The sequence below is a fragment of the Nicotiana tomentosiformis genome, chromosome 3, assembly GCF_000390325.3.
Source record: "Nicotiana tomentosiformis chromosome 3, ASM39032v3, whole genome shotgun sequence".
NCBI classification, from domain to species: domain Eukaryota; kingdom Viridiplantae; phylum Streptophyta; class Magnoliopsida; order Solanales; family Solanaceae; genus Nicotiana; species Nicotiana tomentosiformis.
Window position 1 is genome coordinate 32,977,772 of NC_090814.1, and position 72,089 is coordinate 33,049,860.

Sequence of the window (72,089 nt, forward strand, 5' to 3'; positions counted from 1 at the left end):
ATACACATATTCTTATAGTCTGAGTGGAACAAGTGACCAAACACAACATAACTTGCCGAACATTTCCAACACCCATATGCAACCTACATAGTGTCTACAGAGCCTCTAAAGATACAAAAGAGTGTAAAGAAGGTGCCGGCAATAAGGCCCCAGCTATACCTCAAAAAGTACAATAATATAAACAAAAGATGTATTACATGACCCCAGAATGAAATGGGGCTCACCGAGTCTGCTGAAATGAGAATGCAACACCTATCTGTGATCAACACTGTCTGCTATGTAACCACTTGCATCCATTTAAAGATGCAACGCCCCCAGCAAGAAGGATGTTAGTACTATCGAATAGTACTAGTATGTATAATTAAACACCATCGCAATAGAATGAATAATAATACAGGGGGAGATAGTCAAGAATGCAATATGAACTTCAAATAACACTAAAACATCAAGTTAAAGATCACTTAGATTTCCAAGTCAATTGCCACGTTATTTGGTTGGATGGTTTTATTTTTATGACAATATACCACAGTCCACAATACCACCGTGTTCTTACACGGAGTCCGATCTTGGCCCGATCGGCTAAGCCATCTCATTTGAGACATCAACCATATTCACTATTTCATTCACAATACCACTGTGTTATTACACTGAGTCCAATCTCGGCCCGATCGGCTAAGCCATCTCATTCGAGACATCAACCATTTCAATCGATCATCTTACTTTGTATTCCTTTCCCATCTTTTCAACACATTGGCACAAGTGGCTTTAATTATAAAGTCGTTCTTGGCACTTGGCCTTATTTCATAATTCAAGTTCTTTTCCACAATCCAACATTATTATTATCATCAATAATAACACATTTTTCATCCAAGACTCTTGAGTTCACATATGAGCAATTTAGATTTCAAGGCACATAGAGGCTTTTCACATAATTCGGCATAACAGTCTTTAATCGAAATTGACCTGAAGTCTAGGCATATTAGCATATATTCTAAGTCTTGAACATTTTCTCAAATGACGAGATAATATGATGAAGGCATGGGAATACATATTACACATATATTTTCAAAGAAAGCACATTTGGGATAACAATTTCTAGGACGTTCAATTTGGGACTTACGTCAATTGCATTAATATCGTGAGATTCAATTCTAAGAAGAGGGGGTTTAGCCAACATACCTCAATTGAGCCTCTTAAAACTCTAAGATGTTTTGGAATATTAGCAACTTCAATCTATTTTAGCAATATAGCAAAATTGAACCCAAAATTAGGAAAACGATCATAATTATAGCTCACTTTAACATTCTATCAAACACTATGTGTGCATTAAGGTTCCATGTCCCTTTCATGAAAGACTTCACCAACCCACACCCCATTCTTTTCTATCTTTAACTCACAACCTCCCCACATACCGTAGGAACACATGCATGCAAAGTAAGCACCCCCATCCCCATGAATTACCTTACTAATGACCCATTCTAGTTACATTTTGAAATTAAGAGTTTAGGTGATAGAATTTACCTCTTAGGAAGAAGACCTAGGTTCCTCTCTTGATAATCTTCAAGGTTTTAAGTGAGAATTGAAGAGAAATTTGTTGAAGATCACTTTCTCCCTCTAGGACCCTCTCTCTCACTCTAAAAATATCAGAAAATAAGCTCAAAATGGTCCAAGGTAGATGTTTTAATGGAATAAGGTCGGGTTTAAAAGCCCCAAAAATGAAGCTCCGGAACAGGTTCTGCGATCGCATATGCGACCACATAATAGTTATGCGGTCCGCAAAATTAGATTGCCAAAACTAGAGAGGAACTGACCAGGTCTGCGGTCACTATGCGGCCCGCAGACCTGTTCTGCGGTCGCATAATGCACCGCAAAATGGTTCTGCAGTTGCATAGTGCACCGCAGAACCTTCCTCCGAAATATTCCAAGGCGGGATATGCGACAAGAGTGCGGCCCGCAAAACGGTTATACGGTCGCATAATTGGCCGCGAAATTGACATATAAAATGCCCCAGAAAATTGCCTCACTCTGCGACCATTCTGCGGTCGCAGAACGGGCCGCAGAAATACCTACTTCTGCCTAAAAAGTCGGAACGTCTACGCCTATTTCGGCACCACGGAATCCGAGTTTTTAGGAAAAATCTTTCGGGACCTTACACCAGAGTTGGTACAACAGGCAGTTGAGAAGATTAAGCTTATACGGGAAAGGCTATTAGCAGCTCAGAGTCATCAAAAGTCCTATGCAGATAATCGACGACGAGACTTGGAATTTCAGGTACATGATTGGGTATTCCTAAAGGTATCACCGAAGAAAGGCCTTATGGGATTCGGTAAGAAAGGAAAGCTTAGCCCTCGGTACATTGGACCTTATAAGATCATATGAAGGGTAGGCCATATAGCATATGAGTTAGACTTGCCTTCCAACTTGGAGTCAGTACATCCAGTTTTTCATGTGTCTATGCTCCGCAAGTGTATTGGAGATCCTTCTAGAGTCGTTCCAGTTAACGATGTTCAGGTCATAAAGCAACTATCATTTGAGGAAGCTCCCATTGCTATACTAGATAGATAAGTTCGGAGATTGAGAACTAAGGACGTAGCTTCAGTTAAAGTACTTTGGAGGAACAAGAATGTGGAGGTGATGACTTGGGAAGCTGAAGAAGATATAAAGTCTAGGTATCCTCACTTGTTTCCGCTTTCGAAGGAGGATCGAACTGAGACATCACAGCCTTTAGGTACGTATATGGTACTTGATTCTTATGTTAGTTATTGTTATTGGTTGTGTGAGGCCATTGGTGTTATTGATAATTGTGAACCTGTGTGGCTTTGGGTTTTTGGGTTTTCTGTCTGACAGGTTGGTAGTAGTACCATTATAGAGGAGACTTTGCAAAAATTTCTATAGATCTCTGGGAGTTTAACATTCGAGGACGAATGTTTCTAGGGGGGAGATTGTTACACCCTGTGTGTCCCAAGGTGATGTATAATGAATATGAGACTTGTTAATCATGATTTGAATGATTTTAAAGTCATAATATGACTATATATGATGTTTGGATAAAAAATATAAAGTTTGGGAAAAATCGGATTTAAGTTGTGGAAAAACCGATTAAGGATTTGCCTTGTAACAGAGCTTTTTGAGAAATAAATTTCGTGTTCTATATGAGATCTTTTTTGGACATATTATATACCAAATTGAATGTCTTGGAATTTTGTTTCCAATGAACTTAACCGTTCATTCATACGACATCCGGACAAAAAGATATAAGCGTCGGAAGATGGACCAATGCGAGGGTGCCAAGCTAGCACCTCTTTGACTTTTCAAAAGTTGATATATTGGTCTTAACTCGTCTATCTCTTCATTTTTACATAGAACCCGACTAGAGAACACCATAAAACCAATCCTTGAGCTCTCTAATAGGGTTTCAAAGAATACTAACATCTCGGGTACGAAATCGAGAAGCGATAACATCAGAACGATCCCTATGACGTAAGTATCATTATACTGCCTCGCCTTTTTCTTTATAGTTCGAGTTTTGTAAGGTACTTCATAGTTAAGAAACGTCTAATTTCTGTATTTAAGTGTTTAAATATCAAGGAAGGTTGATAAATTGGTTTCCTAATAGTTAGAACTCATGGGACGGTGATCGAAAGCCGTGAGTTCAATTTTTTCCCCACTTTTAGTGGACTATTTTGTAGTCCACTCATGATGGCCTATTGTGCTGCTGATTTATGGAGTTTGGAAGGATAAAAGGGCGTGGAGAAACTCCACATGTGGTAGGGTAGTAGGTTGGTCGCTCGTCGTTGCAGTTTTAGGCTAATTGATAACTTGTTGATTGGGTGTGTTATGGTATATTGGGGGTTTTTGTTGTATTGAAGATTCCGAATTGTAATTAGGTTGGTTTTGAGTTGCTGATTGTATTGTGTTTGTATCTCACCTATAGTAGGCTTGAGGGAGCAGTAAAATCAGGGGAAATGCTACCCGTTTTATTTTAGAATCGAGTTATCATTTGAGATACGTAATATACTAGCCCCATCTAATTCCTACATGTATTCCTTTGTTATAGGGTTGGTGCGCTAGTTATCATAAGCTTGTTGTTGCGTTACATTGAAGACTTGAGGTATGTTAAGGCTATCCCTTCTTTCCTCTTGGCATGATCCATATGATACAAACGAAACGAGCAAGCACACAACTTTCATAAATGATTCTATTCTTAGAAGTACTAGGGTTGCCTATGTTATCGATTCCCCATATGTTCTACTTTCATATTGTCTGTTCATGGGTATCATGACATTTCGAGAGATATTATTAACTTACTTCATTATGCACTGCATCCATTTATACATGTATACTGACCCATGATCAGATTGCATTATTTACGCGTATAGTATATGTATATGGGGTATGGGGAAAGGTTATGGCATTATATACGCACCACCACCCGATCAGCTGGTAGACGTTGATGATTTCGCCCACAGTGGATGAGATGATATGATGGGATGCCCTCAGAGGCTTGATGATGTTATATACGCATATACCTATGCATGGTATGATATTTATACGCACATGCATGATATTATAAATTTTTCATGATTCACAGAGCTATTCAGAACTACAGGTTGAGTTCCTTACTCCATGTTTCTTTCATGTCTTTTATATACTACTTTCATGCCTTACATACTCGGTACTTTATTTGTACTGATGTCCCTTTTGCCTAAGGACGCTGCGTTTCATACCCGCAGATCCCGATAAATAGGTTGAGAGTCCTCCTAGTAGGCTATAAGCTCAGCGGAAGGTGTTGGTGCACTCCACTTGCTTCGGAGTTGCCTATTTGGTCAGTATGATTTGGGCATGTATTGATTGGTATGGCGGGGCCCTGTCCCGACCTTTATGACATTTATGTACTCTTAGAGGCTTGTAGACAAATGTCATGTAAATGGATACTTGTTTGACCTTATCGGCCTATGTTTTGAGTATACAAATGATCATGTCGGCCTTATAGGCCTATATGTCACATGTATACGTTTCTATATCATGTTGGGTCATCCTATGTCTAGTATTCCCTTATGTTTTATTCCCGTTATCTCATGATGGCCCTTCTGGCCCACTTACCCATGACGGTATGATAAGAAAGATATGTTACGTTGGTACTCGATTGGAAGTTTGGATATTGTTGATTCTGACTTGCTGTTTCTATGTGTTGCCTTTTCTTATATGGGCATTCTATTTTGAAAGAGGATTTTTAGCTATGCATACTAGTGCTATTCGACAGTACTAACGTCCCTGTTACCGGGGGCGCTGCATCTTTAATAGATGCAGGTGGTTCTTCAGCAGGCGGCATTGATCAGTGATAGCAGTACACTCTTTTCAGCTAATTTGGTGAGCCCCACTTCATTTCGGGGTCATGTATCTTTTGTTTCTCATGTACAGTGTTTTGAGGTATAGCCGGGGCCTTGTTGCCGGTATTTCCATATTACTCTTTTATTGTACTTAGAGGCTCCGTAGACAGGTTGTGGGTTATGGTTGATGTTGGGAATTGAACTAGAAATGTTGGTACTTGGAAATTATGTTTTTCATTAATTCTATAAACTCGTAATGAAATTATGAATGAAGCTACTAATGGGAATGAAAAGGAAGTTTTTAATAAAATTTTTTCAGTGATTGATTAATGGAGTACATCTCCTCTTTATTCATGGATGAGTTTAGGTAGAAGGAAGTCTAATAGGCTTGCTCGGCCAGGTTCTCTCGGTTGAGCGCCGGTCTCGCTACCTGAGTTTGGGGTGTGATAAACTTGGTATTAGAGCCTAAGGTTTTAAAGTGTCCTAGGATATCTCGACGTGTCTAGTAGAGTCCTCCTTATCGGTGTGTTGTCAACCACATCTATAATGAGGAGGCTACTTGGACATTTAGGAATTTCGCACTTCTTTGATACTCCAGAATCCTGCGATAGAGCTCAAGATAGGAAGCTAGTTTCCTTATTATGTCTCATGATATTTTTCAGATGAGTAATCAACGAGTTCAAAACAATGAGGAAGGAATGACCGCTCCATTGACTCCGGGGGAGATTACACAAGAGTTCGTTGGGAGAATTCGTCGAGCCGTGGAGGGGTTGGAAGAACTTGTTGCTAAGGGAAGTGTCGTTATTCCTACCACTGTCACCGCACCACCGGATCGATTGGTGAGAGAATCTAGGAAACGAAAGAGGGTTGTTGGTGCTAATGAACCAGATTGTGTGATTTGCAAGAAGCGACACTTGGGAACATATTGGATGACCCTTGAAATATGTTATGGCTGTGGAAAGAGGGGGCACTAGAAGAACAAAGCCCTAGGTTGGGTACACCCATCCAGTTATGTCCATCATGCGGGGAGGAACATTTGGCGTCATGTTGTGAGTATGCTCAGCAGCACGTTAGAGGTGGTATATTTGGGCAATTCCAAAGGCCCACACAGCAAACCGGTGCTAGAATTGTTAATCCCGCATTGGAAGCTTGGAGGAAGGATAAGGGGTATGCGTATGATGTATGCAAAAAGGGTAAATATCAGGTCAGTGAGATGAGTCAGTTCAGCAGACCTCATCCTCGTTGTGTGAAGTGTGGGAGATGCCATCCAGGAGTATGTCACTATGGTACAAAGGTATGCTACAAGTGTGGTATGACAGGCCACTTTCAAAGAGATTGTTATTTGTCTCGCCAGAGCATGGGCAAGGGTATGGCACAACCAGCCATTTCTGTAGCTACTACATCCACAATGCCTCCCCCAGCTAGAGGCACTATAACGCCTGTAAGGCGTGGAATAGCTAGGGGTGGTATTCATAGCTCGGGAGGGCCCAACAAGTTTTATGCTATGAGGAGACCTCAAAAGTTTGAGGCTTCTCCAGATACGGTTACAGGTATATTGACTTTCCGATCTATGATGTGTATGTTCTTATTGATCCCGGTTCCACTTTGTCATATGTCACCTCTTATATTACTATGGAAGTTGGGATAGAACCGAAATAACTTTATGAGTCGTTCTCTGTATCTACTCTTAGAACGAGGCACAGTATTCGTGAAGCCTCTTTATCACAATTCCTTATATTTACAACCTCTTGAGAAATTGAGTTCTATAATGGGTTCCTTGAATCGCGTTATAACCCTAGGTTAATACTTCCCACTGCTTCCCTAAATTCTCAACAAGGGACAATACCTAATGAATTTCGTATAGAACCTTTTGATTCAAATGGATAACATCTGCTCATTTGTGCCTATACATGCATCACCATAATATTTACCTATGCGGTATCATATCCAATGGAAAGCAGCCTAGTGCTGAGATCCTTCTTGAGTCACTGTTTTCCTCTCCGGTATATGTGACTTCTATGATTGGAACAATTATTCTACTCCTTTATGAATAGTATCATGAATCCTTTTCATTGTCTAGTAACATGAGAGTATATCTTAGCACCTATCATGTGCGTACATGCCAATTGAAAGGGGCCATTTATCCACATAAAGTTTCTGAGCAACTTGAGATTTATCACAAATTCGTCACAGGGAGGTCTTGTTGTTTACCCATCTCAGTATGTCATTCATGTCCACCTAGATCATGCCTCAGTGAGTAACTCACCTTGTTCCCAGTATTGTGGTTGCCCGTGAATTGGCATGATATGGCAACTTGAGAGTTGTTATGGCAAAAAGATGTCTAGCTCACGACAAAATGTTCATTATCTCTAACTAATACATGATTTCATCCAACATTAAGATGTCCTAGTTACATGATTCCACTTGTGTGAGATTGAAAGTTGAGCAACCTTATGATGATCATATTGAATTGAAAGACAAACTCATCGTATCTCTAGTCCTCTCACATAGGATCAAATATTGGAAAAGGTTAAGCTATGGGAATGATAATAATCTCACAAGTGTTAAACTTCTTTTCATCCTCGTAAGCTTGTGGCATAGATTCCTTGTGCTAGTTACTGTTAAGAGTGTAATGCAACTTTGTGTATCTTGAAACCCATATCATATTCAGGGTGCTAGAATATTCTCATTTCGAGTTAAACTGATTTTCCCTACATTCTTAGAGCCGACTGGTGTCACATAAGTGCTATCTCTCTTTGAGGCCTACTATTGCCGAACAAGGCACACACGGAATGAAACAATTATTGTTGTCCTTTTCCTGGCTCATAGTATTCTAAGAATAACTGACGCTAATGTCTTTATCCTGCAGACCATGCCTCCCATATGTCACATGTCTAAAATGACTCATTTATTTAAATCTCCTAATCATGAACCTGATCCCTACATTATCTATGCCTACTAGGCAACTCTACGACTCGTTTGTTGAACTGATGGTGTCACCACAACAAATCACCATGTTAGCGTTATTGGTAGTGACCTTCATGTCTCTTAGGATATAACCTTTTGAAAGGCCGTGCTCAGCACGTTGATGGATTCTTGAATATTTCCAGCAAAATCTCGAACCTCGTTGTTCCTGTTTGTAGAAAATCTATCGAGTATTATAGGTTCAGGCATGCAAACAAGAAGCATCATCCCGTGATAAAATATATGGGATAGGAAATTTTATGGTCATAGTCAAGCTAGGACATCTTAGAGAAATTGTTGGAGGTTGCCAAAGGTTTAGTTTGGGTGTTCGGCGTGAAGATTTAGAGTTGAAGAAAGTGAATGGGTTATTCTAAATATTTTCTGCATGAGGATGCTATGTGAATTGTCAATAAAGGTAAAGTATGTGAAGTCACATTAGGCCTTATGAAATTTTGAAAGGAAATAGGCTAAACTATGAGTATGATGTTTCCCTATTATTGTTCTTTGTGTACCCGGTGTTTCATGTGTCTATGTCTAATAAGGTGAAGATAAGGGATAATGGGATTGTGAGGAGCAACTATTTGCTATCCTTGTTAGAAAAGTCCAGGAGTTGAGATTGTCTCCGTTAATGTGTTATGGCGAAGTCTGTAAGTTGAAGAGACCACATGGAGGGAAAAAAATGTTAAGGAAATAAAATGTTCCCACTTGAGTGTATAGTTAAATGATTGTGATTTGAAAGGTACTTCTGTGTGTTATGATTTAAATATGTGCAACTCATGTCTAAATACCACTCTTGATAGTATAATGCCTGTAATGATGAGCTTAGTGACGTTGTTATACATGGTGATGTTTTGTCAAGTTGCGAATGTGTTGTTAGGAATTGTTTTGGTGTTACTCTGGCAGGTGGATAGGCCCAGTTACAGGGGAGACTCTGGCGAATATTTTTTTAGAAATTTAGGGAGTTAGCCAAATTTTGAAACTACTGGTGTGTGTGAACCAACAGTTGAACCACATTGATTACTAATGATAGATTTTGACCCTCATTCGAGGACGAATGATCCTAAGCGGGGGAGAATGTAACACCCCGGAAATATTTTGAAGTATTTTAGTGTAAAGCCCGGTAATTTTCGCAAGTGAATTCAAGGTTTTGTGGTGCCGGAGTAGGCTTACGTGTTTGAGTTGAACAATGCACCGGAAAGTAAAGAAAAATTTTTGGCGGAAAAGCGCGTTTATGCGGCCCATTATGCGGCAGCATAATCACTATGCGGACCGTATAATGGCCGCAAAGTGAAGCAGTAAGTTTGGCCAATTTGAGGTCCATTTTATCGGTCGATTATGCGACCGCATAATCGATATGCATATCGCATATCGGTCACATAATCCCTCTTGGGTTTTGACGGAGGTAGTTCTGCGGTGCATTATGCGACCGCCGAACGAGTATACGGACCGCGTACTAGTCGCATACCTGGGCCGAAAGTTCAGGCCCCTGAGGGCCATTTCTGCGGTCACTTTGCGGACCGCATAACCATTATGTGGTCGCATATGCGACCGCAGACCTGTGTCCGGGCACCCATTTTCTTAATTTAAAACCCGACCCCCATTCCGTTAAAACACCCCTTTAGTCTATTTTGAAGCTCATTTATGATATTTCTAGTGTGAGAGAGAGAGGGTTCTAGAGGGAGGGCCTAATTTTCATCAATTGATCTTCAACCATCACTCAAAGCCTTGGAAATATTCTAGTAGAGCACCAAAATTCTTCACCCTAAAAGGTAAGACTTCATCACCCCAACTCTTAATTTCAAACATAGCTATAATGGGGTATTAGTGTGATACTCCATGGGTATGAGGGTGGTTCATCTTGCATGCATGTGATAAAGAGTGTGGAAAAAATAAAAAAGTGAACTAGAACCATGAATGTTTTCCTAATTTTGGGTTAAATTTGTATATTGCTAAAATAGATTGAGGTTGCTAAGGGTTCCAGATAACTGTAGAGTCTAAAGAAGCGCGATTGAGTTATGTTGGCTAAACTTTTTCTCTTGAAATTGAATTCCATAATGTTTCTGTAAGTTTCAAAGTGTGGGTTACGTATTAAAAGGTTATGGCTTTGAGTCGTGTTTCAATGAAAGATAGAATTGTCTAAAAGCTTTTGTACTAAATTCATGCCCATTAGTGGCTGCTTTAACTAATGCTTTGATTTATAAGTATATCCAGTGTGAATCGAGTTCTATATATTCATGTGTTGAAATTGTACATTGTCATTTCTGGGGGAGAGTATTGCAAGAGTAAATGGTGTATTGACTGTTTATGATTTTTCATGTGTGTTTCTATTGTTGGTTGGTATGCTTCATTATTTGGGAAGAAACCATTTGTGTTTGAAGTTTCCATTTCAAATGGATTTGAAGTATATGATTTCTAAAATATCCTATATGTTGATACTTGATGGTGATCTTTGAAATTGAAAGAGGTGAAAGTGTGGAATATGAAATACGGTCATCGTGCTAGGAATAAAGAATCTTGTGAATGGCCTAATGAGCCAAGGAAATATTGTCATTATGAATGACAGAAAATACTAATGATAATTCATACAATGTGAAAGATGTTGAGGTGAGTACAATTGTATTTATGATATTTCTGTTTGTAAATCAAAACTATTTTTGGGAGCATCATTAGCAATACCTAGGAAGGGTGGGTCATAAGGCCCACATCTGAAACTACACGTGCCGGTGTAGGGGTGGATTGTGATATTATTCCCCGTAATTGGGATAAAACTGGAACCTTTGTGGATTGAAAAAGTCAACCCGCATGGCATATGTGGGAAGGCGGCCTAGCTGATTGGGTGGAGATCAGACGCCATATTGCACATATGGTGGTACTACTCTTGGTAACAACTTTCTTTCGCATCACATGTCAAACCACATTGTTCGTGGGGAGATGGCCTAGCTGATCGGGCATGATCGGACTCCATGTTAACAAAGACGGTGGTATATCGGTGCTAATGATCTCCCAACTAAAATTATATATGAAGTTCGTATTTTGAAAATTATTATATTTTAACTGGACGTTTGGATATTGTTGATTGTGACTTGCTGTTTCTATGTGTTGCCTTTTCTTATATGGGCATTCTATTTTGAAAGAGGATTTTTAGCTATGCATACTAGTGCTATTCGATAGTGCTAACATCCCTGTTGCCGGGGGCGCTGCATCTTTAATGGATGCAGGTGGTTCTTCAGCAGGCGGCATTGATCAGTGATAGCAGTACACTCTTTTCAGCTGATTTGGTGAGCCCCACTTCATTTTGGGTTCATGTATCTTTTGTTTCTCATGTACAGTGTTTTGAGGTATAGTCGGGGCCTTGTTGCCAGTATTTCCATATTACTCTTCTATTGTACTTAGAGGCTCCGTAGACAGGTTGTGGGTTATGGTTGATGTTGGGAATTGAACTAGAAATGTTGGTACTTGGAAATTATGTTTTTCATTAATTCTATAAACTCATAATGTTTTGGAAATTATGAATGAAGCTACTAATGGGAATGAAAAGGAAGTTGTTAATAAAATATTTTCAGTGATTGATTAATGGAGTATATCTTCTCTTTATTCATGGATGAGTTTGGGTAGAAGGAAGTCTAATAGGCTTGCTCGGCCAGATTCTCTCGGTTGAGCACCGGTCGTGCTCCCTGAGTTTGGGGCGTGACAGAGGTAAGTAACATATCTAAACTTGTAATTTAAGGTATTTATCCTTGTGAAACATGTTGTTTTTGTTATGTTGGGGGCACGCACATGCTAGGTGACGGGCCTGTGGACGTGCATCATGGTAAACATGAACCGGGTTGATTTTTGTACTGAGTTGCTATCCAGTCTTGTTTTATTTGTGAAATTCTCACTTGTTAGAGTAATTGAGCTGTGATTCATGTTAAAAATCATGTTTAGGATATGTGGTTATTCGGTTGCGACCTAATGAGGTCGGTTATGTTATTTTGAGTTATCTACTTTTACTGTAATTATATACTCAGTCATGGTTCATCATTGCATATCGTATCTCAGTCTTTATTTATCATTCACTAATACATCACATGTTATCATTGTTTGGGCTGAATGGTACGAGATTGTGAGCCCTTAAGACTTGAGAGATTGATGACTGAGGTGGGCCTGAGAGCCGTATTGTGAGTGTTATTGTGGATCGGGCTGCACGCCACAGCAGGCCATATTAGCTTTGTGACTATTCTTGTTATTGTGGAATGGACTACGCGCCGCAACAGGCCTTAATGGCTTATTTATTATTGTGGATCCAGCTGCACTCCGCAATAGGCCTTATAGGCTTTTTATTAGCGCTTGGGAAGGATCCACCCCTCCGGAGTCTAACATACCAACAGTGAGCGCAAGCATGGTGATATATATACATGTGCTTTGGTGAGGGGCTTATGAGCTAGGCACCCGTACAGTGCTGAGTGATTGTGTGTGTGTGATGAATTGGGCAATTGAGACAGACAACTTGAGTATGTTGAGGGTGAGAGTACTTGAGAATATCACCGTGAAATCATTCACTTGACATACATACTTAGCATATAGGCATAAAGATTCATTTTCCTCATGCTAGACGGTGTATGATAATTGATGACTTGACATACATATTGACATATAGGCATAGATATATATTTTCCTCATGCTCTCTAATAATGAAATGTTTTATCTGTTGTTTAACGTTTTGGAAAAATCACAATTTTTATGATATACTCATATTTTGGTGACTTCGGTGAAAGGTTTAGATTTTACTGTTATACCTGAAAAACATGTCTACTTATCCATAACTGTGCACGAGCTGAGCATAATATCTATTTGAGTTATTTCTTGTACGGTCTTCATTATATTATTACTAGTTGTTATTTGGCTATTGGTGTTGGACTCTGACCGTTTCCCAAGATCGTAACTGCTTTAAACCTAAGGTTAGGTTTGTTACTTATTGAGTACATGGGGCCGGTTGTACTCATACTATACTTTTGCAACTTGCATGCAGATTTTGGAGCTGATGTTGCTGTGTATGACGGGACTGGCATTGGAGATGTACCTCTGTTCTAGTTATGGCTATCACTTGTCCTTGGTAGCTTTGGATTATAATTCTGGTCATGTATACTCCAAATAGATGTTGTAATTATTTCATTTCAGTTTGTAAATTCTAAGTCTTGGAAGCTCATGACTTGTACTACCAATCCTTGGTATTTCATATAGAAAGCTTACTTATTTTATTTATTGATTCATGTTATCTTATTTGAGTTATGTTGTCTATCATTTGGCTTATCTAACGGGTCGGGTTAGGTGCCATCACGACTGACTGGATTTTGGATCGTCACAAGTTGGTATTAGAGCTCTAGGTTCCTAGGTTCTACGAGTCATGAGCAAGTGTCTAGTAGAGTCTTGCGGATCGGTATGATGATGTCCACACCTATCTTCGAGAGGCTACAAGGAATTTAGGATAAACTTCCCATCTTTCTTTCCTTATCGTGCGGCATTGTTTAGCTTCAAGTGTATCTCTTTGAATTCCTTCCACTCACTCATGTGTTGTGCTGAGCCCTCGGTATCAACTGTGCATCGACGACTTGCAATTTCATGGATGAGCTGCGAGATGTGTTTTCTACATTTTGGTGATAGGCCAGTCTGGAGGACTTGAGGCCAGGTTTTGACCGAAGCTTAGGCTCAATGGTTTTAGTTGTGTGAGTATGTGCTTATTGGACTCATATGTCAGGTGGTGTCCCTAAAAGTGGGATTTACGGCTTGGTAAGTAATTGAATGGTTATATGATGAGCGTGATGTGAATGCTAAATGTGTTCAGATGGCTTGGATGTGATGAGAACAATTTGCTTGGGATGTGAAGAGGACCACTGGATGCTTGATTTCTGTCTTGATGTGTTGTACAATCTCGAGTTATGATCATGTTGAGGGATCTTTCGTGTTGTCTAGAAATTGGATGAAGTAGATTCTTATGTCTTGTTGGCGAGTTTAGACTCGGGAAGATTAAGTGATTGCATAATGGTTGTGGCCATGTTAGGGCATAGTGAAATGCCAATTTGATGCTAAGCAGATGGGTTATCTCCTGTGGGGTGGTCTACGGATGTGTGATCCTTATGATGTTGTGTGGAGAGTTTCTTTGTACCAGTGGGTTATATGTGTTGTGGTTGAGTTGGATCGATTGAAAAAAATTGACTTGACTATAACGAGGGTGAATGCGAACTTGGAAGATGATTTATGGTATTTTATGGTTTGTGTTACATGAGTTTATGAAGTATTTAGTTGAATTTCAGTGCGGGATTATGGAGTAATAGAGTATGGGTATTGTGAGCTATCAGATGTTTTGTTCTATGGCTTTGAGACAAGTGGGTGAGTCTACCATCGACGATTTGATTGCATGGTTATGTGTTGTATTGGTTTAGGTCTGAGGCATACTTGTGGATCGGTTATGACTTACTGAGGTTGGTTTTGAGGATGAGTTTAGCAAGGAAATTTCTGGATGCATGATGTAATACACTTTATGGATATATGGAAATCCTGAAGCGACTTGGGTTTGTTATTTGTGATGGATGTAATGTGCTAAGAAAAGGGAGTCACTCGATTGCGCAAAGGTGAGGATTATTTCTTTAGGCGTTAGTGTAATGGAGCATAGATTGTTCGTCTTGTTTTGGTGGTGAATTTGAGATTAGAATAGGGTGGATGACTCTCTAGAAAGTTCTAATGGATTCAAGATTCATATGTGGCATTTGAGGAATTTCGAAAATTTTAAAAGGGCTAAGATCTGAGATTGCGTTGGGTGGTGTAGGGACTGGCGGTATATGTATCATTAAAGGTTCTACGTTTCAGTATTAGAGAGGTTAAAGAAACGGCTTCAGATTCACATAAGGTCTCTTCAGAGTGAGTAACTCAGATGCGACACTTTGGGTGCTTATGAAGGAATACAGTAGTTTATGCACTTCAGTGCGATGTGGTTTCATGTTAGGATCTCTTTTGGTGAGCTTTGGTTAAAGATCGTAGTGTACTGGCAAGGAGAATTGTTAACTTGAAGGCAATTCGAAAGGAACTCGGGGAAATAGGACAACTTGGCGGTAGATCGGATCAGCATGGCAATGGAATGATCGTGTCACGACCCAAACTGGAGGGCCATGACTAGCACCCGGGCCATATCTAGCGAGCACACACGTACATTTTATCTAACCTTTCTTATTATCTATAAGGGACGACGAGATCAACATAAATGGTAGACATGAATCATGAACAACCAACAATGATAGATAATGGCATGAACATACATAACATGGGACGACAATGCTGTCATGAAGCTATATATAAGGTACGAGTTAATAAGCTGCTGTGAGAGACTATACAAAATAAATCAGCCAACAAGGCAATCCAAACTATACATGAGTCGACACATGTATATGAGCCTCCAAAGGAACATAAGTGCTGCAACATTTCCGGAACAGGGACCCGACATACCCATAATGTCTATAACAAAAGTGCATACCAAGACCACGGCAAGTCTGGAGAAGGGATCAACTGGGCAGCCTACTGTGGTGGGGGAGCTTCGTCCACCTGTCTATCAGGACCTGCAGCACGACATGCAGCGTCCAAAAATAAAAGGGATATCAGTAAAGCATAAATAAGAACAGTAATGTAAACAGGGATATAGAATATATAACTTGTAACATCTGAGTACCTCTGAGGGCTATTGACATAAAATGCATGATACATATATATATATACATATACTTTTAAAAACATATGCCTCTGTGTGCATCATCATCATCATATCGCACCCGGCTATAATAGGCTCAGTAAAAATGTACCCGATCATCATAAGGCTTGGTAGAATCGTACCCGGCCACGTAGAGCTCGGTAAAACCCAACTGATCAGTGGTTTCACAATAGGTGCCGTACCCGGCCGACTATAGCGCGGCTCGGTATAGTAAAATAGGTACATATATATAATGTATGCTGGACTCATTGGAATTATATTCTGAACCTTTCGGAGTGACGTAAGGTCGGTAACCTCCATACACATTATTACGACTAACTCTTCGTCATGGATCTTTTAAAAATAAGGAAGTACCAACAACATTGATAACATAAGAATAAAAGAAGTAACATCAACATCAATCGTTCCATAAGAAGGGAAACAATATAAGTACTGCTAGCTTCTAAGAGTGGAGTATCTTTGGAAGCTCGTTCATTACATTATATACAATCGGAGTCGTGAAACAGAAAGAAAGGGATAACCTCACATACCTTGTATATAATGCCCAACCTCAAGCTATGTAAATGTCACGTCTCCTTAGTCTAGAATAAGAGGAATGATACTATCATTATCGTTTAAGCGTCGTAACTATTATATATCGACCACAACCTATTTTACGATGAAACGGACAACACCTTCCCTATTTAGATGACTTCCCACAAGTTAAAACAATCACCAAACAGCCCAAACAACATCAGTAATAATCATATTAATCCTCCCAAAATAGTCCACCAACTAACAACAATACTAACAAGTCTTTCGATAGATATCTCACTAGCTTCAACGACTTAGCCGTAACTTGGATAATCTTAAATACATGTAGAGTAAGAGGTTACATACCTTTTAACAGATAGAACAACTCCAATTTGATCTTACTTCACCATGGAATTTCCTTCCAATGCTGCCACAAGAACAAGGAAGCGAAACTAGCAATCAATTCGGGTTTTTCGGCACTAGAATCACTTTGGAGGACTTGAAATCACCTAGGGTTGATATTAAAAACTTAAGAGAGTATTTTACCGAACTTCAACCACTTAAAACAACCTCCCACACGAGCTGGAACCACACAAAAATCAGCAACAACAAGAAGAACAAGAAACTTACTAGCGCCACGGGATTCCCGACACTTGATTTGTATTGTTTTCCCTTTGTTTGGGTCTTGGATCATGAGAGAACCTTGAGAGAGTTTTTAGGTGTCTAGGGTCTGAATAGGGTGAAAATTAATGAGTTAAAACGGGCTTAAGGCGTCTCATATATATCAATATATCTCAACCGCCTATGTGGGTCCCATAGAGAGCTGCTTTGGAGTCTCGCAAAAATTCAAATATATCTCTACTCCAAGGCTGTATCGACAAACGGTTTAATGCGTTGCAAACTAGACTCACAGATCTTCCATTTGGTAGGTAGTCCACCTCGTAATTCAAAGTAAATTAGGAGAAAAGCATATTAACATTTGACCTAAAGTTTAAGTAAAATTATGAATGTAAGTTGTGACAACTTTTGTCAACATTTGTTTCATAACTCGTTTGACTTCAAGACTTATGATACGTATATTATATGATTCAAATACCTTAAAACATGACCTCTTGAGCATATTAAGCACCACTAGTTTTACCCGAAAATACGGGTTACAAAATTCTTGATTCGTTTAACTTCTAATATTTGTTAACAACTCTTATACACCCTTGTATCATTTAAGACCAATAGGATTAACTTCTTATCATCTCAAAGATAATCTCTTCTCGGATTTATGTTGACTAACTTACGGCATGATCTAACGTACATTAATATGGGTTGTAACACCCTCCCCTCCTTAGGAACATTCGTCCTCGAATGTAAGGGTTTATGGGGAGTCTAACTCATCGTGGATTCCGACGGAAATTTTCGGCCGAGTTTCCCCTATAAAATGGACACTAGCCAAACTTGCAAGTAGTTAAACCCAACTTATGGCCTCACAAGGCTATACAAAGCATTATGGATATGTACATTATGTGCATATCACCATTTTGTATTAAGGAAGAGTATTCTCAAGCTATTGCTTTTATCATAGAGCCATTTTAGCTTCCATTACGTCCTGCATTCCCTCGACATCCTCGTTATCTTCAATCTGGAATAGGTAAGGGTATTTAGACTTCATATTCTCTTGTGCTTCCCATGTCATTTCTTCCGTATTCTTGTTCCTCCACAATACTTTGACGGAAGTTACATCCTTTGTTCTCAGCTTGCGGACTTGTCAATCTAATATAGCCACTAGCACTTCTTCATATGATAGATCCTCCGTAACTTGTACATCTTTGATAGGACGACCCGAGAAGGGTCTCCAATACATTTCCTCAACATAGACACATGGAATACCGGGTGGACAAATTCCAATTCGAATGGCAATACTAACTCATAAGCAACCTGTCTAATTCGTCGAAGAATCTTGTACGACCTGATATACCGCAGACTCAGCTTACCCTTCTTCCAAAAACTCATAACACCCTTCATCAGTGAGATCTTCAGGAAAGCCCAATCACCAACCTCAAACTCCAGATCACGACGTCGGACATCGGAAAAAAAACTTTTGTCTGCTTTGCGCCGTCCTCAGTCATTCTTGTATCACCTTCACTTTCTCAATAGCTTGGCGAATCAAATATGGCCCATATAATTCCGTTTCACCGACTTCGAACCATCCAACTAGTGATCTACATCTCCTCCCATACAGTGCCTCATACATGGCCATTTTTATACTAGAATGGTAGCTATTATTGTAGGCAAATTCTATGAGTGGCAGATGGTCATCCCAATTCCCCTTGAAATCTAGAACACATGCTCGTAGCATATCTTCGAGTGTCTAAATCGTACTTTCAGCCTGTCCGTCAGTATGCGGATGGAATGCAGCACTGAGATTCATTTTTGTGCCTAGACCCTTCTAAAAAGACCTCCAAAAGTTAGCAGTGAATTGAGCTCCTCGATCTGATATAATAGATACCAGCACACCATAAAGCCTAACAATCTCCTTGATATACAACCTCGCATAATCTTCAGTCGTGTAAGTTGTCTTAAGTGGCAGAAAATGGGCAGATTTTGTAAGTTGATCAACTATCAGCCAGCTGGAGTCAAATTTATGATAAGAGCGAGGTAATCCAATAATGAAGTCCATATTGATCACCTCCCATTTCCAGGTTGGAATCTCTATATTCTAATTCAATCTACCGGGTTTCTGATGCTCGATCTTTACTTGTTGACAATTAGGACACTGGCTACAAATTCTGCATTAGCCTTCTTCATGTTGTCCCATCAATACAGCTCCTTAACATCATGATACATCTTTGTCGAGCCGGAATGGATAAAATATCGAGACTGATGAATCTTAATCATAATCTTCTCTTGCAGCCCTGCCACATTAGGCACACATAATCAGCCCTGGTATCTCAGTGCCCCATCTCCTCCGATCTTGAAAGTCGTAATCTTACGTTGCTGAATGCCCTCTCTCAATGGTACTAAGGTAGGATCTTCATATTGCCGTTCTTTTACCTCGGCTACCAGCTGATGAAGCTCTTTAGTCAACCCTTGTCTACGTGCCTCAATGTGTACTAAGCTTTCCATTGACTTACGGCTGAGAGCGTCTGCCACAATATTGGCTTTACTGGGATGGTACAATATCTCGACATCGTAGTCTTTCAATAATTCAAGCCACCTACACTGCCTCAAATTCAACTCCTTCTACTTGAAGATGTATTGTAAACTCTTGTGATCTGTGTAGATGTGAACATGGATGCCATATAAGTAGTGCCACCATATCTTCAAAGCATATATTACTGCAACCAATTCCAAATCATGAGTCGGGTAATTCTTTTCATGTTTCTTCAATTTTCTCGATGCATAAGCAATCACCTTCCCACGTTGCATCAATAAGCACCCCAAACCTATGCCTGGGGCATCACAATATACCACATAACTTTCTTTTCCTTCTGGGAGAGTGAGCGCTGGCACGGATGTCAATCGATTCTTTAGCTCCTAAAAACTACGTTCACAAGCGTCAGACCACTAGAGCTTGGTAGCTTTCTGTTTTAACTTAGTCAATGGTGCTGATATAGAGGAAAACCCTTCTACAAACTGCCTATAATATCTTGCTAGCCCTAGAAAGCTACGGACTTATGACGGCATTCTAGGTCTCGACCAATTCTTCACTGCATCGATCTTCTAAGTGTCGACACTAATACCCTCGTCAGATATCACATGGCCAAGGAATGCTAATGAGTTCAGCCAGAATTCACATTTGGAGAGCTTAGCATACAACTTACGATCCTGAAGGGTCTGTAATACTATCCGCAAGTGGCTCGCATGTTTCACCTCCGAACGAGAATACACCAGAATGTTATCAATGAATACGATCACGAATACGTCAAGATAGGGTCTAAATACACTATTCATGAGATCCATAAAAGCTGCTGGGGTATTTGTTAGCCCGAATGACATCACCAAGAACTCAAAGTGCCTATATCTTGTTCGGAAGGCCGTCTTCGGAATATCCTTCTCCTTAACCCTCACCTGATGATACCCTAAACGTAAGTCAATCTTGGAGAAATACTTGGCACCCTGGAGTTGGTCAAATAGGTCCTCAATACTTGGAAGTGGATACTTGCCCTTTACAGTAACCTTATTCAACTATCGATAATCGATACACATCCTTAACGACCCGTATTTCTTCCGCATGAACAAGATTGCACCCCTAGGTGAAGTGCTAGGCCTAATGAAGCCCTTATCCAGCAAGTCCTTCAACTGCACCTTCAACTCTCGCAAATCTACCAGGGCCATCTTGTATGGAGGGATAGAGATCGGTTGAGTGTCAGGCAACACATTAATGCTAAACTCAATCTCCCTTTTAGGAGAAAGGCCTGGGAGTTTATCTGGGAAAATGTTTGGAAATTCATCGACCACAGAGATTGATTGTAGAGTAGGTAGCTTCGCCTCCGCATCTCTAACGCGAACGAGATGAATAATGTAACCTTTTGAGATCATCTTCCTTGCCTTAAGATAGGAAATAAACCTACTTTTCGGCATAGCAATGTTCCCCTTCCATTCAATGACGGGTTCACCAGAAATCTAAAACCTAACCATCTTCGTACGACAATCAACGTTTGTATAACATGATGCCAACAAGTCCATTCCTATTATCATATCGAAATCAACCATTTCTAACTCAAATAGATTCGCCGAGGTTTGATGACTACAAATCATCACTGTGCAACCTCTATATACCCTTCTAGCAATTAGAGAATCTCCTATCGAAGTGGATACCGCAAGTGGTTTACTTATAAATTCAGGTTCCACGCCAAACTTACTAGCCACAAAGTGTGTAACATATGATAATGTAGATCCCAGATCAATCAACACATATACATCATAAGAAAATAGAGACAATATACCTGTAACAACATCCGGAGATGACTCGAGATCCTGTCGACCTACTAGAGCATAGGTTCTATTTTGAGTACCGCTCGAACTCGACACTGCACCTCTACCTCTACCATGACATGTCGACTGCTGAAAATCCTGTGTTGGAGGTCGAGCTAATGAGGAAGAACCAGATACCGATCCATTCGGTTGAGCCATACCACCACCTCCTCTATTAGGACAACCCCGCATCATATGGCCAGGCTGTCCGCAAGAATAGCATGCATCGGATCCTCGACAGCACAGTCCAAAGTGGGTCTTGCCGCACTGATCACAATGGGGTGTTGGGGGTCTCATCTGACTAGTATCCCTATGATATTGTGAGCCTGATGCCCATGAACTCTGACCTGGACTAGAATAGATAGATCGATCATATTGAGGCCTCTGAAACTGTAGAGGAGCACTAGCTACAGGTGGCGCCAAACTCCTCGAAGACGGGGGCCTGATACCACCTCTAAAGTCACCAAAATACCTTGTGAATCGCGCCCTCTTATGTTGGCCCCTATCCTGCTCCCTATCTTCCCTGTGCTGGCGGTTACGATCCTCTAGTGTCTGGACATAAGCCTAAATACTGGAAATATCCATGCCCTCCACCAAGGAGGCTGTCATGCACTCATTTATCAGATGAGGTCCCAACCCGTTCACGAACAGGTGCACCCTATCACTCATCTCGGCCACCATATGTGGAGCATACCTTGCTAAAGAATCAAACTGCATACTATACTCTCACACACTCAAATTACCTTGTCAAAGGTTCAAGAACTTATCAGCTCTAGCTCGTCGTATCTCAACAGGCAAGTAGTGACGAAGAAAGGCCTCAGAAAATTCCTTCCACACAGCTGGAGGAGCGTTCGGACCCCTGGATCTCTCCCAGCTGTCATACCAGAAAACTACTAAATCCCATAACCAATAAGAAGCCAACTCTACTACCCCAGTATCACTAGCATGCATAACCCACAGTGTACGATGAACCTGATCAATAAAGGTCTGCGGGTCCTCCTTGGGGTCTGATCCGGTAAACACTGGAGGGTCTAGATTGATAAAATCATGAACTCTCGCACTAACTGGTTTGTGAGCAGCACCGATATTCTGCCTTTGAGCCTGAGCAGCTACTAATCTAGTCAACAACTGTACCGCACTCCGCATATTTTGGTATGTAGTGCCAGACGGAGGAACTGGAGGTGCTGGGTCCCTTTTCATATCCACTGGAGGGGACAAAGTAGATGCGATATGAGATAACATCTCTCTCTGAGCCTCACTTTGGCTTGCTCTGGCTTGAGGCACCTGACTGGTACCCTCTCCCGTAGCTGTATCAAGCCGTATACTAATTGCTTACTTCATAGTCAAAGGCATCACTGAAAGAAAATAAGGTGAATATTAGAGATGAAAGCTTATGACTCAACTCTACGCACGATCTAGATTCAGAAAGAAGTTAACAACCATAGATGTCATGTAGCCTCCTGATTATAAATGTGGCGCACTACATATCCATAATCAAGACTCTACTAGACACGGCTCATAGACAACCCCTAGGACAGACTTGCTTTGATACCAAGTTTGTCAGGACCCAAACTGGAGGGCCATGACTGGCACCCGGGCCATACCTGCCGAGCACCAACATATATTTTATCTAACCTTTCTTATTATCTATAAGGGACGACGAGATCAACATAAATGGTAGACATGAATCATGAACAACCAACAATGATAGATAATGACATGATCATACAAAACATGGGTTGACAAGGCTGTCATGAAGCTATATAGAAGGTACGAGCTGACAAGCTGCCATGAGAGACTATACAACAAAAATCAGCCGACAAGGCAATCCAAACTATACATGAGTTGACACCTGTCTATGAGCCTCCAAAGGAACATAAGTGCTGCAACATTGTCGTAACAGGGCCCCGTCATACCCATAATGTCTATAACAAAAGTGCATACCAATATCACAGCAAGTCCGGAGAAGGGATCTCGCCAATAACCGCTGAACTGGGCAGCCGACTATGGTGGGGGAGCTTTGTCTACCTGTCTATCAGGACCTGCAACACGACATGCATCGTCCACAAATAAAAGGGACGTTAGTACGAATAAAGTATTGACTATGTAAGGGAGGAAAGCATAAATAAGAATAGTAATGTAAACATGGATAGATAATATACAACCTGTAACATATGAGTACCTCTGAGGGCTACTGACACGAAATGCATGATATATATATATATATATATATATATATATATATATATATATATATATATATATATATATATATATATATTTTTTAAAACATATGCCTCTGTGGGCATCATCATCATCATCATATCGTACCCGACCATAATAGGGTCGGTAAAAATATACCCGACCATTATAAGGCTCGGTAGAATCGTACCCGGCCACGTGGAGCTCGGTAAAACCCAATTGATCAGTGGTTGCACAATAGGTGCCGTACCCGGCCGACTATAGCGCGACTCGATAGATTAAAATAGGTACATATATATAATGCATGTTGGACTCATTGGAATTACATTTTGAACCTTTCGGAGTGACGTAAGGTCGGTAACCTCCATACACATTATTAGGATTAACTCTTCTTCATGGATCTTATAAGAATCAGGAAGTACCAATAACATTGATAACATAAGAATAAGAGAAGTAGCATCAACATCAATCGTTCCATAAGAAGGAAAACAATGTAAGTACCGCTAGCTTCTAAGAGCGGAGTATCTTTGGAAGCTCGTTCATTATATTATGTACAATCGGAGTCGTACAACAGAAGGAAAAGGATAGCCTCACATACCTTGTATATACTACCCAACCTCAAGCTATGCAAATGTCACGACTCCTTAATCTACAATAAGAGAAATGATTCTATCGTTATCGTTTAAGCGTCGTTACTATTATATATCGACCGCAACCTATTTTACGGTGAAACGGCCAATACCTCCCCTATTTATATGACTTTCCACAAGTTAAAAAAATCACCAAACAGCTCAAACAACATCAATAATATTCATATTGAGCCTCCCAAAAAAGTGCACCAACCAACAACATTAATAACAAGCCTTTCGATAGATATCTCACAAGTTCTAGCTTCAACGACTTAGTCACAACTTCGATAATCTTAAATACATGTAGAGTAAGAGGTTCCATACCTTTAAATAGATAGAACAACTCCAATTTGATCTTACTTCACCACGAAATTTCTCTCCAATGTTGCCACAAGAACAAGGAAGCGAAACTAGCAATCAATTCGAGTTTTTCGGCATAGAATCACTTTTGAAGAATTGAAATTACCTAGGGTTGATATTAAAAACTTGAGAGAGTATTTTACAGAACTTTAGCCACTTAAAAAAACCTCCCACACAAGCTGGAACCACACAAAATTCAGCAACAACAAGAAGAACAAGAAATTTATCAACGCCACGAGATTCCCGACACTTGATTTGTGTTGTTTGCCCTTTGTTTGGGTCTTGGATCATGCGAGAACCATGAGAGAGAATTTTTAGGTGTCTAGAGTCTGAAGAGAGTGAAAAGGAGTGAGTTAAAACGGGCTTAAGGCGTCTCATATTACTACTTATTAATAAGAGGGAATAACAGGCACCTTAAGGTCAACATGTGTGCTTCTTGGAATTATAATGTGAACTGAGGGTACTTTTGTCATTTCAATAGCTAATCTTGGCATGACTGCTCAGCTGTGAGCTACTGTGGGCGGAACGTGGCCCTCTTGGGAGAACGTGGCCTTCTCTCCATGTCCAATTTCTCTCTTTAGTAATTACACACACAGCTTCAAAATGAAAGCCTTGAAGCACGTGTTTTCATCTTTCTCTTCTTTGCTTTTTTCTTTTACCAAATTTTAAAGTAAACATTTTTACACTTAAAAATAACAAACAAGCTAAACTACTGGGAAAGTTGGCAGAGTTTTCGAACTCCGAAATTTAACAAAATGAAGTAAATTCTTCCCTGCCATCAAACTAGCTAACAATAGTTTCATCACATATTTAATTGCCATCAGCTGCAACTTCAAAGTTGCAGAGCTCAAATCAAGTAAACATTAATGCACAATAATGCATTTGTTATAAAAGTTGGGGTTTGAAATAAAGAAAGTTCCTTGCCAATCAATCAAGTATGCTTATTAAAATTATAGTATAATCTTGGGGGAAAATAAAATATATAGGGAGTTTTAAAAATAACAAGAATAAGATATACTTAGACGTGGAACACGAGAGAACGATGTATGGTTGCAGCTAGAGTATTAAGTATACTATGGTGCTTACAGAGAATGCATAATTACTAAAAAGAGCTCAAAATGGCTTTCATTAATGAGAATCTAACTCAAAATAAAATAAGTAATGAAGAGCTATACCGGGGGCAAAATTTGACCTACCCACTTTTCCTCGAGCACATTGTCCATTTTAGTTTTAACTCATTTACTAAATTTAAAACTAATTTTATTTTTAGGAAAATTTAATCGATTTAAGTTTAATGTTGTAGAAGCTATATCTATATATTGTTGCTTTGAGAAACCAAGAAAGTATTAATTAGTTTTTTCAAATCTATCCTTGATCCAGTAAATAATCTGGAAAAAATGAGGATATATAAAGAGTAATTTGAGAAGATATAAAGGATAACTCGATTAAAATTCTTATATTAATGCTATTAAATAATTTTCTTAATAGATCTACCTAATCTTTAAATTTGAATGGGAGAGGAAAATAATATTACATGAGAACCTATTTATAATTGTTTTGTTTTGACAAATCTACTAAACAGAGTTTTTAGGGCTAATTTTTATATTGTTTTAAATAACTTGATATTGTAGGTAAAAAATTATAGTATTTACATATAAATTAGGCAAAAAATTTAATCATGAAATAAACTCCTTTTAAAATTTATACTCTATTGTTTAGCAGTGTTATTGGGCCCGTGCGCACCAGGGCCTATCCATACTAGTATATATATATATATATATATATATATATATATATCTTAACCGCCTATGTGGGTCCCATAGAGAGCAGCTTCCGCAGTCTCGCGAAAATACGAACATCTCTCTACTCCGAGGTCGTATCGACGAACGGTTTAATGAGTTGGAACCTAGACTCGTAGATATTCAATTTGGTGGATAGATCACTCCGTAATTCCAAATAAATTGGGAGAAAAGCTTAGTAACATTTGACCTAAAGTTTAAGTAAAATTATGAACGTAAGTTGCGACAACTTTTGTCGACTTTTGTTTCATAACTCATTTGACTTCAAGACTTATGATACAAATATTATATGACTCAAATACCTTAAAACACAACTTCTTGAGCATATTAAGCACCTCTAGTTTTACCCGAAAATATGGGTTACAACATCCTTGATTCGTTTAACTTCTAATACTTGTTAACCACTCTTATACACCCTTGTATCATTTAAGACCAATATGATTAACTTCTTATCATCTCAAAGATAATCTCTTCTCGGATTTATATCGACTAACTTACGGCGTGATCTAACGTACGCGAATATGGGTTGTAACAGATTGTTTCTTTTAGTTCTTATGATGTGGTGAGGCTTTACGAGTTTTTTGTGGCAATACTCTTGGGATTGGCGACCTGCGTGACTTGGTTGATTTAGAGGGATTCGGTTCTAATGGCTTGGTTATGTGCAAATGGGTATTGTAGAGTTCTCGATGATATCTACCATAGTTTGACATGGATGTTTTCTACCGGCATGAGGAGTATATTGTGTATTGTGATATTCTCATGGATGGGATCAAGTGTAAGGTTTCTGACTGGTCGAGTATGTATTCTACTTATGACTCAGAGTTGACAATGGGGTTCCCATGTTTTCATATGATGGCATGATAGATGCGGTGCATCGTGTGGGATTGAAGTTTGCATGTACTAGGTTCATGTTCAATTTTGAAGGGGAGGTCATGAATTTTAGACAGTATGGATGGTCTCAGATGTCTAGATGAATGCTAGTCCTATTTGGTATTACCAGAGAAGGGTATGCATTTCAGAAGGCAGACTATGTTTTGACATATGGATGCTTCATTAGTATTGCGGTACTCGCCTGGTGGATCAACTGCTGATACTCAAATTTTTGCTATGTGACACGAAAGAATTATAAAAGTATTTTTTGTGGGATGATTGTGTATGAGAGATGTATTAGTCATTCAAGTGGTGGAGTTGGGATCAACTATGGTGCTTCATGTGTTCTATGTATTTGGAGATTGGGAGTTCTTGGGAGCAAATTATTTCGTTGTTACCAAGATGTGGCCAAGGCTAGCTAGATGATAGTATATGTTATGGATAGGTAATTTTGGACTTTTGGAGGGTTATTTATCCATTTATGGATAATCAGAGTTGATTTGGGGGCCCATTAGTCGGCCTAATAAGGATGTGTATTCTATACCGGGTCAGATTTGTTGACTCTGCACTGCTATTGCTGAGGGGTGTGTCATTCAGTTAGAGTAGAGCTTGTTCATCTTATGTTATGTTATGTATTACTCTTCTATGCTACGATGAGTTGTGTTCTGTTGGTTATATGCACACATGATGCAGTTTGATTTGTGCCTTGTGGAGAAATTCGAGCAAGATGGTATTTAGGATGTCGAATGGTTGATTGAGCCTTGGTTATAGTCTTACTCCTTGTGGTATGTGGTGTTACCCGTTTCTCCATGGTTACGGTCATGCACTTTGCGGGGTTGTTTTTTACCTGCGTAAGGTTGTTGATTGTGGGCATTATGGCTCGAGGTATTTGAGGTAGGTCGGTGTAAGGATTGGGTCACACACTGCAATAGAGTTATGTTGGGATATGATACTTTGTGATAGATTCATGCGCCTTGGTTCCACTATGGGTGATGGGTTCATAGCATTGCGTTTGTGGTGGTACTTGTTAAGCTTGTGGGACAGTTCTCTCATTTGAGTCAGTTTCAATATTTGAGTATATTTGAATTGTTGCTTATTGGTGTGCAGATTTCATGGTATGTGGCGCTAGGTAGTATTGGTGTGGCATGTCGGTAGAGCGGCCTGTATTTTATGAGATGAGATTATTGGACCTGGAACGAGTGCTATCGAATTTGATTACGGTATATTTGGAAGGATAATGTCACTAATCGGCTTAGAATTTGGCTATGGTTCTTGTCAGACGAGAGAGATCTCCATGACTTGTTGATCTGATAGTGGTTATGATTTTCTGCATGATTCATTCACCATTGGAAGTGTACGAAGGTTTGGAACAAGGTTTTAATTGATATGAGGTTTGTTACTGGTACCGGGTTTGATTTTAAGTAGCTATTGTGGCTGGAAGTTACTGTTGTGAGTATCTGAGTCATGTGATAGTGTGTTTACATTCCGGGTTATGGTCATGGCTTAATACAGCTTGTTCATACTTATACAGTATGTAGATGCGAGATTCGGGTCTTGTATGGAATTTTGGATATTGGAAATTGGGTTTTAAGGTTTATGGGCTAAGGTTGAAGGGAGAATCTTTGGTTAGGTTGTGTTGTTAGACTTATATGGATTGGGGTGACATGGGATCACCCACGGGTAGATGCATGATGAGTTTACACAGTGATTTGATGGTTTTGGAATGACTCTTAGCACGTTCGAGGACGAACATACGTTTAAGTGGGGGAGAATGTAACGATCCAACCGCTCGTTTTGAGCATTTGTATTTCGTTCAGCTTTTTAAAGTCTTGAGTAGCTTCATATGATGTATTATTACTTGTATGAATCGTTGATGTTGGTTTTTAGGTTATTCGGGATTGATTTGGAAGAATAATTTTGATCGCTCCATTAGGTCCGGATGTTGATTTTTGACTTGGGCGTATGCTCAAATTTGCATTTGGATGTTTCTAAAAGGTTTCGACACTATTTGGCAAAAGTTGGCAATTTGAAGGTTTGGAATGTTCATAAGTTTGACCAGGAGTTGAACTTGATGATATCGGGTTCAGATTATAGTTCTGGGAATTGGAATAGCTTCGTTATGTCATTTGGGACTTGTGTATGAAATTTGAAGTCATTCTGAGTTGATTTGATATGGTTCGGCACGAGTTTTGGAAGTTGAAAGTTCGAAAGTTCATAAAGTTTGATTTGAGGTGCGATTCATTGTTTTGATGTTGTTATGTGTGGGTTGCGGCCTGGGGTAGATTTGTGTTATTTTTTGAGACTTATTGGTATGTTCGGATGGGGTCCCTAGGGGCCCGGGTGTGTTTCGGATTTATTCGGTCCATTTCAGATTAGATTGGCATTGCTGGTTTTGGCCAATTTCTAGTGTGACCGCACCTGTGGAAATTTGGGCACAGGCATAGTGCAGAAGCGAAAAAATAGAGCTGGGAGTAGGGATTGCAGATGTGGAAATGGGTCGCATCTGCGGAAGCGCAGAAGCGGATCATCTGGGCGCAGAAATAGGGCTTTGCGCAACAGCAGAAGAAGGATCACACCTGCGATGTCGTAGAAGCAGAAATGTTTCCGCAGGTGCTAGGGGCTGGGCTAAAGTGATTTTTCCATAGAAGCGTAGGTGATGTCGCGAAAGCAACACTGTAGGTGCGGCATTTTGTCCACAAATGTGGAAGTGCTAGGAAGAAAGCATATATATCGAGGGTTTGTTCATTTTATCATATTTTAAGCTATGGAGCTTAGATTTCGGCGATGTTGGAGGTGATTTTCACCGCATGGATTGGGGTAAGTATTTTCTGCTCGGTATTGATTATATTCCATGATTCTATCTTCGTTTTTGGCATTTGATTGATGATTACAAAAGAGAAATTGAGGGGTTTTTGTCTAAACTTTCTTAAAGTGAATTTTTGAGTTTTGAACATCGATTCGGATTTGGATTTGAGTGAAATTAGTATGGTTGGACTCGTAATTGAATGGATTGTCAGATTTTGTGAGTTTTTTGGGTTCTGAGCTACGGGCTCGGGTTTGACTTTTTGGTTGACTTTGAGTAAATGAATAAAGATTCGAGTTTTATCACTTGGGATGCATTGTTTGAGATGCTTGATGTGTTTGAGATGCTTTTGGCTAGTTGCGAGCCGTTCGAAGGTTGTTACATGGGGGATGGCAATTCTAGAGTATTGTTTGGCTTGCTCAGTATTGGATTTGGCTTATTCGGGGTAAGTAACATATCTAAACTTGGAATTGAGGGTATTTATCCCTGTGAAACGCGGTTTTTGTGTTGTGTTGGGGTGACACACATGCTAGGAGACGAGCGTGTGGACTTGCACCGTGGTAAACATGAACAAGGTTGATTTTTGTACTGAGTTGCTATCAAGTCTTGTTTTATCTCTGAAATTCCTACTTTTTAGAGTAATTGAGCTGTGATTTATGCTAGAAATCATGTTTAGGCTATGTGCTTATTCGGTTGCAACCTAATGAGGCTGTTTATATTGTTTTGAGTTATATGCTTTTATTGCAATTTAATACTCAGTCATGGTTCAGCATTGCATATCATATCTTAGTTTCTATTTATCATTCACTGTTACATCACACGCCATCATTGTTTGGGCTGAGTGGTACGAGATTTTGAGCCCTTGACTTGAGAGATTGATGACTGAAGTGGTCCTGAGAGCCGTGTTGTGAGTGTTATTGTGGATCGGGCTACACGCCGCAACATGCCATATTGGCTTTGTGACTATTCTTATTATTGTGGAATGGGCTGCACGCCGCAATAGTCCTTAATGGTTATTTATTATTGCGGATCGGGTTGCATGCCGCAACAAGCCTTATAGGCTTTTGATTAGTGCTTGGGTAGGATCCGCCCCTCTGAAGTCTGACATACCAACAGTGAGCGCATGCACGATGATATATATGTATATGTATATATATACATGTTCTTTGGTGAGGGGCTTATGAGCCAGTCACCCATACAGTTCTGACTGATTGAGTGTGTGTGTGTGATAAAGTGGGCAAGTGAGACAGACATCTTGAGTATGTTGAGGGTGAGAGTACCTGGGAATATCACCATGAAATCATTCACTTGACATGCATAGTTGGCATGTAGGCATAGGGATGCATTTTCCTCATGGTAGACAATATAGTGACATTAATGATTTGACATGTACATATTGACATGTAGGCATTGAGATGTATATTCCTCATGACTAGACAGTATATGATAATTGATGACTTGACATATAGGCATATATATGTATTTTCTCATGCTCTCTGATAATTAAATGTTTTATCGGTTGTTGAAAGTTTGGGGAAAATCACATTTTTTCTCATATATTCATATTTTGGTGACTTCGATGAAAGATTTGGGCTTTACTGTTATACCTGAAAAGCATGTCTACTTATCTATAACTATGCATGAGCTGAGCATAATATCTTTTTGAGTTATTGCTTGTACGGTCTTCATTGTATTATTACGAGTTATTATTTGGCTATTGGTTATGGACTCTGACCTTTTCCCGAGCTCGTCACTACTTTCAACCTAAGGTTAGGTTTGTTACTTATTGAGTACATGGGGTCAATTGTACGTATACTACACTTCTACACCTTACGTGCAGATTTTGGAGCTGATGTTGCTGTGTATGACAGGAGCTAGCATTGAAGATGTACCTCCGTTCCAGTTATGGCTATCACTTGTCCTTGGTAGCTTTGGATTAGAATTCTGTTCATGTATACTCCAAACAGATGTTGTAATTATTTCATTTCAGTTTGTAAATTCTAAGTCTTAGAAGCTCATGACTTGTACTACCAATCCTTAGTATTTCGTATAGAAATCTCACTTATTTTATTTATTGATTCATGTTATCCTATTTGAGTTGTATTGTCTATCATTTGGCTTACCTAGCGGGTCGTGTTAGGTGCCATCACAAGTGACTAAATTTTGGGTCGTGACACCGCATAAGCGAAATTGGCTGGAGTTGGAGAAGGCCACAGATGCAAGGCATTTTTCGCATCTACGAGCCCGCAGATGCGAAGAACGGAACGCAGAAGCGGAGGAAGGCTGGGTGAGTAGGTGCGAATGTGGAGCCGCAGATATGAATGTGCAGGTACGCTAAGTGGTCTACATATGCGGACTTGGATGGTAGCTTGAGAGTTCGCATATGCGATAATATTTGCACAGAAGCAAACTCGTAGATGTGATCTGATGAGGGATCACAGATGCGATATTTGGACCGCACCTACAGAACCGCAGATGCGGTGAAGTGAGCCGCAAGTGCAAGAATCACTGGGCAGACTTTTAAAATGAGGGTTTTGGTCATTTTTCTCATTTTGGATTTGTGGAGCTCGGCCAAGGCCGAATTTTGGGAGACGTTTTGCTACAAAGGAAGAGGTAAGTGAAGTTTAATCACTTTTGATGTTAGATTTTGATTACCCATTGATTATTACACCTAGTTTATGTGAATTTAAAGTGAAATTTGGGGATCTTAGACTATGTTGTTGGAGAGTGAGATTTGATGATTTGGGGGTCGATTTGTTAATAAAATTGAATCAAATTAGTATGATTAGACTCATAATTGAATGGGTGTTCGGAATTTGTAAATTTTATTGGGTTCCGGGATGCGGGCCCGGGATTGACGTTTTGAGTTGACTTTGCATATTTGATTGAAGACTTTAACTTTATCATTTGGGATTGTTTCCTATGGCTATAATTGATGGTATTAAGTTGCTTGACTAGATTCGAGTCCCTTGGAGGACGATTCACGAGGCAAGGGCTTTTTGGAGTGTTGAGTTGCGCATTTTGAGGTAAGTAACATTTTTAAACTTTGATTTGAGGGTAATTATCCCTGAGAACTATGTTGTTTGTGATGTGTTAGGGTGACACACATGCTAGGTGACGGGCGTGTGGGCGTGCACCGGGGTAATCATGATCTGAGTTGACTTTTAGACTATTACTAGACTTGTTTTGTTGTTACATCTTGTTACATATCTATTTTCCTTGCTTGATAATCTGAGCTATGATTCATGTTAGAAATCATGATTAGGATATGTAATTATTAGGTTGAGACCTAACGAGACTATTTCTATTGCTTTGGGGTATATGACTTAACTGCAATTATACACCAGTCATGATTTTTCATCTGAATATCATATCTCAGTCTTTGTTCATCATTCATCGTTACATCGCATGTTGTCGTTGTTGTTTTTCCATCTGTAGTATTGTTGGGCTGTGTGATATGAGGTTGTGAGCCCTTGAGACTTGAGAGGTTGATGACTGAGGTAGGCCTTACAGCTGTGTTGAGAGTGTTATTTGGATCGGGCTGCACGCCACAGTAGAGTCATATTGGCTTTATTATTATTTGATTTGGGCTGCATGCCGCAACAGACCATATTGGATTTTAATTAGCACTTTGGCAGGATCTGCCCCTCCGGAGTCTAACATACCAGTAGTGAACGCAGGCACAATGATATACATACACATGCTTTGGTGAAGGGCATTGATTACAGGCACCCGTACAGTGATGAGTTATTGTATGCGTGATTAAGTAGGCATTTGAGTCAGACGGCTTGAGTATGCTGAGAATGAGAGCACTTGGGGATACCACCATGAAATCATTCATTTGACATGCATATTTGATATGTAGGCATAGATATGTATAATTCCTCATGCTAGCTGGTAAATCAAATGTTCTTATTAGTGCTGGGCTTAAATTGTTATATTTGAAAGCATGTCTAAATTCCTGTAATGTGTATGAGTTGATTATGAGAATTCCTTGAGTTACTTATTGTTACTATCATCATTTTATCTATGTTACCCTTAATATCGGTTTCTTACTATCTTCTTCTGAGCTCGTCACTGCTTTCAGCCCAAGGTTAGTTTTGTTACTTATTGAGTATATGGGGTCAATTATACTCATACTACACTGTGCACTTTATGTGCAGATCCAGGTACACCTAGACGTGGTGATTGCTAGAACCGTGTTGGTACCGGTATTCGGGGATACTTTGAGGTAGCTGCTATGTCATCCGCAGACCTTGAATCTCTTTCCTTTATTTCCCTTATTACTATTCTATAATCCATACAATTGTATTTAAGATTTGGTTTGTATTTTGATACTCAGTAGTGCTCATGTACTCGTTGACACCAGATTTTGGGGATGGTTGTAGCAGTATCATTATTATTTTCATTAGATAATTATGATATTTCCGCTGTTATGTTTACTAAACCATGTTTATTTAAATTCTTAGTTATTTTGTGGCTGCTGGGTTTCCTAGAAAGTAGTGTTAGGTGCCATCGCGGTTCCGGTGGGAGTTGGGTCGTGACAGTACCATTACTGTGTTTCAACCGTACGACTATGCCTTTCATGCCACAATATAAGTCAAAATCAAGTATTCAAATATACTATTTGCATGTGCCCAAGAATTAATAGATAAAAGATACACAAGGACTTAATAATAGCCGATATGTGTTCATGGAATTTTTATATGACTACAGATGATTCAAGCAATTCAACATATCAAGAATAAGCTTTCATGCCTTCATAAATAATAAAAAACCTAGGCATAATATCTAGCATGCATAAGAGAGAGAACATATTCATATAAGCCAAACAAATCATAAATCAAGATGAGCACATAATCAAACAAGGCATAAAGTATCTCAAAATCTACCCGGATACAATATAAATTTGGTAAGTCCATATACGCTCGCCACCCCGTACATCCCCAATACCATAAACACATAGAAATCAAGTCAAATCCCAGGGGTTTTCCTCTTAACAAGGTTAGCCAAGAGACTTACCTCTTCTCGGGCAACCTCAACCACAAATCGCATCAAAACCTCGCTCTAGTTTTTAAATTATGCAAATCCAAGCCAAGCATCATCCAAGAAAATCAACAATGCTATAGGAAGCGATCCCCAAACATAAAGATTCGATCTTTGATGAATTCCCAAAAAGTCAATACGGACTCGTGTGCCTGAAATCCAAAACCAATACTAAAATTAGATAACCCATAACTTGTTGAGTACAAATATAAAGTTAATTTTCAAACCCGGGTCCAAATTAATAGTGAAAACCCCAATGTACACTCTCTTAAAGTGTAGGAAAAAATCCCAAATTTCCTTTCAAAATTCAATGTTTTAGGTGTAGATATCCATATGAATTCTTGAACGATAATAAAAAATATATAGAAATCACTTACCCTCTTGCCATGTATGAAAATCCCCATGAAATATCGCCCCTATCCAAGCCTAGAGCTCAAAATATGAAAGAATAGGTAAAATCCCAAAATAACAACTTAAATAATCTGCCCAGAGTACCCTTTGAGAATACGGCATAAGCCTCGCGTTCACAACGTACAAATTTTGATGCCTCAAAAAATACTCTACGTGATCGCGACTGAAGTTGTTGACAAAAATCCCAAATTTCTCTTTAAAATTCCATATTTTAAGTGTAAAAATTCACGGAGAATCAAGATATATAACCAAATCCAAATGAGAGCTGCTTATCTCCAATGTAGGAATTAAAATTCCTCTTCAAAATCTCCTCCACTCGAAGTCTAGGATATAAAATATGAGATATTGGGCTAAAATCCTAAACATAACAACTTAACAAGTCTGTCCAGTACTACCCTTCGCGAACGCAGCCATTGTCTTACGTTTGAGAAGCACAAATCTACCACCTACCCAAATCCACTTTCTTGATTGCGGAAGCACTAATGCTATCACTCAGCTCACTCAGCTCTCACACTACGCGAATGCGGCACACGCCCCGCGAATGCGACGACCAAGCCCCCGCCTAACTTCACTCCTTCGCGGACGCAATCACCCACACTCGAATGCGATGCACCTGCCCACAATCCTTCACGAATGAACCTAACCAAAGTCCTGAAATACTAATCAGAACCCGATAACACAAAAGTCAACTTCCGGTCAAACCTATGAACTCTGCAATCAAATTGTAAACTTTCGGCAAATAGATTCAAAACCTTCTCAGAGCCTCCAAATCAAAATCTAAATATATGCCCAAGTTCAAATTTCCATATAAACTAATTGGAACCACCAAAATCACCAATCCGAGGTCGTTTGCTCAAAATTCAAACCTAGGTCAACTCTTCCAGCTTAAAGCTTCCATAATAAGGATTACTCTTCCAAACCAATAATGAACCTCTTGAAAATCGAAACCAACCATACACGCAAGTTGTAATGCATTATATAAAGCTACTCAAGTTCTCAAACCACCGAACAGAATGGTAAAACTCAAAACGACCAGTCAGATCATTACATTAGAAGGGGAGGGAGGGGCTTTATGGTATTTTGCCTTAAACAAAACTATTTACACCAATAAACTTAGATCTATAAATATATTGCTTCTTTTATATATCTTTCTTAAATCTTATACTTTTTTAAGAAGATCCCTTAAGGGTGGCATTGTGATCCTTTAGGATCTACACTGTAAGCAGTTTTCATGAGAATAGTGGATATGTTAATTCTCAGTTGTCTTGCAGATGGTTATTTATAATCTTTGAGTTATCCTAAAAGACAACTTCTTAAAAAATAATCAGATTTAACTTTTATATATAAAAGGAACATGTATCCATATATTCGACTTTTAGATATAACTTTTCTACATAATATTAAGTTAAGAACTTAAATATTATCCTTACGGAACCCAATGGTATCTTGAACCAAGAATAGGAAATATTAAAATAATTATCATAATTTTCCACCTAATTACTTGCAGATTTGACTATGTATTTCTTCAACCCTTTCTCTTCCCTTTCCAAAAGTTCCTTCCCTTCTCTAACTTCTTCCTCTTCCTCCTCATAATACTCCTCCAATCTTAAGCTCAAAGAATAAATTAGCTTTTCTGATTTGCAGCAATCAATTGATGACTGGAAGATCCCTAAACATCCACAGTCCGCCAGTTACAAGTCTTCACGATGGACCTTAACCAGTGATTATCATATTTCAATAATTGAGCAAACCATTCCTCTTGAATCAGATCATGAGAAAATTAGACATTTAAACCCTAAGTCTATAGAAATAATATAGGAAAAAATACAACTATTTCCATTTTGTTTAGTACACATTGCAGCTAGATCTCTGTCTAGAGAAGGTCTAGATGTCTCTACTCCTCTGTTTTAGAGATTCTAGATTTCTAGACTTCAATAATTCTCTCCTAGGAATGGTAGAAACTAGCCTTTGCAGCGGTCCAATTTACTTTGATTATTTTTCTAATTTTACAGTACTCTCAGAGATAGAAATATCTTATATTCCCTGACACTTGATGTCAAAACAATAAATTATAAAACCAAAACTAGATCTCTGCCAGTAGCCATTATTTAAAGAATACAATATAAGGTCATGAGTTCAGCCTTTAATACTAGAGCCATGAAAACCCCTCATAAAGGTGAAACCGTTCTCTTCCAGACAAATCTACAAAGATCTCATGTGTCAATACCAAAACCCATTTCTTGAAGCAAAGTTTCTCTACCATAAAACTTGTTGTTGCAAAATGCTACTCAGGCTGATAAGCTAGAAAATACTATAGTCTCTCAGATCCAAGAATATTCTAGCGGATCTGTATCCATTTCCTTCCAGAGATCCCTTATTCAAAAAGTCTCTGTCTCTTCTTCTTTCTCAAAATTTGAAATTCAATTTGCTAGAAATTGAATATCTTCATTTTTTTCTAGGATCGAAACTGTTAATTTTGACTATAGTATCCCGCAAGCCAAATATTTTGTTGAAATAGCCCCTCCAACAGAAGTTAACTATGAACAACCTCAATCTCCCACTTACTTATCCCTTGGTGCTGAATTAGGTGTATGAAAAAAGATTTTTAAATTAATAAAGATAAACTTCGAGCAAATTTTTATTCACATGAAAATATTTTCAACAGAACTTGGTTTTTCCAGAATTTTCAAGGAGATGAAAGAAAAGATCTTCAAAATATCTACTATGAGGCTTTAAACTTCATTAAAGTACAAATTAATTTTTTTGAATGGTTTGACGCTTATGCTGAATATCACCATTTAGATTTTCCTCTTTCCAAGTCTATTAACGTTTCAAAAGTTTGCAAAATTTCCACTAGAGAGGAGGTCACCTCTGAACTTCCTCTATCACATGATTTTCAACAGATTATGGAAATAATTCAGTAGTGGCTTATATTTTTGAATTAAAAATAAAAATATGAAGCTATTACATGCAAAGATATTAAAAATAATTTTGAACAAAATAATTATACAAATAAATATTTACAAACTCTTGGTAAATATTTGATTACCAAACCGTCTTTAGCATCTGCTAATTCTAAGACAGCAGAAACCTCCACTTCTCTGATACCCTTATTCAAACCTTATGAGATCCCTAGAACTTTAGTTACATAACTTTGAATTCACCAAGCTAAAGACTCTTCTTAGTTTTCTAACCTTCAGTGTAAGATCTTAATTGAGAAAACCCTGATAGCTTAGAACACCCCAACTAAAGACAAAACTCCTATTGTATCTATTCTTCGAGAAGTAGATACTGACCAAGAAACCAATTGTCATGACCTGGAATCCCAACCACGAGGCCATGATGGCTCCTAACATTTTATTTGCTAGGAAGGCCAATGTTCGCTAATTAATTAACCAGTTTTAACCAGTTAGATCAAAAATTAATAATAAGAAAATATAACAGTTTGACATAGATATGATAACTACCTCCCAGAAATCTGGAGTCACGAATACATGAGCATTCTAGAATTCTATAAATAAAGTATGAACGAAATATAACTGTTCAAAATAAGGAAAACAGTAAAGATAGGATAGAAGGGGATTTCAAGGACTGCGAATGCCAGCAGCTCTACCTCAAGTCTCCAAAAGCAGCTGAATCCGAGCAGTCTCTGCTACGCGCCGCTGAGACCAACACTTGTATCTGCACAAGAAGTGCAGAAGTGTAGCATGAGTATAACCTACTCCATGTATTCTGTAAGTGTCGAGCCTAACCTCGATGAAGTAGTGATGAGGCTATGGCAAGTCACTCACAAAATAATATGTACGAAATAATAATAACAGAAACAGGAATAGAAATAAAATATTAAACTCAAATAACCGGACCTAGGGGTCAACTACCAGAGGTCCTCAGAATAACATAATCCCAACTCTCATATCGCAGTACCGAGAGCAAACTCTACAACCACAAACAACTACAACACATCAAATTCGTTGCGACGCGTAACCCGATCCCACCATATCATCATCTGTTCATATCATATTCCATCCTTATCTTTTCATATCATATCATTTTACTGTTGCGGCGTTCAACCCGAATCCACCATATCAATTCATTTCAATACTGTTGCGGCGCGCAACCCGATCCCAACAATTTCCAATTATTTACATAAACAACTTAACATCAATATTTATGAAATATCAACACAAAAGAAGATGAAACGTACAGAACTTTTAAGGTCCACCAATACAATAGATAATATCCAACACTTCGAAATCCCAAACCTTATCGATTCATCAATACAAGAATAGCGAAATGGCTCACATAAGCGAAATGACATAATAGAGTGCATCGAATATTATAAGGACATATGAAGCAGGTAATACATGTGACAATGAGAATATACAATTAAGGCAATTAGGAACAAATAGTAGGTAAGCAAAATATTGAGTGAGAAATGAACAAATCAAGCAAGTAACAATTAGGTTACAATTTAGCAAGTAAAGCATAGATGTCAAGTAGGAACATGCAACAATTAAAGCATTTAACAAGATATAACATGGAATAACGAAGACATTGAAATAAATAGCCCAATCCCGCATGCTAAAACCCACGATGGCACACATACACTCGTCATGTCGCATATACGTTGTTTCCCCCACATAATCTACATAAACAATAGTCAACGAGTCCTAATTCCCTCAAGTCAAAGTTAGACACGACACTTACCTCTTTCCTCAATCAAATCAACACTCAACCACGACATTTCCTTTAGAATTAGCCTCTAAACCAGTCAAATCTAGCCAAATATAGTTCAAATAATTCAAAATAAGCTTTAGAAACTATACACGAGTGAAAAATATTATATCTTTGACGAAATTGGAAAAGTCAATAGAAGTCAACCCTAGCTAGCCCGATCAAAACCCAAGTCCAAGGGTAGATCTTGACTACCCATAACCCCACGAGTCCATATATGTATTTTATTTCAAAATCCGAGTCCAATTCGACTTTCAAATCCAAAATTTTCATTTTTCGAAACATAGACAAAAATCCCAAAACTTTCTCTTACATTCTCATGAATTTGATGTTAAATCTCCAGTATAATCATGTAATATAATTGAAAATATATCAAAATCAATTACCCAATGATTGTAGGTGAATATCCCCTCTCCAAATTGCTTCCTACCGAGTGTAGGGTTCTAAAATGAGAGATTGAGACTCTAATCCCGATTTCCAGACCTTATGTTCAGGTGCAGATGATGCAATTGCGACACTGGGTTCGCAATTGCGAAGAATGACTCGCAATTGCGGCGCCTGTCAGCCAAAAGGGAAGTCGCAAATGCGACATTGACTTCGCTATTGCGAAGTCTACTCCCATCGCAAATGTGAAGTTGTCCTAAGTTGCCATGGGTTGCAAATGCGACCAAGATGATTGCAAATGCGGTCACAGCTAGTTTGCAAATGCAAACCGTTTCCTCGCAAATGCAATGTCACCCAGCCCAGTCCCCTACTCGCAAATGCGAGCCAGACCTCGCAATTGCGAGATCTGCATCAGACACTAGATACAACTACTGCACCAGTAGTGCTCAAACTAACCAACCTCATCCGTAACACACTTGAACTCACTCGAGACCCTCGGGCTCCAAACCAAACATGTACACAAGTGTAATAACATCATATAAACTCGCTCGCGCGATCAAAATACCAAAATAACATATAGAACCACGAATTAGACATCAAAACACATGAAATTCAAAAGAAAACTCAAGAATCTCTAGAATTGCAACCAAGCGTCTGAATCCTATCAAACCAACTCCGAATTGCACTAAATATTTCAGACAAGTTTCAAATAGCAAAACGGACCTATTCCATGTCTTAAAACAAAAATCCGAACCCGATAACCTTAAATTCAAACTACGGTTAAACCTAGGAAATTTCCAAGTATCCAACTTTCGACAAGACAAGTCAAAGCAACCTATTGACCTCTGAATTCAATTTTGGCATATGCCTAAGTCCAAAATTACAATACGAACTTAGCGGAATCATCACAATACCAATTCGGGGTCATTTAGATAAAATATTGTCCGTGGTCATCACATTCTCCACTTCTAAAAGAAACATTTATCCTCAAACGGACATAGAAAAGTACATGGACTAGTGAAAAGGTGTGGATATCTACTCCGCATATCGGACTCGGACTCCCACGTAGCAGCCTCGATCGACTGACCTCTCCATTGCACTTTCACAGAAGGAAAACACTTAGATCTCAACTTTCGAACCTACCGAACTAGAATAGTCGCCGACTCCTCCTCATAGGCCAAATTTTCATCAAACTGAACCGTTTTGAAGTTTAGAACATGCGAGCTATCCTAATGGTACTTTTGGAGCATAGAAACATGGAATACCGGATGTACACTTGATAGGCAAGGAGGCAATGCAAGCCTGTAGGCAACCTCCCCAACTCTCCTTAAGATCCCAAATGGCCCAATAAACCTCGAGCTCAACTTTCCCTTCTTCCCAACCGCATCAGGCCCTTCATAGGCGACGCTTAGAGAAGAACCTTCTCACCCACCATATAAGCTACATCGCAAACCTTCCGATTTGCATAACTCTTCTTTCTGGAATGAGCTGTACAAAGTCGTTCCTAAATAACCTTAACCATTTCCATAGCATCACGGACAAAATCAGTGCCCTACACCCTAGTCTCTCCGAGTTCAAACCAACCAATCTGCAAATGACATTGCCTCCCATATAAGGCCTCATACGATGAAATTTGAATACTCAATTGTTAACTATTGTTGTAGGCAAACTCTACTAGTGGTAAGAACTGGTCCCAAGAACCTCCAAAATCCATAACACAAGCATTTAACATGTCCTCAAAGATCTGAATAGCGCGCTCAGACTGTCCGTCCGTGTGAGGATGAAACATTGTGCTCAGCTCAACCTGCATGCCCAACTCACACTGCATGGCTCTCCAAAAATGCGATGAGAATTGCATGCCTCAGTCAGAAATGATAGAAATGGGCATGTCGTGCAAGGGGATAATCTCCTAAATGTAAACATTAGCCAACCGCTCTAAAGAATAGGAAGTCGCCACCGGAATAAAGTGCACGGACTTAGTCAACCGGTCTATAATAACTTAGACTGTGTCATATTTCTTCAAGGTCCGTGGCAAGCCTACCACAAAATCCATAGTGATGCGCTCCCACTTCCACTCTGGTATCTCCAATCTCTAACTTAATCCACCCGGTTTCTGATGTTCATACTTCACCTGCTGACAATTCAAACACCGAGATACATAAACAACGATGTCTTTCTTCATTCTTCACTACCAATAGTATTGTTTCAAGTCATGGTACATCTTCGTGACACCTGGGTGAATAGAATAGCACAAACCGTGAGCCCCCTCAAGGATCAATTCTCTCAACCCATCCATATTTGGAACACAAATCCTTCCCTGAAGCCGCATAACACCATCATCACCAATCACAACCTCCTTAGCACCCCCTACACCGTATCCTTCAACACCAGCAAGTGAGGATCATCAAATTGACGAGCCTTGATACACTCTAACAATGAAGACTGTTCCACAATGCAAGTAAGAACCTGGCTTGGCTCTAAAACATCCAATCACACAAACCGATTGGCTAAAGCGTGAGCATTCATGGCTAATGGCCTCTCTGCTACTAGTAAATATGCCAAGCTGCCCATGTTCTTCGCCTTTCTACTCAATGCATCGGCCACTACATTGGCCTTCCCTGGATTATATAATATGGTGATATCATAGTCTTTCAGCAACTCGAACCATCTCCGCTGCCACAAATTAAGGTCTTTCTGCTTGAACAGGTGCTGGAGACTTCGATGGCAGTATAGACCTCACAATGAACGCCGTACAGATGGTGCCTCCAAATCTTCAGCGCGTGAACAATGGCTGCGAACTCTAAGTCATGAACATGGTAATTCTTCTTATGAATCTTCAACTGCCATGACATGTAAGCAATCACCCTACCATCATACATTAATACTGTGCCAATCCCAATACACAAAGCATCACAATACACGATATGCGATCTCGAACCTGTAGGCAACACCAATATTGGGGTTGTAGTCAATTCAGTCTTGGGCTTCTGAAATCTCAACTCCCATTCGTCGGACCATCTGAAAATAGCACCCTTCTAGGTCAAGTTGGTCAATAGGGCTGAGATAGATGAAAACCTCTCCACAAACCAGCGATAGTAGCCCGCCAAACCCGACAAACTCCAAATCTCTATAGCTGAAGTAGGTCTAGGCCAGTGCTAAACTTCCTCAATCTTCTTAGGATCCACTTTAATGCTTACGAAAGATATAACAGGGCCCAAAAAGGCAATTGAGTCTAACGAGAACTCACACTTTTAAAACTTGGCATATAACTCACAATCCCTCAGAGTCTGAAGTATGATCTGCAAATGCTTCTCATGCTTCTCCCGACTGCAGGAGTAGACCAAAATATCATCAATGATGATGATAAAAAAAGAATCCAATTAGGGATTGAACACCCGATTCATCAAATCTTTAAATGCTGCCGGGGCATTAGTCAAGCCAAATGACATCACTAAGAACTCATAGTGACCATACCGAGTCCGTAAAGCTGTCTTAGGGACATCTGATGCCCTAATCTTTAACTGATGGTAGTCAGATCTCAAATCAATCTTGGAAAACACCTTGTCACTCGGGAGCCGATCAAATAAGTCATCAATCCTCAGCAAAGGATACTTGTTCTTGATAGCGACTTCGTTCAACTGCCAATAGTCTATACACATTCTCATTGTTCCATCCTTTGTCTTCACATACAACATCGGTGCACCCCAAGGCGAGATACTATGTCTAATGAATCCCCTGTCAAGCATATCGTACAATTGCTCCTTCAATTCTTTCAACTCAACTGAGGCCATACGGTATGGTGCGGTAGAAATGGGCTGAGTTCCCAGAACCAAGTCAATGCAAAATTTAATATCTCTATCGGGTGGCATCCCCGACAAATCTGTAGGAAACACCTCTGGGAACTCGTGCACAACTGGTACTGAATCCATGGAAGGAACCTCCGCACTAGGATCTTATATATAGGCCAAATATACCAGACACCCCTTCTTGACCATACACTAAGACTTCACATATAAAATGACCCTACTATTAGATTGGCCAGAAGTCCCTCTCCACTCAAATCGAGGCAACCCCGGCATGGTAAATGCCATAGTCTTGGCGCGAGAGTCCAAAATAGCATAATAAGGTGACCACCAATTCATTCCCAAGATAACATCAAAGTCCACCATATCAAGAAGTAAAAGATCTACCCTAGTCTCATAGCTCCCGATAGAAACCAAACTCGCGATAAAAATGATCTACCATAATAGAATCTGCCATAAGCGTGGACACATAAATATGAGCACTTAAGGAATCACGAGGCATAACCCGATATAAAGCAAAATAGGATGACACCAATGAATAAGTAGAGCCCAGATCAAATAAAATTGAGGCATCTTTATGGCAAATCGGAATAATACGTGTGATGACGATATCAAATGACTCTGCCTCAGTCTAGCTGGGAATGCATAAGATGGGGTTGGGCCTTACCACTCTAACCTCTGCCTCTCGGAGTGCCTCTAACTGGCTGGCCTCCACCTCTAACGGCCTGACCACCACCTCTAGCTGTCTGACCCCTGCCTTTAGCTGGCTGTGCGGGCGGTGAAGCAACCTGTGCTAGAATCATGGCACGAGTACCCTGCTATGGTCTGATTCTCATCAACCTAGGATATAGCCTCTTGATGTGACCCTTACCTTCACACTCAAAGCACTCTCTTGGCTACTGTGATTGCTGAAGCTTAGACTGACCTTGACGGCCCAAATAACCACTGTGATAGCTCTGAATCAGTGGTGCACTTTATGCTAGCTGCACAGCACGATATCCATAAGAACCATGGCTACCCGAAGCACCGTGTGCTACTTGGAGCGCTGACTGAATCAGCCTGTGAGGATGACCTATACAAAAAGAACCTCTTCCTCCAGATGAGGCACCACTGAAACCACCGAAATAACAAGGCCTTTACTTATATATCGCCTCCCTACCCTGACCACAAATCATCTTGATCCGTCTAGCAATCTCTACTTCCCGCTAAAAAGAAATATCATTCCCAGTCTCTTTGGCTATCTATAGCTTGATACCAAAAGCAAGACCATCAATGAACCTCATCACCCTCTATCTATCAGTAGGAATTAAAATAGTTGCATGGCGGGTTAGGTCCATAAATCTGGTCTCATATTGGGTAACAATCATGCTACCCTACTAAAGATGCTCGAACTACCTTCGGTACTCTCTCTTAGAGTAAAAGGAATGACCTTCTCCAAAAATCGCTGCAAAAACTGATCCTAAGTGAGTGGCGGTGAACCTGCTGGTCTGCCTCGCTCATAGTCCTACCACTACCTCTTGGCCGAACCAATCATCTGAAACACTACAATGTCGACTCCATTGGACTCCACAATACCCATGTTGCGTCACACCTCATGGCAACGGTCCAAATAATCTTGTGGGTCCTCAGAAGGTATACCACCAAAATGGATAGGAAAGACCTTTGTAAATTTATCCAATCTTATTAATCCCTCAGAAGACACCGCGGGCCTCTCCCCGGACTGTGTAGCAATAGCAAACTAAACTACTCAAACTACTAGAACTAGCGGATTCTAATACAGGGGAGCCATCTGCTCCAGAGTGTGAGTGGCAGGAGTCTGAGCTCCTCCCCCAGCTTGAGAGACAATTGGTGCCATAGGAAATACTCCGGCTTGGACCACACTCTCCATAAGGCCCACTAAGCGGACTAGGGCATTTTGAAGTACGGGAGTGGCAATGAATCCCTTCGGGACCTGGGCGGGTCCGACTGGTGCAGTCTGAACAGGGATCTCCTCATGCTCGATTTGAGGTTATGCAATGGGTGCCTCTGCCACGACCCCTACCTCGGCCCTGGCACCTACCCCTGGTAGTGGCTGTAACATGGGGATCTGGCTGCTGCCCAGCTATAGATGTTGTGCGTGTTCTCACCATCTGCGAGAGAACAAGAATAGATAGTTCAAACTTTAGTAATATAATGAAGTCGCATGATAGAGAAAGAAAGAAGTGAAATTTTCCTCAAGATCTATAACCTCTAGAAGATAAGTACAGATGTGTCCGTACCGATCCTCCAGACATTACTAAGCTTGCTCATGACTCATGAGACCTAGGCAACCTAGTGCTCTGATACCAACTTGTCACGGCCTAGAATCCCAACCTCGAGGCTGTGATGGCGCCTAACATTTCACTTGCTGGGTAAACCAATGTTAGCTAATTACTTAACCAATTTTAACCATTTAGATCAAACATTAATAATAAGAAACTGTAATAGTCTGAGATAGATATGCTAACTACAATGTAGCATAGTCTAAACACCTCCCAGAAATCTAGATTCACGAATTCATGAACATTCTAGAATTCTACAGAGAAAGTCTGAATGAAATATAACTGTTCGAAATAAGGAAAACAATAAAGATAGGATAGAAGGGGACTTTAGGGACTGCGAACGCCAGCAACTCTACCTCAAGTCTCTAAAAGCACCTTAATCCTAGTAGTCTCTACTACCGCGCCATTGGGACCAACACCAGTATCTACATAAAAAGTGCAGAAGTGTAGCATGAGTACAACTAACCCCATGTACTCTGTAAGTACTGAGCCTAAGCTCGACGAAGTAGTGATGAGGCTATGGAAAGTCACTTACAAAATAACTTGTACGAAATAACAATAACAGAAATTGGAATAGAAATAAGACAGTAAACTCAAATAACCGGACCCAGGGGTCAATTACTAGAGGGACCAAAATAACATAATCCTAACTCTCATATCAAAATACCGAGAACAAACTCTACATCCACAAACAACTACAACACATCAAATCCGTTGCGGTGCGCAACCCGATTCCACCATATCATCATCTGTTCATATCATATTCCGTCCTTATCTATTCATATCATATCATTTCAATACCGTTGCGGTGCGCAACCCGATCCCAATAATTTCCAATTATCAACTTAAATAACACAACACCAATATTTACGAAATATCAACACAAAAGAAGATGAAACGTACGGAAACTTTAAGGTCCATTAACACAACAAAGAATATCCAACTCATCAAAATCCCAAACCTTATTGATTCATCAATACAAGAATAGCTAAATGTCTCACGTAAGCGAAATAACATAATAGAGTGCATCGAGTATTATAAGGACATATGAAGCAGGTAGTACATGTGACAATGAGAATATACAATTAAGGCAAGTAGGAACAAGTAGCGGGTAAGAAAATTATTGAGTGAGAAATGAAAAAATCAATCAAGTAACAATTAGGTAACAATTTAACAAGTAAAGAATAGATGTCAAGTAGGAACACGCAACAATTAAAGCATATAACAAGAGATAACATAGAATAACGAAGACATGGAAATAAATAGCCCAATCGAGCATGCTAAATCTCACGATGATGAATATACACTCGTCACCCCGCATATACGCTATTTCCCCCCATATAATACACATAAAAAATAATCAACGAGTCTTAATTCCCTCAAGTCAAAGTTAGACATAACACTTACCTCTTTCCGCAGTCAAAGTTAGGCCTACGTGTTTGAGGGTTGTATCGGTTCGGACTTTTTGGGTTGAACAATTCACCAAAAAGTAAAGAAATATGTTTTGCGGAAGAACACATTTCTGCAGCCCATTATGCGGCCGCATAATCACTCTACGGACCGCATAATGGCCGCAAAGTGAAGCAGTAAGTTTGGCCAACTTGAGTTCAGTTTTGCGGTCGATTATGCGACCGCATAATCGATATGCGGACCGCATATCGATCGCATAACCTCTCTTGGGTTTTTGTGGAGGGAGTTCTGCGGTGCATTATGCGACCGCAGAACGAGTATGCGGACCGCATACTGGTCGCATACCTGGGCCGTAAGTTCAGGCCCCTGAGGGCCATTTCTGAGGTCACTTTTCGGACCGCATAACCGTTATGCGGTCGTATGTGCAACCGCAGACCTGTGTCGGGGCACTATTTTTCTTAATTTAAAACCCGACCCCCATTTCGTTGAAACACCCTTTTAGTCCATTTTGAAGCTCATTTCTCATATTTCTAGAGTGAGAGAGAGAGAGGGTTCTAGAGGGAGGGCCTAATTTTCATCAATTGATCTTTAACCATCACTCAAAGCCTTGGAAATATTCAAGTAGAGCACCAAAATTCTTCACCCTAAAAGGTAAGGCTTCATCACCCTAGCCCTTAATTTCAAACATAGCTATAATGGGGTATTAGTATGATACTTCATGGGTATGAGGGTGGTTCATCTTCCATGCATGTGATAAAGAGTGTGGGAAAAATAAAAAGTGAACTAGAACCATGAACGTTTTCCTAATTTTGGGTTCAATTTGTATATTGCTAGAATAGATTGAGGTTGCTAAGGGTTCCGGATAATTGTAGAGTCTAAAGAAGCGCGATTGAGGTATGTTGGCTAAACCTTCTCTCTTGGAATTGAATTTCATAATGTTTCTGTAAGTTTCAAAGTATGGGTTACGTATTTAAAGGTTATGGCTTTGAGTCGTGTTTCAATGAAAGATAGAATTGTCTAAAAGCTTTTGTACTAAATTCATGCCCATTAGTGGCTGCTTTAACTAATGCTTTGATTTATAAATATATCCAGTGTGATTCGAGTTCTATATACTCATGTGTTGAAATTGTACATTGTCATTTATGGGGAAGAGTATTGCAAGAGTAAATGGTGTATTGACTGTTTATGATTTTTCATGTGTGTTTATATTGTTGGTTAGTATGCCTCATTCTTTGGGAAAAAACCATTTATGTTTGAAGTTTCCATTTCAAATGGATTTGAAGTATATGATTTCTAAAATATCCTATATGTTGATACTTGATGATGATCTTTGAAATTTAAAGAGGTGAAAGTGTGGAATATGAAATCGTGCCAGGAATAAAGAATCTTGTGAATGGCCTAATGAGCCAAGGAAATATTGTCGTTGTGAATGACTGGAAATACTAATGAGAATTCATACAATGTGAAAGATGTTGAGGTGAGTACAATTGTATTTATGATATTTCTGTTTGCAAATCAAATCAAAAACTATTTTTGGGAGCATCATTAGCAATACCGAGGAAGGGTAGGTCATAAGGCCCACACCTAAAACTACACGTGCCAGTGTAGGGGTGGATTGTGATATTATTCCCCTTAATTGGGATGAAACTAGATCTTTGTGGATTGGAAAAGTCAACCCGCCCGGCATATGTGGGAAGGCGACCTAGCTGATCGGGTGGAGATCAGACGCCATATTGCGCATATGGTGGTACTACTCTTGGTAACAACTTTCTTTCGCATCACATGTCAAACCACATTGTTTGTGGGGAGATGGCCTAGCCGATCGGGCGTGATCGGACTCCGTGCTAACAAAGACGGTGGTATATCGGTGCTAATGATCTCCCAACCAAAATCATATATGAAGTTCGTATTTTGAAAATTATTATGTTTTAACTGGACGTTTGGATATTGTTGATTTTGACTTGCTGTTTCTATGTGTTTCCTTTTCTTATATAGGCATTCTATTTTGAAAGAGGATTTTTAGCAATACATAATAGTGCTATTCGACAGTGCTAACGGCCCTTTTGCCGGGGGCGCTGTATCTTTAATGGATGCAGGTGGTTCTTCAGCAGGCGGCATTGATCAGTGATAGCAGTACGCTCTTTTCAGCTGATTTGGTGAGCCCCACTTCATTTCGGGGTCATGTATCTTTTGTTTCTCATGTACAGTGTTTTGAGGTATAGCCGGGGCCTTGTTGCTGGCATTTCCATATTACTCTTCTATTGTACTTAGAGGCTCCATAGACAGGTTGTGGGTTATGGTTGATGTTGGGAATTGAACTAGAAATGTTGGTACTTGGAAATTATGTTTTTTTCATTAATTCTATAAACTCGTAATGTTTTGGAAATTATGAATAAAGCTACTAATGGGAGTGAAAAGGAAGTTGTTAATAAAAATCTTTTCAGTAATTGATTAATGGAGTACATCTCCTCTTTATTCATGGATGACTTTGGGTAAAAGGAAGTCTAATAGGCTTGCTCGGCCGGGTTCTCTCGGTTGAGCGTCGGTCGCGCTCCCTGAGTTTGGGGCATGACAGTTTCACCACAATGCCGTGTGGGTTGACATCACATCACATCTCGCTAGCAATAATCTCATCCCATTTAAGGGGAAACAGTCTCATCACATTAACACGGGGATTTGCCCCACAATCACTCCTACACCGGCATGTGTAGTTTCGGGGTTAAGTTGTTCGTACCTACCCTTCCTCGGTGGCTAAACGATACTCCCAAGGCATTTATTATTAAAAGTACTTACCACTCAGTTTTTATTCTTTTATATGTCATTCATTTAATTGGCATCATTGGCCATAACACAGTATCATTCTTGGCACGTTGGCCGTATTTCATAATTCATGCTCACTATTTCACTTTCAATCATTATCATAGATAATCAACAACAAGGCCATTCAAATTAAGACTTTACACACATACTTGAGCAATTTTAGGGTCTTAGGCACTTGTGACTTCTTACACATTTGAAATGATAGCTTTCATAAAAATTCACATTTTAAAATCATTACATAGTAACACACAGCCCATACTTAAACCACTTTCTCAAACATTAACTCAACATAACAAGAATCTTTGGAATACATATTGAGCGCATAATTATTTCGACACAAGGTTTATTTGACAAAAAATCAATTTATAAAGAGCATCACAAGACTTACAAGGACATCGCGGGGTTCAATTCTAAGAGAAGAGTTTAGCCAACATACCTTGCCTCGAGCTTTTTAATTTACAACAATATTCCTGAAATCCTAGCCACTTCGATCTATTTAGAGATATAGCAAAATTAAACACAAATTAGGAAGGAGTTCATAGTTCCAACTCACTTGAGCATTTTATCAAACGGTAGGTGTGCATTAAGGTCTTAAGGTCCTCCTATGGTGGATTCTTTCATCCCACTACCCAAAGTTCACCCAAAAGGGCTCAACAATCTCCCTGCTACCCCAGATGGTACATGCATGTAAAATAAACAACTCCCACACCCAAGAATTGCTTTGCTAATTACCCATTTTTAGTTAAATTCCGAAATTAAGGGTTAGGGTGTAGAATCTTACCTTTTGGTTGAAGATCTTGTGAGTTATCCTAGAAAAATCTTCAAGGTTTGAACAAAGATTGATGAACAAATGACTTGGAACTCCTCTTCTCACTCTAGACCACCTTCCTCTCTCTCTAAAATGTAAGTTTGAACCTTCTAAAATGACCCTTAACATTGTTTTATAAGAATAGGGTCGGGTTTATAAAACCAAAAAAATCAAGCTCCGAAACACAAATCTGCAGTCGCAGAGTGACCACAGAATGGATATGCGGTCCGCAAATCGGCCGCACAATTGGCCCTCCAGAACTCGGTGAGGCTGCCCCATTCTATGACCATTATGCGGTCCGCAGACTTGTTCTGCGGTCGCATTGTGCACCGCAGAACTTCCCTCCAGAACTTTTCATGCTGGTTCCGTGGTCGATGTGCGGCCCGCGAAATGGTTTTGCGATCGCATACTGGACCGCACAATATCATCCAAACTTGCCCAGTTTTCTGCTTCACTCCACGGCCATTCTGCGGCCCGCAGAGTGATTCTGCAGCCGCATAGTGGGCCGCAAAAATGTCTTTTTCTGCCAAAAATTTTCCTTTACTCCCCAGTGCACTGTTCAACCCAAAAAGTCCGTACCCTGGCTCGCAAGCTCGATGCGAAGAATCTCTACATTCGTCAACTCATAAGTCTACTTCGGCACCACGAAACCCCGGGTTTTTAGGCAAACTTTTGCGGGGCCTTACAGTTAGAACGTGTTCGAAGTGAGGAAAGGGAGTCTAAGGAGGCCAAGAGGTCTCAAATTTTTGGAGGATTCGGTGAATTTTACTCTACAACTAACACTCATCATGGCGGTGGCTCGGGCAGTCGGTCAACCCAGTCTGCAATTCAGAGTACTCATAGTGCTCCAGTTAATACTTTTAGTGCGCCACCGGCTCGGGATTCTTATAGTAGTTATTTTAGTTATCCGGTACAGACTCATTATTACCAGTCTTGGGAGGTTGTTTAAATATTTTCGTTGTTGGTTTTGACACTTGTATTGAATTAACAAAAATAGCTTGAATTGTTATTATGATCGGCTTACTTAGTCTTAAAGACTAAGTGCCGTCACGACGCATGTGATTGAATTTTGGGTCGTGACAAGGGACCTCTGAATTCAATTCCCGGCATAGTCCCAAGTCCAAAATCACAATACGGACTTACCAAAATCGTCAAAACACCGATCCGGAATTGTTTACCCAAAATGATGACAATGGTCAACTCTAGCCTCATTTTTAGTCAAAGTTCTCATTTTCTTCTAAATTTGACATAAAAGCTTTTCGAAAAGCGGCATGGACCACGCATGCAAACCAAGAAACATCAAATGAAGCTACAGAAGGTATCAAATCATCAAAATTAAGGCTAGTACTCAAAATGACCTATCAGGTCGTCACACCAATTCACAGCCAGAGCAATTTTATGACAATCCTCCCCTAGAAATTTCCCCTATTATAATAGGATTTTTCAACTGGCATCAGCCTCAAAGAATCTATTATTCTAGAGCTACTCATCCTGATGTAGCCTTAGATGAAAGACCTAACATTATGCAAAACAATTATAATGCCAATAATATCTATGAATGGAACATAGATGGTTGTTATGAATACAACCATTTGACCAAATTACAGTAGATGATTATGGTAGCCATTGCATACCAGATTTCTCATAATTATTCTTACTAGCGTACTACCCATATAGTTCAACTTAATGGATGGTAGGATACCCATCTTAATGAGGAAGATAAGAACCAAATTCTCTTAAGTGTCTGAGTTGACTTAACAGGGAAACCAATCCTTGAAGATGGCCATACCATTCCCAATTCAACCAACACCCTAATTTATACCATTGTCAAAACATTCATATATAGTCGAGGTATCTTTAGGGAAAGATATTCTGAGATACTTAACAACCTTAAGTGTAAAACCCTTTCTGATTTCTGATGGTATAAATATTCCTTTCTTACCCGAATCTACGAAAAACCAGATGGTAACCTCCCGTATTGGAAAGAAAAATTCCTAGATGGTCTATCTAAGTCTCTTAGAGATTTAATTAAAGAGGAACTCCAAAATCAGTATACTGGTGATATTATTCCATACGAACAAATCACCTATGGCCAACTTACCAGTCACATTATACATGTTGCTCTTAAAATCTGTTGACATGCTAAGATATTGAGACAATTAGCCATAGATAGAGCACAAACTCGTCGAGATCTAGGCAGTTTATGTGAACAATTTGGCTTACTCCATTGTAGTAAAAGGCCTCATAAGAGGAGAACACCTAGAGATAAGGAGATTTAAAAACATAGATCTTCTGCAACCAATTTTAGAAAGACTAAACCTTTTCCCTCTAAATCCAAAAACCGTTCCTAGTGAACCTAAAACATCAACTTTCTAAACTCCCAATTCTGGAAAATGTTTCAAGTGCCACAAACTAGGGCATATTGCCAAGTACTGCAAGTTTTCTAACAAAGTTAGAAGTCTTGATTTAGATGAGTAAATTATTAACCATATCAAATAACTTCTATTAGAAGATAGTGACAGTTCTGATGTTTCTGATGATGAACTCGAATAACAATTCAACCAACTCGAAGATGATGATCCAGAATCATCTTCATCTAAGTCTAGTCAATAAAACCAAACTAGCTAACCTGAGATTAATGTTCTCTCCAAATAACATGATCTTCTTCTTGAGATTATAAGCAATCTTCAGGGCTTTGAACAAAAGAAGCATTATCTCGAGCAGTTCAAACGAACTATAGATAAACCTTCTACATCTTCCTCTAGTGTCTTTTCCAATTATCCTCAAGTTGCGAATACCTACAATATTACTAATATCCTCTATAGATTCCCTTCCCAGAAACCTAAGGTAGTAACTATCCAAGATCTCCAAACTTATATAACACTCCTTAAGGAAGAAATTCAAGAAATTAAGGCTAGACAAGAGCTAGATCGTCTTGTTCTCCAACAGATCTCTACCAAATCTGAAGAGCGCATACAAACTGAAACCAAGCCACTTGACCAAGAAGTTTTCATCAACCACCTCTCCAGAATTTCCAGACAAAAATGGCATATGAGAGTTATCCTAATTGTCAGCAAATCCTTTACCTTAGATATCGTTGCCTTATTTGATACAGGTGCAGATCTCAACTGCATACAAGAAGGACTCATTCCAACCAAATTCTTTGAAAATCCCAAAGAAGGCCTTAGAGCTGCCAACGACGGAAAACTAGGAATCAATTTTAAACTTTCCAATGTTGAAGTCAGAACCTCTCTAGAAAATTCACCTTCGTCAGCCTCAAGTCCCTTTCTATTAGTAAAAGACCTTACTAATCCACATATATTGGGTATTCCCCCCATCGATGAGCTCATGCCTCTTATGGTAACAAAAAAAGGGATTCTAGTGGAACGTATATGAAGTAGAACTCTTCTTCCTTTTTGATAGACATCTGATTGCAAAGATCCTGTCTACCATAAAATGTAAGGAAGCACAAATCAACTTTCTCAAAGAAGAAGTAGCATTCCAGAGATTTTAGTAGCAACTTCAAGAATCTTCTCTCCAATCCAAAATAAAAACTTTAGAAATCAAAATCCTGGAAGAAATTTGTGCTGATTTACCTACAGCCTTTGGGAATCGCAAGAAACGCATTGTTAGGCTTCCTTACGAACCGGATTTTGATGAAAACATCATCCCCACAAAAGCCCGTCCTATCCAGATGAATAACGAACTAACTATTTATTGTCAAAAAGAAATCAATGATCTTCTTGATAAGCACATCATCTCTCCAAGCAAATCCCCTTGGAGTTGTGCTTCCTTTTATGTCTATAAAAACTCTGAGATTGAACGAGGTGTCCCTTGATTAGTCATCAATTATACACCTTTGAACAAAGTACTCTGCTGGATTAGGTATCTTATTCCAAATAAAAAGGATTTACTTCAGCGGCTTGATGCCACAACTATCTTTTCAAAATTAGATTTAAAATCAGGATTCTGGAAAATTCAAATAGATCCCAAGGAGCGGTATAAAACTGCTTTTACTGTACTATTTGAGCAATATGAATGGAATGTAATGCTATTTGGTTTAAAAAATGCTCCTTCTGAATTTCAAATGATAATGAATGATATTTTTAATCCTTTTTCAAAATTTATTATTATTTATATTGATGATGTTTTAGTATTTTCTACTAGCATAGGTCAACATTTTAAACATCTAAAGATCTTCTTTGATATTATTAAAAAGTGGATTAGTTTTATCAAAAACTAAATACTGTCTTTTTCAAATCATCATCCGATTTCTTGGGCATAATATCCAGCAGGGAACCCTTGTCCCTATTCAAAGGTCCATACAATTAGCCGACAAATTTCCTGACCAAATCATAGGTAAAACCCAACTTCAAAGATTTTTAGGATGTGTTAACTTCTCACGACCCAAAACCACCAATCAATCGTGATGACACCTAACGCACTTGCTAGGCAAGCCGAACATACCAATAGCGAATCATAATAACATAAATGACAAAACAATACAAGTCTAAAGCCATCAACATAACATAATAGCGTCGATACATAATAAATCTCCCGGAACTGATAAATATAGAGTCATGAGCTCTAAAACGGAAATACAAGTCCGAAATGCCAAATAACAATACTGTCTGAATGAAAGACAACAATACAAAATGAAAGAGATGCCTAGACTGCGGTCGAGAGCAGCTCTACCTCATCTCTACAAAGATAACTCACCAACAAACCTCAGCTACTGGTGGCTCGGTTTGGCACCTGCATCTGTACAATTAAGTGTAGAGTGTAGTATGAGTACAACCGACCCCATGTACTTATCACGTATCATAACTAACCTTGGCGAGGTAAAAGAAGCAAGAATTATAAATTATACTCGATAATCACCTGTACAGTTCATAATTCCAACAAGTAAAGAATAATAATATGATCAATTCATGAATCACAGATAGAAACCACCTTGATGCACATAATAACTTAACGTACTCTACTCAGCGAACAATCCAGCATATAAAAACGATATACAAACAACTCAGGTAAACAACCAAGGAAACTGCAAATAAAGATGAAATGCAGTAACCAAATCAAATATGGCCAGCTTTTCCTCAGAATCTCAATAACCAAACCAAACCACTAATCACCTTTCCTCAAAAAGCGTGTACACCATCAAGAAGAAACATGAGAGGGTGACCATAGGGGGATGGATCCATATCCATAAGCTACACGGCATAGTCATGTGCCAATAATCATTATCCGCATGACGTGGTCACAGGATCAATATCACAATCCGCACGGCGTGGCCACAGACTCAATATCACAATTCGTCCGGCGTGATCACAAGCTCAATACCACAATCTGCCTGGCGTGGTCACATGCTCAATATCACAAGCTGCTTGACGTGGTCACAAGCTAAATATCACAATCCGCACGGCATGGTCATGTGCTACCAATCAAATTCATATCACACAGAAAGCATGTATACAAATACATGTACATGATAAATGAATATCAAATTTCATACTCCTTGACTGGTATAAGTGACATGCTAAGGTGTATGCATGTGCAAAGTATGCTATCATAGGTCAAATCAGGCAATGGCATCATAAATGTAGCAACTATCAGGTTCAATTAGGAGATTAACCTTTATGTGACTTCAAATATGGTTCAAATAGCTCACGAATTGTGTACAGATATAAGAAACATCACATCATAAATCTTAGCAATCAATTCAAGGCATATCATAGCCTAAGCACTACCCTGAGCATGAATAATACCTTGTTGCATGCACATGGGCTCAACCCCACACGTGCGCCACCCATAGCATATAACTATCAAAAATAATTCAGGAAACTTATGCCTCAACCAAGTTTAGGTAAGACACTTACCTCAAGTAAGCTAAATCAGTACTCTAAGATGCCCTTCCCGCGTGAATCAACCTCCGGACAGCTCGAATCTAGCAAAAATAAAAGCCATAGGAAGAGATTTCAAATGATAAAGCTAAGATCTTGAATCAATTATACACAGTTAACCCAAAAAGTCAACCCCAGTCCCGCAGTTCAGATCCCTGCAAAACTCACAAAACCAAACATCCATTTTGATACGAGTCCTAATATATGTGTTTCATCCAAATCCGACCTCCAATCAACCCTCAAATCATCAATTTATACTTTAGAAATTGTTTTACTAAAATCCCCAACTGTTTCACTTAGATTAATCAATCAAACGCTAAATTCAAGGTTGGAATCATGAATATTAAACAAATCCGAGTCAAAAAAATACTTACCCCAATCCAAATCGTGAAAATCCTTTACAAAATTTCCCAAATTCGATCTCTATATCTCAAAATATGTTAAAATGACTAAAACCCTCGAAACTAGAGTACTTAAGGTATTCCCAGGTATAATCTTTACGATCGGGACCAACATCGCAATCGCAAAGCACAAACAAATGCTACCTCCGAAAATCCCTACGCGAACGTGAGATTAAGGTCGTGAACATGATGCACTCCACCTCTAAGCCTAAGCGAACGTGGTCGTCCACCCGCGATTGCGAAGGCTAAAAGTCTGAGGCCCCAACAAGCCTCCCCTTCTACGCGAACGCGACACCAAGCTCACGATAGCGAAGGATAAAGGCTCCCCAAGATCCGCCAACGTGATGAACAAATACACCCGCCCTCAAATTGCCCTCTACGAACGCCACTGCCATGTCGCAATCACGATGAAGAAAACCAAACATCAGAATCCAGCAATCCAAAATATTGTGAAATGGTTCGAAACTCATTTGAAACATACCCGAGGCCCCTGGGACCTTATCTAATCACACTAACCAATCCCAAAACATAAAACAGACTTACTCGAGGCCTCAAATCACATAAAATAACATCAAAACCATGAATCGCACCTCAATTCAAGCCTAAGGAACTAATCCAAAATTTTCAAATTCAAAAATTTACGTCGAACATGCCTAAATAACTCGGAATGATCTCAAATTTTGCATGCAAGTCCCAAATGAACAATGGACATACTTTAACTCCTGGAACCACAATCCAAACCCGATACCATCAAAGTCAACCGTCGGTCAAACCTATCAACCTTCCAACCCTTCAACTTTTCAACTTTTGCCAATTCAAGCCAAAACAATCAAGAACCTTCTAATCAAAATCTGGACATACGCCTTAGTCTAAAAGCACCATACGAAGCTATCGGAGCCATCAAAACAGCATTCTAGGGTCGTCTACACAAAAGTCAAACTCCGATCAACTCTTATAACTTAAGCATACAACCTTGGGACTAAGTGTCTCAATTCCCTCTAATATTTCCTCGAAACCAAACTAACTACCCCAGCAAGTCCCATAATCACAAATATACATATTTGAAATATCAAATATGGGAACAGGATAAAATACTCAAAATAATCGATCGGGTCGTTATATTCTCCCCCTCTTAAACAAACATTCAGCCTCGAACGAGTCTAGAATCATAGCTGAAGTCTAAAATTGGTGAGGATATATGCTCCGTTTCTCCTGCTCGGTCTCCCAAGTAGCCTCCTTGACCGGCTGACCTCTCCAATGAACCTTCACCAATGCTATATTCTTCGCCCTGAACTTTTGTACCCGTCGATCCAAAATGGTCACTGGCTCCCCATCATAAGTTTAATCCTCATCCGGAGAAGAGAAACATGAAACACCGGGTGAACTCCCGATAGACTAGGTGGTAAGGTAAGTCGGTAGGTCACCTCCCCTACTCTCTCAAGTACCTAAAAAGGACCAATATACCTATTGCTTAACTTTTTCTTCTTCCCGAACATCATCACACCCTTTATGGGATACATTCTGAGTAGAACCTTCTCACCCACCATATATTAAACATCACGAGCCTTCCTATCAGCATAACTCTTCTACCTGGACTGCTCGAAACCGCTCCTGAATCAACTTCACTTTCTCCAAAGCATCGCGGACAAAATCAGTGCCCAACAATTGTCACGGCCTGATATTAGTACATAATTAATCACTTCAAACCAAATTTAAAAGCAATCTCACAATAAATAAAGATGTAGAGACTTAAAAGAAAATATAATAACGCCAAACGCTGACTAATCAAACCCAAAATCTAGTATCACAAGTACATGGGTATTCTAATAGTGCTATAATCAAAGTCTGAATGAAAGTACAACTGTTTGAAACAAAATAAACAATAGAACTAGATAGGAAAGGGGACTTCAGGGCTACGGATGTTGTGCAACTATACCTCAAGTCTCCGTAATTAGCTAATCCGAGCAAGCCTCGACTAACTACTGCTAGGACTAACACCAGAATCTTCACATGAAGTGCAAAAGTATAGCATGAGTACAACCGACACCATGTACTATATAAGTGCCGAGCTTAACCTCAATGGGGTAGTGACGAGGCTATAACAAGGCACTCACTAAGAACCTATACGAATATAACGAAATAACAACAAAACAAAGAAAATAACTATAACATGGAAACTGGAACAAAAATTACATAATAGTGGCCCCAGAATAAAATCAAAGCTTAATCTTCTCAATACAACCCTGATAAGGAAAACCATAGCTCAAAACAATTAAATATGTCTTTTCTATTACGGCACGCAACCCCATCCATAAATATTCAAATAAATAATGTCTTCTCCATTGCGGGACGCAACCTGATCCACAAATATATAAATAACTAGTTTTCTTCACTGCGGTGCTCAACCCGATCCAAAATATAAATATACAATTACCAATGCGGCGCGCAAACCGATCTAAAATAGTAATACTAACATCCATTGGGGAGTGCAACCCGATCCCACACAATAATACGAATAACCATTGCGGCGTGCAACCCGATCCCACATAATAATAATAATAATATAAATGAACATCTACAACCAACTATGGCGTAATCCAAATAAAATGCAATAAAAGAACAACACGAATAAAGTCACAAAGTGGATAAAAGTAGTTATCTAATAGCACACAAGGTCAGATAGCATTTAACGACAGTTAATAAATAAAGACACGGATACATGGAATCAATTAGCAATTAAGGCGTGTAATGGATAAAATCATGAATTTAACAAGTAAATGCAATTTAACAATTGAAGCATTTAACAATTAATAACATGGATTAAATGAACGCATGAAATAATAATAAATATCCCAACCCGCATGTTAACCCATGACTATGCATATATACTCGTCACCCTGCATATACGCGGTTCCCACACTTAAATCAAATAGAAAAAAATCCAACCAACTCATAATTTTCTCAAGTCAAGGTTAACTCAACACTTACCTCTTCCCACAACCCAATCAATGCTCAACCACAGCTTTTAATTTAGAATTAGCCTCCAAACCAATCAAACCTAGCCAAATATAGTTCAAATAATTCAAAATAAGCTTTAGAAAATACCCACGAGTGAAAACGATTCAATCTTTAATGAAATTGGAAAAAGTCAATAAAAGTCAAGCCCGGGACCGCTTGGTCAAAACCTGAGATTCGGCCCAAAACCCGATTACCCATTCGCCCCCGAACCTAGTTATGTGTTTTATTTCGAAATCTGACCTCGATTTGAGGTCTGAATCTCCATTTAGCAAAATCTATAATTTCTACCCAAAACCCCTAAATTCTACCATAAAATTCTTAGATTAAAAGTTAAAATCAATGGGTTATTATGGAAATACATCAAAAGTAGTTAAAATTCACTAATCAATGAAGTGGGGATAAAAATCTCTTCAAAACCCTCTCTAGGCCGACCTCTATCTTTCAAAAATGGAGTTGAGTAAAAGAATTTCACAAAATTTTCAGTCAACTCTAGCCTCATTTTTAGTCAAAATTTTTATTTTCTTCAGAATATTACATAAAAGCTTTTCGAAAAATGACACAGACCATGCACGTAAATCAAGAAATATAAAATGAAGCTGTGGGAGATCTCGGATCATGAAAATTAAGGCTAGTACTCAAAACGACCTATCGAGTCGTCACATTCTCCACCTCTAAAAGAAGCGTTAGTCCTCGAACGGACATAGAAAAGTACCTGGACTGGTGAAAGGGCAGGGGTATCTACTCTGCATATCGGTCTCGAATTCCCACGTAGTTACCTTGATCGGCTGACTTCTCCTTTGGACTTTCACAGAATGAAAACTCTTAGATCTCAACTTACAAACCTGTCGGTCTAGAATAGCCACCAGCTCTTCCTTATAAGCCAAATTTTCATCAAGTTGCACGGTGTTGAAGTCCAAAACATGTGAGTTGTCCTCATGGTACTTATGAAGCATGGACACATGAAATATCGGATGTACCCCTTCTAGGATAGGAGGCAATGCAAGCCTATATGCAATTTCCCAGCTCTCTCTAAGATCTCAAATGGCCCAATAAACCTTGGGCTCAACTTATCCTTCTTTCTGAACCGCATCATGCCCTTTATAGGCAACACTCGAAGGAGAACCTTCTCACCCACTATATATGCCATATCACGAACATTCTGGTCCGCATAACTCTTCTGTCTGGACTAGGTTGTGAGAAGTCGCTCTTGAATTACCTTAACCTTCTCCATAGCATCACGCACCAAATCAGTGCCCATCAACCTAGCCTCTCCGGGCTCAAACCAACCAATAGGCGAACGACATCACCTCCCATATAAGGCCTCATATGGTGCCATCTGAATACTCGACTAGTAACTGTTGTTGTAGGCAAACTCCGCTAGAGGTAAAAACTGATCCCATGAACCTCCGAAACCCATGACACAAGCATGTAACATGTCCTCTAAGATCTAAATAGTGCGCTCAGACTCTCTGTCCGTCTGAGGATGAAACGATGTGCTCAACCCAACCTACGTTCCCAACTCACGATGCACGACTCTCCAAATATGCAATGTGAAATGCATGCCTCAGTCAAAAATGATGAAAATGGGCACACCGTGCAGGCGTATAATCTCATGGATGTAAATTTGAGCCAACCGCTCTGAAGAATATGAAGTCCCCACCAGAATAAAGTGGGCGGACTTAGTCAACCGGTCTACAATAACCCACACTACTTCATATTTCCTCAAGGTCCATGGTAAGCCTACCACAAAATCCATAATGATGCACTCCCACTTCCACTCCAGTATCTCCAACCTCTGAATCAATCCACCCGGTTTCTAATGTTCATACTTCACCTGTTGAAAATTCAAACACAGAGATACATAAGCAACAATGTATTTCTTCACCCTTCGCCACCAATAGTGTTGTTTCAAGTCAAAGTACATCTTTATGACACCTGAGTTATTGGAATAGCGCGAACTATGAGCCTCCTCAAGGATCAAATCTCTCAACTCATCAACATTTGGAACACATATCTGGCCCCAAAGTCGCATAACACCATTATCACCAATCACAACCTCTTTAGCACCACTCCGCTGCACCGTATCCTTCAACACCACCAAGTGAGGATCATCAAACTGGCAAACCTTGATAAGCTCCAACAACGATGACCGTGCTACAACACAAGAAAAAATACAGGTGGGATCCAAAACATCCAATCTCACAAATTGATTAGCTAAAGCCTGAACATCCATGGCTAGTGGCCTCTCTGCTACCGGTAAATATGCCAAACTACCCATGCTCTCAACCTTACTACTCAATGCAGCGGCCACCACATTGGCCTTCCATTGATGATATAATATGTTGATATCATAGTCATTCAACAACTCTAATCATTTCTGCTACATCAAATTAAGGTCTTTCTGCCTGAATAAGTGCTGGAGACTCTGATGGTCGGTAGACCTCACAATGAACGTTGTACAGATAGTACCTCCAAATATTTAGCGCGTGAACAATGGCTGCCAAGTCTAAGTCATGAACATGGTAATTCTTCTCATGAACCTTCAACTACGAAGACACGTAAGAAATCACCCTACTGTCCTGCATCAACACTGCGTCAAGCCCAATACACGATGCATCACAATACACGGTGTACAATCCCGAACCTGTAGTCAACACCAACACTGGGGCTATATTCAATATAGTCTTGAGCTTTTGAAAGCTCAACTCACACTCGTAGGACCTTCTGAAAAGAACACTATTTTGGGTTAACTTGGTTAATGGGGCTGAGATAGATGAAAACCCATCCACGAACTGGCGATAATAACCCCCCAAAACCAAGAAGCTCCATATCTATATAGCTGAAGTAGGTCTATGTCAGTTCTGAATTGACTCAATCTTCTTAGGATCCACCTTAATGCCCTTGAAAGAAACAACATGGCCCAAAAAGGAAACCGAGTCCAACCATAACTCACATTTTAAAAACTTGGCATATAATTGATGATTCCTTAATGTCTGAAATACGATCTGCAGATGTTGCTCATGCTCCTCTCCACTGCGGGAGTAAACCAAAATATTATAAATGAAGACGATCACTAAAGAATCAAGATGGGGCTTGAACACTCGGTTCATCAAATCCATAAAGGCTGCTGGAGCATTAGTCAAGCCAAATGACATCATTAAGAACTCATAGTGACCATACCGAATCTGAAAAGCTATCTTAGGGACATCCGATGCTCTAATATTTAACTGATGGTAGCCAGATCTCAAGTCGATCTTGGAAAACACCTTGGCACCCTGAAGTTGATCAAATAAGCCATCGATCCTTGGCAATGGATATCTTAATAGTGAATTTGTTCAACTGACGGTAATCTAGACATAGCCTCATCGTCCCATCCTTCTTCTTCGGTGCACCCCAAGGCGAGACACTAGGTCTAATGAATCCATTGTCAAGAAAATCCTACAACTTCTCCTTCAATTCTTTCAACTCAACTGGGGCCATACAGTATAGTGTAGTAGAAATGGGCTAAGTTCCTGGAACCAAGTCAATGCAGAAATCAATATCTTTGTCGGGTGGCATCCCCGACAAATTTGTAGGAAAAACCTCTGGGAGCCCGTGCACAACTGGTCATGAATCCATGGAAGGAACCTCCGCACTAGGATCAAAGATATATGCCAAATATGCCAGAAACCTCTTCTCGATCATACACCGAGCCTTCACATATGAAATGACCCTTCTATTAGAATGGCTAGGATTCCCTCTCTACTCCAATCGAGGCAACTCCAGCATGACTAATGTCACAATCTTGGCATGAGAGTCCAAAAAAGTGTGATAAGGTGACAACCAATCCATGCCTAAGATCACGTCAAAATCTACCATATCAAGAAGTAAAAGGCCTACCCTAGTCTCGTAGCTCCCGATAGAAACCACACACGAGTGATAAACATGATCTACCATAATAGAATCTCCCACAAGCATAGACACATAAACAGAGCACTCAAAGAATCATGAGGCATAACCACATATAAAGCAAAATAGGATGACACATATGAATAAGCATAGCCTGGATCAAATAAACTGAGGTATCATAATGGCAAACCGGAACAATACTTGTGATGACCGCATCAGGTGATACTGCCTTAGGTCTGGCTGGGAATGCACAAAAATGCGGCTGAGCTCCACCACTCTGACCTTCACCTCTCGGGCAGCCTCTAACTGGATGGCATCTACCTCTAACAGGCTGACCACCACCTCTAGCTACCTGACCGCCGCCTTTAGCTGGCTGAGCGGGTGGTGGAGCGACCGGTGCTGGAACCATGGCACTAGAACCCTACTGAGGCATACTACCCTAAAGTCTAGGACAATACCTTCTGATATGACCCGTACCTCCACACTCAAAGCACTCTCTCAACTACTGCGGCTGCTAAATCTGGGACTGCCCCTACTGGCTTGGATTACAACCGTGATAGCTCTAAATCGGCGGTGCACTAATGGGAGCTGGAGGTGCACTGTAGGTTAGATGCTTAGGATGAGACCCATAAGAACCACAATTTCCCGAAGTGCTAACTGAATCGACCGTTGAGGGTGGCCTCTACCAAATGAACCCCTACCTCTAGACGAGGCACCACTGAACTCACCAAAATAACGAGGCATCTTCTCAGATACCACCTCCTTGCCCTGACCATGAATTATCTCGATCTATCTAGTAATCTCTACCACCCGCTAGAAAGAAATATCATCCCCGGTCTCCTTGGCCATTTATAGTCTGATACCAAAAGTAAGGCCATCAATGAATCTCCTCACCCACTCCCTCTTAGAAGGGAGAAAGACAACTACATGGCGAGATAAATCTACAAATCGGGTCTCGTACTAGGTAACAATCATGCTGCCCTACTGGAGGCGCTCAAATTGCATGTGGTACTCCTCTCATAGAGTAAAAGGAATGAACTTCTCCAAGAATAGCTGTGAAAATTGATCCCAAGTTAGTCGAGGTGACCCTGCTAGTCTGCTCTGAACATAATCCTGCCACCATCTCTTGGAGGAGCCATGCATCTGAAATACCTCAAAGTCAACTCCATTGGACTCCACTATACCCATGTTGTAAAATACCTCATGGCAATGGTCAATAAAATCCTATGGGTCCTCAGAAGATGTGCCACCAAAGCGAATAGGAAATAACTTTATGAACTTGTCTAATCTCTTCAACCCCTCATAAGACATCGCGGGCCTCTCTGTGGGCGGAGTAGTAATGACAAGCTGAACTTCTCTAGCTGCTGGAACCGTCGAAGTCTAATATATGGCTGCCATCTACTCCAAAGTATGGGTAGCGGGAGTCTGGGATCTTCCCCCAGCTTGAGAGACGGCTGATGCTATAGGAAATGCATTGGCCTGGGCCACATTCTCCATAAGGCCCACTAAGCGGACTAGAGCATCCTGAAGTACGGGAATGGTTATGAAGCTCTCCGGGACCTGAGCTAGTCTAACTGGCATGGTTGGAGCAGGGATATCCTCCTCCTGCCCAATCAGGGGCTCTAAAATAGGTGCTGTTGTGCGGGCTCTAGATTGAGATCTGCCCCTGCCTCTACCTTTGGCTCGACCTCGGCCCCGGCCCCTACCCCTAGTAGTGGCTTCACTATGGGGTTCCAGTTCCTGCTCAGCTGTGGATGTTATGCGTGTTCTTGCCATCTGCGAGAGAACATGAATAGAATGGTTTAAACTTCAGTGGTGGAATAAAGTCACATGATAGAGAAAGAAAGAAGTGACATTTCCTAAAGCTCTATAGCCTCTAGAAGATAAGTACAAACGTCTCTGCGCCGATCCTCCAGACTCTACTAAGCTTGCTCATGACTCGTGAGACCTAGGCAACCTAGTGCTCTGATACCAACTTCTCACGACCCGAAATCTCCGTCGCGGGGTCGTGATGGAGCTTAACATCCACTTTCTAGGCAAGCCAACATTAGTACATAATTACTCATTTAAAATTAAATTTAAAAGCATATCACAATAAATAATGTTGTATTGTTTTAAAAGCAAATATAATAACTCCAAATGATGACTAATCAAACTAGGAATCTGGTGTCACAAGTACATGAGCATTCTAACAGTGCTACAACAAAAGTCTGAATGAAAGTACAACAGTTTGAAACAAAATCAACAATAGAACTAGTTAGGAAAGGGGACTTAAGGGGTGCGGGCGCCGTGCAACGATACCCCAAGTCTCTGTGATCAGCTAATCCGAGCAAGCCTCCACTAACTACTGCTGGGACTAACACCAGAATCTTCACATGAAGTGCAGAAGTGTAGCATGAGTACAACCGATACCATATACTATGTAAGTGCAGAGCCTAACCTCAACGAGGTAGTGACGAGGCTATAACAAGGCACTCACTAAGAACCTGTACGAATATAATGAAATAACAACAAAACAGAGAAAACAAGTATAACATGGAAACTGGAACAAAAAGTACAAGGGCCCCCGAATAACATCAAAGCTCAATTTTCTTAATACAACCCGGAAAAAGTAATACAACAACTCAAAACAGTTAAATATGTCTTCTCCATTGTGGTACGCAACCTGATTCACAAATATTCAAATAAATAATGTCTTCTCCATTGTGGCACGCAACCCGATCCACAAATATATAAATAACAAGTTTTCTCTGTTATGACGCGTAAACTGATCCAAAATATAAATATACAATTATCATTGTAGCGCGTAACTCGATCACAAACAGCAATACCAATATCCATTGCGGCGCGCAACTCGATCCCACACAATAATACTAATAACCGTTGTGGCGCGCAACCCGATCCCAAATAATAATAATAATAATAATAATAATAATAATAATAATAATAATAATAATAATAATAATAATAATAATAATAATAATAATAATAATAATCATAATCATAATAATAATAATCATTATAATAATCATAATAATAATAATCATAATATTAATAATATTAATAATAATAATAATCATAATAATAATAATATTAATAATAATATAAATGAACATCTACAAACAACTATGGCGTAATTCAAATAAAACGCAATAAAAGAACTACATCAATAAATTCACGAAGCGGATAAAAGTAGTTATCTAATAGCACACAAAGTCAAATAGCAAATAATGACAGTTAATAAATAAAGACACGGATACATGGAATCAATTAGCAATTAAGACATGTAACGGATAAAGACATGAATTTAACAAGTAAATACAATTTAACAATTAAAGCATTTAACAATTAATAATATGGATTAAATGAATGCATGAAACAATTGAAAACAATAATAAATATCCCAACCCGCATGTTAACCCGTGACTACGCATATACACTCGTCACCTTGCACATACATCATCCCCACACATAAATCAAATACTAAATACTCCAATCAAGTCCTAATTCCCACAAGTCAAGGTTAACCCCAACACTTACTGTAAGGCCCCGTAGAATTAGCTAATGATTTAAGACTTTATAGTGCACCAACAATAATTGGGAATAATGTTTTTAATTGTAAAGGAGACCTATGGGATAGAATCATATTATTTTGACTTGAAGATACATATGGAGAGTGTTTTGGAACATATTAAGGAGGTTTGTAAGTGGGAAGAAGTTGTTTGGAACGAGTTGGAAATGTTAAGTGGAATAGATGTCCAAATTTGCACAACACTTGAATTTGAATGGGTATAAATCTCATAATATAAATATATTTCCAATGAATTTTGCCCCTGAAGTGTATTCTTTTTAGTCTAGTTTCTAAACGCATCAAGTCGTTCGTCATTTGAACTTTCCTACTAAAAGTTATGATCAAATTACTAAAGTCAGACCGCCCTGTTATTTTGGTGGACAACGAAGCAAGGCTCGCTTCGCCAGACCGGGCATGGATCATGTATTATCTTGCATGCTGTGGACAGCGAAGTGAGGCTTAATTCGCCAGACCGGGCGCGCCCCAACTTAAGATCTTTTTAAGTCATTTTGGGGGCCCATTTTCCCCATTTCACTTGGACGAACTTTGGAGCTTTCCTCCACTCTCTCAAGACCCCCAACTCCTTCCATTTTCAAGGTAAGAAATCCCTATTATCTTGGTGTGAATCCTATCATTTCCACACTAGAACTAACTTAATCCACCATGAAATTCTTAGATTTTCAAGAAATTTCTTCAAGAACTCAAGGGAAGGTTTTGCTAGATTTCTTCCAAAAAGTAATCCTACACCCTTAGACTTACATGCATGGATTTATTATGGGAATATGATAAATAATTAAGTATTGGAACTTATGGGATGGTGATTGGAAGCCATAAGTTTCCAATTTAAAAACTTAGTCATTGTATAGATTGAAAGGTGATTATTTGATGGAATTTTGTTGGTTGGGTGTGGATGGATGGTCATGCATGTGATGTTGGAAGTTATAAATTGTTTAATAATGATGATGGGATAAATTATTGGTAAATGGTGGTAATTGGATGAACTAATTCTATGGTTAAGAGATGTAGAGATTTATGCCTACTAGCTGTTTGATAAAGTGTCTAAATGGCCTAAACTATGGAATTTGTTACTAATATTGTTCCCATTGGATGTTGTTATTGTAGATTGAAGTTTCTTAGTGTAGTGGATCATTGTAGTATCATTAAGGGGCAAATTTCAGGTATGTTGGCTAAACTACTCTCTTAGAATTGAATTCCATGATGTTCTTGTAAGTTTCAAGTATGATTGGCTCAAGTTCCTTATTCCCATGTTTCGAGTTGTTCCCAAAAAATTCGATTGTCCTGAGTAAGCAAAGTGTCAAGAATTATGTATTCAAAATATGTATAGAATGTTCCTATCACATTATGTTATCCTTCGGGAATGTGTTCGATAATGATATATGTATTAAAATGTTATGGCTTTGAGTCGTGTTTCAAATGAGAGTCCATTATGCTTAACTTGGAAAGAATACTCCATGCGTCTAAAACTCCTATTGCTCATATGTGTACCTAAAGTCTTGATTTGAAATGCCTTGTTGTTGATAATCTATAAGGATGCTTGAAAGTGAAAGAAGTAGGTTGGAGATGTAAAGCGTGGCCACCGTGCTAATAATGAAAGTTATATTTGGGGCCAATGATGCCAAAGAAATGAAATGATGTGATAAAGGTTATGAAATGAGCCTTGATTCAACTGTTCCAAATTGACTTCGAAAATAGATTTGCCTAAAAGCTTATGTACTCAAGTCATGCCCAAATATGGTTGTTTCAACTAATGCTATGCTTTGTAAGTACTTCCAACGTGTTTTGAGCTCTTATATATTCATGAGTTGAAATTGTGTATTGCCCTTTTGGGGAAAAGTATTTCAAGAATAAATGTTGTGTTACTTGTTTATGATTTTAACTTGTGCTTCAATTGACAATCAATTTACTCCATTTCTTGGAAAGAAATCCATTGTGTTTAAAGTCTTCATTACTAATGAACCTCAAGTTGTGAATTTCGGAATATTCTTTTTGTTGATATTTATGATGATGATCCATGAAAGGAAAGAAGTGAAAGTGTGCAATATAAAATACGGCCATTGTGCCATGAATGAAGAATCATATGTATGGCCAAGAGAGCCAATAAAATAATGATGTTGTAAGTGGTTGAAAGTACTAATGAGGCTATAAATTGTGTGAAAGGTTATGAGGTAAATGCAATTGTATTTCTGTTTCCCTTGTATAAAAATCAAAAATATTTTTGGGAGTATCTTTAGTCACCGAGGAAGGGTAGGTAACAACCTAACCCCGAAACTACACGTGCCGGTGTAGGAGTGATTGGGGGGTAAATCCCCGTATTGATATGATAAAATCATTCCCCTTAATTGGGATGAGATTGATGTGATGATATTATTCCCCTTAGTTGGGATGAGATGATTGCTAGAAAAGGATGATGTCGATCCACATGACATTGTGGTGAGACGGCCTAGCCGGTCGGGTTGTGATCGGACGCCATGCCGCACACATGGTGGTGATTGTGCTTGAGATTTTGATTGAGATAATGATTGAAGTTTGTGATAGTAATTGTGATTGTGGTTGATATCTTCGAGTGAGATGGCATAGCCGATCGGGCAGTGATCGGACTCCGTGCAAAATACACGGTAGTATATCTATATCGGTACTAATGATCTCCCAACCAAAAATAATATTATTTTCATATTTTGAAAAATTGTAATGTTTCAACTTGGCATTTGGATCTCATTGGTTGTTACTTGTTGCTTCCATTGTGTTTCCCCTTCTTATACTGGCGTTGTATTTTGAAAGAGGACATTTAGCTTTACATACTAGTACTATTCCACATGTACTAACGTCCCTTTTGCCGGGGGTGCTGCATCTTTAATGGATGCAGGTGGTTCATCAACTGGCGGTCTTGATCCTTGGTTGCAGTTACTCTCTATTCAGCAGATTTTGTTGAGCCCTACGCTGTCCGGGCTTCATGTCATTTGATGTTGCACTTTATGTTTTGACGTATAGTCAGGGCCTTGTCGCTGGCACATTCACTACTCTTCTGTTGTACTTAGAGGCTCCGTAGACAGGTTGTGGGTGGTGTTTGAAATTGGGAATTGAGCTAGAAGTGTTGGTATTTGGCAAACATGTTTTTCATTATATCTATAAACTTGTAATATTTTTTAAATTATAAATGAAGTTGTTAATGGTAATGAAATGGGTGTTGTTTATGAAATCCTTCAAATGTTTAATTGATGGAGTACATCTCCACTCTATTCATGGGCAAGGTCGGGTAGAAAGTATCTAGCAGGTTTGCTTGACCGGGTTATCTTAGTTGAGCGCCGGTCGCGCTCCCCGAGGTCAGGGCGCGACACTTACCTCTTTCCACAACCCAATCAATGCTCAGCCATGGCTTTTCCTTTAGAATTAGCCTC